Below are 71,447 nucleotides of genomic sequence, written 5' to 3'. Positions count from 1 at the left end.
TCTCGTTCCTTATTTACTTGGGTGCGCTGTGTTTTCAAAAGCTTCCTGTAGAATTGGCTCCTATTTCAATCCGTGCCGGACCGATCGATATACCAATAATCAAGTCTCCGGTCAACTGGTGGAATACATCGCATCAACCTGGGAGCATTAGCCAATCTGGTACATCAATACATGTTCCTATGCTCATTCCAATCTTGTCTAACTTTGCTAACTTCCTCTTCTCAACCCGTATCTTCTTTGTTATGGAAACACGTCTTCCTATTCCATCTTTTTTCGAATCTCCTTTAACGGAAGAAATAGAAGCTCGAGAAGGAATACTAAAACCTAGTTCACTCGCTGAGTCTCTTTGCATCCATGGCTGAATGATTAAAGCACTCTAAGGGGAAAGTTGAGGGGATCCAGCTTTAAGAGTAACAGGCCAATAAAAGAAGGTTTGTTACTTTTTCGCTAGGGTGAAGGAAGTGAAAAACCTCTTTCACTCTAGCGGGAAGAAGACAGGTGGGAACGAGCGGAGCGAGAGCAAAGCAAGTTCCAGCGGTGGGTTGTCTTCATGGTGCCATTTCAATCTTTTTCATGGGAAGATATTCTTAGTTCGCTTTTTCTTCCAAAACCTTTTTTCTTGAGTTTACCATCGGTATCAGGAGACGTAAGGACACGGAGACAAGTACACATAGCATGTTCAGCGGCAAGAGCGGGCATCCCTTATGCTTCGCATAAGCGATTTTATCCCTCAACGACTAGCACCGTCTTCTCTTATTCCTGTGATGCCACTGTAAAGCTTCCTGACTTCCGGACTTGAGCTTCCAATGCTTCACTACTGAACTCAGTTGACTTACTAGAATCGATTCTTTTCACATATACGCTGCGCGGAAAGAAGCCCTGTCCTATATCATATTGAATTGAGCCCTTGTACCGGACCGGGGGACATAAAGATGGCTTGAAAGGGCCTTTTCTTAAATCCTTACTCTAACGAGTAAGCAAGTAAACTACCTTACTTATTCAAGACGAATCCTAGGAGACCTGCTGATCAATAGTAAAAATCCTTGGGACTGAAGGTCATAGCTCGTCCTTTGCCGGGCTGCCTCTGTGCCCAAGCCCGGTCAATGAAGGAAGGCATCTCACCTTGGCCTTATGACCCTAGTAAAGTAAAGCCAATGAGCGATTCAAAGAACTCAACTAAAAGGGGGAAGGAAGAACTTTTGGGATAGAGTTTCTTGTTCAAGTAATCCAGAAAGACTTCCATGAGTGCTTTCACGAGATAAATAAAGAAAATGTATGGGCTTTGATGAAAGAGCGAGAAGAGAAGGCTTCAAGCCTAGAAGTCAAAGTCGGCGAATCCGCTTTTAAAGTAAATAGAGCACGCAAGAAGCAAGAAGCCGTCCAGTTATGAAATAGCTCGACCGGCCCTTTCTCCTAATCCTCGGGAGAGGCAATGAATCAAAACCCTTTTTCAGTCCAAAGGACAAAGACATACTCAAGTGATACAGGCCTGGGAGCAACTTCATTAAAAAAAATAAATAAAGACAGGTAGTTTACTTGCTTAGTGCTTGCATTAAGGTGTGAAACTTACAAAATGATCTTTCGTAAATTTAGCAACTGAGAGCAAATTTGGCTTGGCATTGAACACGTCGTCCATCAAAGTCGGATGAAGGGGTAGGGCCTAGAAGTCCTGAATTCGAGAAGAAAGATCCACGACCTCCTCGTCCAAAGTCACCACGAATAACACGACCACGGGTAGTTAAAAAGGCAGTAGGGTGGGAAGAATTGGAAGAAGGAATTCTTGTTGTGAGTTGTGACTCAAAGGAAAGCAATCGAGCACGAAGATCGGGAAAAGAAGGTAAGGTGGGGAAATTTTAGATAGCAGTGACTAGCATAGCATAATCTGGGCCAAGACCACGAAGAACGGAGGTAACAAAGTCAACATTTGAGACTGGTTCGTTGATAGCAGCCAATGAATCTGCAAGATTTTGGCATGTTGAAGATATTGAGAAATAGATTGATTTCCGGAGAGAGGTTGGAAGCGAAGATTACTAGCATTAGCAAGCGATTGTTGAGAGAAATTTGGTTGAAGACAAGACCAAACGTCACGAGAGGTTTGTTTGAAGACCAACGACTTGAGCAAGGCAAGAACAGATTCGGTGAGAGTCGCATTGATTAGACTGACAAGAGTTTGATCAGTTTGAACCCATGAAGTATAAGATGGGTTGAGATTCATTGTTTTACCATCATAAGAAGGGAAAAATGGAGGGGGGCAAGGAAACGATCCATCAACGAAAGGCTAAAGATTTGGGCCTATAAGGAATGGCTGGATTTGACCTTTCCATAGAAGATAATTCGTTTCAGTGAGTTTGATGGAGACTAAGGTAGAGATATTTTGAATAGAGAAAGAAGGAGTGGTGATACATGTCCTGATCCATTGGATGAAAATGGATCAAAAATTATAGCAATGTAGAGTATCCAAAATGAAATTCCAATTGTTAGAATCATAGGCTTTCTGAAAGTCCACTTTGATGGCACACCTAGGGCAGGGGGACTCCCTATGAGAATTCCTTAGTAACTCCTGAGATAGCAAAATGTTGTCCATTAGACTTCCGCAAGGAACAAAGGCTGTTTGTGATGGATCAATCAAAATAAACTCACCAAGAAAACCTATTAGCTATGAGCTTAGTGAGGCACTTATTAATGGTGTTACAACATGAAATGAGTCTGTAATTACTTGGCTTTGTGGCATTAGGGATCTTGGGAACTTTAGCAATAACGGTATATAAAACCTCCCTAAGCAAACTGCCAGAGTTTAAGAAGGAAAGGATAGCATCCAATACAGCTTCTCCTACTCCTGCTTGAATCAACATATTGGGGTGAAGCAACTAGCAACTATAGACCTAATTCAAAATGGAAACTTTAATTCCCTTCCTTCTCTTCTATCACCAGCACCCTTTGAAATTGAAAGTAGCCTTTCAATCCTATCCTTCCTCTAGCAAAATCTCACCTGTGGGTTTGACTCTCTAAATTCACCAGAGGAGCAACAGCAGGGACACTTGTTCGACGACCCCGTCTCTCTTCGTTGCTGACCAATCGAAGGCGGTTCTATCATCCATATAGGAATGAAAAGATTGGACTGCTTTCTCCCACTCATCCCTGGCCTAAAGCCCTAAAGTAAAGAAGCTCCTACCTATTCATCCGTACACTGGCGGGAAGTATACATTTATTCTCTTATTCCCCTTCTCTGTTGACTAGATGAAGCTCAGAAGGAAGGAATTCACTACGCAAGAGGGCAAGAGCTAAAGAAGAGGTCCCCGTCCTCTTAACTCTAGGGAGCATATGTCCCCGCCTAGGAAGACTTCTTCTACCGTTCTTCCCCGGAAAATGAGGAGAGGAAAAGCATGAGAATCAGTTGCCCTTTTGCTAAATAATGAAAGGGGCACACGGTCCGCACATTGGCCGCCCTCGAAAGAAAGACTCTGACCCCTCTTGTTAGCTTCTTAAGAGGCAAAGACTTCGACTCCTAGGCTTGAACGATATTGGCCCATTCTATAGAATAATCTCACGAGAACCCCGCCCGCCTCATGGCTGATTTCTCATTTGAGGCTTTCTACTCGTCTTTCTCTTTAAGGAGATCGGTCTTCTAGAGCTTCAACACGTACCGATAAGACCCTGGGCTTAACCTACACCCGGGAATGCTGGTAATGTACGCCCGCTGGCCTCGTTCTTTCATTCAAAAAATTGTGAGCCAATAGATCATCTTTCCTTATTCTTTAATAAGCGACTACATACCTAAGCGGATATCCTCGAATTCATTCATTACAGTAAGAAATCGATTTTCTTTGACAAACTACGTACCAAACAAAGGTGGCGAAGTGGCCAGGGAAGAGCAGCCTTCCTGACACAGGCAACAGAATGCGCGCTTGGACGAAGAATCCTTATTCTATTTATGAATGGAAAATAGAAGGAAGAATTCCACTTAGAAATGTCATGTGTTAAGCATGAGGAATATCCACCTATCCCAGGGATTTGAGCCTACCGCCTAAAGCCTTTAAACCTTCCCCTCTCTGTCACTAGTCTAGTCCTTCTATTCTTTCTCAAGAATTCCACTCCTTAGAGAAGGGGAATAAAATAAGTGCTTCCGTTTAGCTCTTCCTTCCTGGACGGTAGGAGCTTCTACCTTTATTTAATAGGTATCATCTTATTTAGACTGACTTACATCTGCCTACGACTCTCAAGCAACGAAAGGAGCTTAGGCATGCGAGTGAGTGGTAGAAGCAGGAACAACTGGTTCATCTAACGAACTTTGACCCTTTTGATTGTACCAACCAGGAAAGCTTTAGCTTGTTTGGTTTGTGCGGCACAGGAAAGAAGAAGGAAGAGCACAAGACATAGGCTTAAGAAGACCGCGTGAAGGAAATGCTTTAACCAACGATAGGCCGTAAGGAAAAGGATCGGAGGACTTGAAGGTAAAGGCAGCAAGGTTTAGCGAAGCCATCAACCTTCGCGACTTATTTAGATTTAGGGGCCGGATTGAGCCATTTAATAGCTTCATTTCGAACTATATCCGATAGTTCGTATCCCCCTTCAACCGGCTTCAAAACTAGCTATTCTGCTGACGATTTTAGCCTTTATATATCACCCCGAATGGAGTACTCAAGTTGAACCGGGCGGAAATCTCCTTTGGAAGGGTCTGTTCGAGAACTTCACAACTTCACTCTAGGGCGATTCCAACCTCGAACATCGGGTTTCCTCTCTTTATTCAATAGAACAGTGGCCAATCTAGCGAAATCATCAATAGGTCTTCGACCTACCCCTTAAGAGAAGATCTATATATCAAAGATCTGAAAATCCTTCTACAACGGGAAAGCCTCTACGCCCTAAAACCAGTATAGACTAAACAACCCTAGCGGGGACTTTAAGATTGGAAAAGTCCACTTTCTGAAACATGAACATTTGTACTGTAACATTTGGAGAACTATGATATTCCAATTCTTTGACTCTACACCCCTAAAACCAGTATCGTCTAACTGGAAAAGTAGCTACTTTGAAATAGTTTCCCCACCTCGTGATTCATCATATGAGGCAAAAAAGTCCATTTTGAAATAAGGTAATTGCCAGCGGGAAATGCCAGAGATGTGTCATAACAAGTGAGAGAGATAAAAATCAAATTGATTAGCAACAAGATGACAAAAAAAAAATAAAAAGGATTAATATTCTTTCAATCCAACAATATATGGTAAGCTAATCATTTCTCTTCATGATAGTCCCCTTTTATCTCAAAAATTTAGATTAATTGCTATAAGGATTTTGTCTAATAATCCAAATTATACATATTAACCAACAAACATCCATTTTTTGTTTCCTGTTTAATAATTTTAGGGGGCTCCATCAGAGATGGTGTTAGTTACGCGACCTCTTGTGATGAGGAGATCTTCTTGGTCGTCGGGATTTCCAAATGATTGGTTTGATCGTCCGAAGTAAGGGTAGTAATGTCAATAGATTTGGTGGCGGTGGTGGCGGCAGTGTCGATGACAATAGGCAATTTGCCTTTCTCATCAGATGTTCGGATATCCTTGCTTTTCCCCCATACCACCGTGTACAGGCCTATGACTATGACCAAAGCTCCTATGATGCTGCACCAAAAAAATTTCTATTATCTTTAATATTATTACTATCTCTGTGAGATAAAAAAAAAAATTTAAGTTACAGATAACAATTAACAGATGTAGCATTTGAAATTACTTATAAATCACGCAAGCACATACAATTAAAGATCCTATGATACTGCTCCATTTTCATTTATGCGTACAATGCATAATCATAATATCATTTTTCATTATAAGGTCATGGATATACAAAAATGGTATAGGCTTAAAAAAAATAATAAAAAAATAAATAAATAAAAAGTAGTTAATGTTACCAAATAACTTTTGTGGCCCAGCGAGTTTTAGAAAGGGAGGAAGTCTATTTGGCTTGAAGTTTTTTTTTGCTCTATTTTTTTGTTATTGGGCAATGTCATGTTCCATAGCAAACTAACTCTCTCTATAGTGGGCTTTAGCTTTATTTTTAATGAGCTAGGCTAGGTTTCCAAGTAAGCATTACTTAATTCTAGTTTTTTCTAAAATTTAAAAGTGGTGGGTCCAAAAATAGCTTTTATATTTGCTTTAATTTGATGAGTAAAGTAAATGAAGTCATTTAATTTGACATTACCTGCCTAAATGAAGTATCTCATGCAATATAATGGATCCTAAAGCAGCGGTGATGATCATGCAAAGAGGGCTGAAAACTGTCACAAAAACGGGTCCTCTTTCCTTGTTAACAACTCCTTGCACATAATAAGCAATCCCTGAGCATATCACTCCCTGCATTAAATTATTGATCAGTCATAAATACCAAATTTAATTTAATTATTACCATCAAGTTTTCTATAAAATGAATGTTTATCAACTAATAGAGTAATATAAAAGATTACCGTGTAGACAGAGGCAAGAAGTCTGGAGTCCCAACCAAGTGCCCAAGCTTTCATGTCCCTTACCATGACAAGCGATACGACTGCTCCTTCTAATGATCCCATGAAGCATATCCATGCTGTCAAAGATAGTTGTGACGGGTACTCCTTCAGAGTAAATGACTGTATGTATGTAACCCGACCACCAAGGCCATCAAAATTAATTAAAATTTAGAGATTAATCGAATTTATAAATAAATATCTACGTAATTAAATTAGTTGTGAGGGACCTTACTTGGAGGATGAAGAAAGCGGCCCATCCCAAGCAGCTGCTAAGGACGCATATGGTGCCAATAATCCAATGTTGAGTTGATGGAGTAGCAGCAGCAACAGCAGTGGCGGAGTGAACGTGGTCAATTCCGTGTCTTCCAAAAAGATTGATGATTGGTCCTCTGTAAAGGGTCATTACCATTGCCCCTGATACAGTCACTATGGTTCCTATGATCTTGGCTTGGCTTGGTAACTTCCTTATGTCAACCTTCTCCAGCCTATAATCATGGTCATTCCACATTTAACTATTTTAACCTTTGTACTTTTTTTTGCAGTTGAAATTAATCACAATATCTGCTTAAATTATGACCAACAGAGAAATTAAGGGTGTCTGCTTTAATAAAATAATTTTTTAAACTTTTTGCTAACACTATTTGAAGATAGAGCTACTAAACTGTTGTATCCCGCATCCAAGACAAAAAATTTGATTAAAGTTGTGCATTTACAAATATAAATCCAAACATGCATTTAAATAAATACAAAATGAGTAGATTTTTTTATTTAGTATATATTTTTTTATTTAGTATATATTAACCTTATTTCAAATTTCAGACACGCACATCAAATTTTATCCTACTATTGTAAGCATAGCATCACAGTACACTTCTACATGACATAATAAATAACAATTATTCGATCACCAAATAGCTTAGCCATGATTGAAAATACAAAGGCCTTTACAAGAGAGATGGGTTAGAGGTTTTGTCATTTCATGGTTTCATATAAAGTTAAATAAAGTGTCCCCCGATAAAATTGTTGATACTAAAAAAGTCATTTTGTTGAAACCACATCACGCGCACTAAAGACATTTACGAAAATATGCAACCCATTGCAAATAAGCTATTTAATCCATGTGTTGATGTGTTAGTACAATACGAAATACGGAGTAATATCTACTCGTATTGAAAAACTTTTTTCATCCGTATACAACTTTTCTTTTACTTGCAATATAACTTTTTGACTTTGTTAGAATTATAATTTTTATACCAAGAATAGAGAAGGCTTATGTATTACGTATATTTATACTTTACCTAAATCTCTTCTTCAAAGTAAAGTGTTACAAATCTAAATCTATATCTATCTATACTTAATATTTATAAAAACACTAACCATCATCCTTATCATGTCACATGTAAATTTTATTTTCTCCGATTCCACATGTCAAATATATATATATATATATATATATATATATATATATATATATATATATATATATATATATATATATATATATATATATATATATATATATATGAATGTTTGGTTTATTTTCCCTTAACTTAATATCTTTTACAATTACATTTAATTTTCACCCTTTCTTTTCCTTTATAAACTATTCATTTTCCAATAAAAAAACATATTATAAAATTAAAAATTATATTAATATACTTATAAACCATCCATGCATTGCACGTGCCAGAAGGCTAGTTAAAGAAAATAAAGGGAACATATTTCTTAGTTTTTTTTTTCCAATTTATTATTTTGTATTTAATCCTATGTAGTTTGTCAAATCAAACACTGCCACGTAAGACATAAATCTCGGAGTACTTGTACAGTTATGCTATATAATAAACATATCAATATCCAACTTAAGAGTTTTAAAAAAAATTCTTTCAAATATTTATTCGTCAGAAGTCATTATACTAGTATATGAATTGCTTCATTAGTTGTCAAGTACGTCGTACCTGAAAATTGTTGCCATGATGAAGGTAATTGCCGGGAGGATGTTGACACTGGCTGATGTAAGTGTTGCCGATGTATCTTTCAATCCCACGTAGTATAGATTTTGATCTAGCACAGGCCTGAAATTTGTGAATAATATGTATTGGAGGTTAATTAATCTATTAAAAAACAATTATAGATAATATATATATGTGTGTGTGTGTGTGGGATCTTATTCGTTTCAATGTGTAGTTATTTAAAAGATAGTTTATTGATATCAATTGAAAATTCTATTGGGAAAGCTAGCTAGCTAGTAAATTTAGAGAGCTATACTCGAGAAAAGCGAGCAACATAATCTTGAGAAAGATTGAGAGGGTCATCTTGGGCCTAGTTTTCCTGCACAAGTTAAAACACGTAATTAGTTAAAATTGTATCACAAAAAATGATGTTAAAAAGGAAATTAATTATACTTGTATATGTACTACCTTCGCTTCATATATTTATAACTATTAACGTTAAATCGTTGTAAATAATATGAAACGGATGCAGTATTTAAAAAAAAAGACGAGGTTGTAGGTACCTTTCAAAAATAAGGGCAAAAGGAGCAATGGCAAGGGTGGCAAAAACATGACGGTAGACGGAGAGGATGAAATGGTTCATCCCATGTTTCAAACAAACCGCTGTTACTATGTACATCCCAGAATACCCAAATTGGAGTGAAATTATAGCCAAGTATGCCTTGATCTTTGTTATATTTGCGGCGATTGACTTGATTCCCATTTTGTAATATTGCCAAATTATAAAACCCGCTCTTTACTTCCTCAATTAATATGTATGTATTCTTAAGCTCTAATTAACTGGTTTCTCTCTTATAGTAGCTTGTACTAAGTAAGAGAGAAGACAAGACAAGTAAGCAGGGGATGAGGAGCACCAAATGTAGAAATGAGCCTTCTTATACACCAGAAAAGTAGACTCACTTGGTGGGATGTGAATCCCCAATACACGTATGCATGTTCCTTAATGCATTATGCATGCATCTTCAATTCATCTCATTGCTGATTTTAATTTAGATTCCCTTATCCGTATTCATTTTAATTTCCTATTTCAGAATACTATTTCATTAATCATTTCCCTACTCCTTATTTACTTTAAAAACTACTGACTAGCTTAGCCTTTTATACATGTAATGCATGCAAAAGTTATAATAAAGATAAACATAATTTATCAAAAGTTTATTCGCATGATTTTCTAGAGTAACCTCACATTAAAGACTACTATATGAAAGCTAAAATACAAAATATATACTCGTATGTGTTTTTATTTATTTTGTAATTAAAAAAATGCTTTCAAATATGATACGGAGTAGTATCTATTTTTTTTTCTCCCAATTCAAAGCATTATTGTAGTCTTTGATTGAATTTTAAATTACATTTCCCATTCCCTAGAAATTATAGTACATTTTTGTTTTTCTAAGTGTTATACTTTGATCGTCAAATATAGTTTTAGAAAAATCAATTAACTTTAAATAAAAAGATATAATAGAAGTAATTGGGGCATTAAATATTAAGCAAAATGATAAACATACACCTATTTGGGAGGTCTATTATTCAACACTCCCCCTCACATGTAAGGTCCCTTTTATCTCTGTCTCATGTGAATTTTCAGGCTACAGTGCTTCTTCACTCCCCCTCACATGGATCAACTCTTGGCCCAGGGAACTTTAGCCAAGTCAAGTCTCATATCGTGGGCCTGGTTCTGATACCATGTTAAATACGGGTCTGGGCTACACTGGTAAATCAAGACAGAGAGTCTACTTTACAAGTCTAAGGAGGTTTCATCCCAAAACCATATGGCAATAGAAGGAGTAGCCCCTTAGCCTTATAAAGTGATTAACTCACTACAAGAAAAATGTCTTTTCGTAGCGATTATTTTGTAGCGATTGTACATTTGCTACAATATGCAAGTATATTTGTGAAATAATTAAGGAAGTCGTATCATTTTACAATCGCCATCGTTTTCACATATAAAATCGATACGGAAAACATAATAATGCATATCCACACTATTTTTACACATTTATATAATTTTGAGAAATCCTATCATTTACAATCGCCACTAAATCCCAAAAATCGATACGAAAAGCCTTTTCTACACTAGATATATAAATATTGTTTGACAAAGAATACATAAAATATTTCATAGCTTATTGGTGAAACATTTAATTTAAGAGTTTAAGGTTCCATGTTCGAATCTTGTAAAGATCATATGCATGCTTTTTTTTTGAAGAAGAAAATGAGTTCAACATTTGTAGCGATTGTAATCGCTATAATAATCACCACGATTGGATGTAGTTTTTCGTATCGATTATTGAGGCCAACCCCAGCGATATTGAAAACCACTACTGTAGGCTAATGCAACGGGGGATATTATATCGAATGACCATTGGTTGGGAAAACTTTTTGTTGCAATTACAATCGATACTAAAGGTTAAAATAATCGCTACGAAAAGGTTATTTTCTTGTAGTGACTCTCTCTTCTTCAACCAATGTGAGACACTTACATGTGGTGATATTTGGGAGGTCTATTCTTCAACACATTACCCAAATATTAATAATAAAAAAATAGTAGAGTTAATATTTTTATTCAAAAGTACCAATTAGATGTTGGTGTACTGGTGATTGGGACTACACTTGGTAGGGAGAACCCATGTTCAATATCCCGCAAGAACAATCGGGAGGGGACTGGAACCTGACGACCCAAAACTGATCCCAGAATCTGGATTAGCCCAAAAGGTTGAACCGGGTGAAACACCAAAAATAAAAATATTTTATTCAAAAGTATATGTAAGAAAAAAATTAAACAATGAAAAAGTAGTAGTAGATTTGGTGGAGATCATTAGAGGAAAGAGATATACTTCGTAACATTAAATTGGAGTACTTTGCCAAAAAAAATTTAAAAAAAAAAAAGTTGTGTAACACTTAAATTGGAATGGTTGTTGTTAATTTGTTATCATTCTTTCCCCTTATGAAAATTACAATATTAATAAAATACGCATTGCTACGAACCTAGTAGGGCCTCACTTGCTTGACATATTTGTTCCTAATAAATTACCGTTCATAATCCGTATAAGTTTAAGTTTAGTCAAATAAAAAAAATTAAGTTTAGGTCCGAAAAATTCAGGTCAAATCGGATGAGATATACACAAGTAAGGTGAAGTAAATCTACCTAGCCAATATAAGTGCGGCAAGAGAGAGGTGTTGTGCGGGGAGGAAATTGCTTTACTATAATTAGGCATCTTTATGTGGTATTGTAGTTAGATGATTTTTGGGGAAATGTAGATTGGAAATCATTGTTGACCACCTAATTGAATTAGCGGTTGGTGTTGGAAGATGATGCAATGCAAGAGAAGAAGAGTGCTTTAATTAATTTGCTTTGCCTTTGCCTTTGCCTTTGCCTTTAATTTGCTTGACTTGTTTGTGTTATGCTATGCGACAGCGTTAATGGTATGCGTGGACACCATTATCAGGTGTATCGGGCCCGTATAGTCCTTTATCAATTATCACTAATTCCATTTCCAGGGTTTCTTTTGTTTAATTTTCTTTTTCACATTTTCAAACTCCTTCAATTCCCCCTCATCCTATCTAATTCTTTATTCCCAACCCTTTACAAATATTTTTCCCACTTTTTACAAGTTTCCCAATCCATATCTTTTAGCAATAACATTTTTAATTACCGAATTTTACTCCGTAATACATATTTTAAAACCACACTTCATATGATAATTTAACAAGTTTCCACAATAGTATTCTCATATATATTGATAAAGGAAAAATAGTCATAGTTAAAGTTTTTAATTTTGTATTATTTAAGAATTATGTCGAATGGACTAATAAAAAGGAAATGAATTGGGTAATAGTATATATATAAATAAACTTCAGCTCCTATTAGTCCTATTTAGTCAATCTTCTTTTTATTACAACTATTTAATATATAGTGTATATGTTATATAGATATTTGTAGATTTACCTACCTTATAAAGTTATATGTAAATTTAGTTGACACACCTACCTTATATGTAAATTTAGTTGACACACCTACCTTATATAGTTATATGTAAAAATTAGTTGACACACTTGAGAAACATATATCAACTCTTAATAAACAATGAAAGAATAACTTTACCCAATGCATGTCATTTGATTTAGGGAACTGCATGTAACCTCCTAATCTTTTGCATGTAGGCGATTGTAGCCCAAACAATCCTCTTAATATATGTGAGAAGCCTATATATTTTCCTTTCCACTATGATTAGATTAGCTTCTCTTTGATTTTAACATTTACTATTTGCACAAATATTACAGAAACAGGAGAGGAAATGTAGATGTCGTAATGAGTAGGTGTAAAAAAGACATAAGAGAGTGAGTCAATCAATCAAATTCTTAAACCCATTTTTTGTGGGTGTAATTATATAATTGAATGGTTTAAGAAATAGGTAGATAAAGTAAAAGAATGTGAAGTAAAAACTGTAAATAACTAGATATTATGGAGCAAAAAGGACTAACATGTTAAAAGGGTTATTTAGAAACTAATTAACACGAAAAAGGATTAATATATAATAGAAATAGAGAGAGTATGTTTTCTTTCCTTAATTTGCTACCTCCGTATGTAGTAAAACTTTCCCCATGTCATAATTCCAAGTATTACCCTATGAAATTCCTCAAATAATAATACTTCATTTGTATATACCATGATATTTTAAAAGCAATGTTAGGCTTATAGTATGTAATAGGATAAGTTAGTTTATTTTGTTTTTTGACAGAAATGCAATGGATTAAGTAAATAATTCTGATACTTTTCAATATAGAATGGACCATGATGTTGTTATGTGAAGAAGATCCATCTCATGAACAAACCATAATGTACCATGAGTGGGGGATGTGGGGTGATTTTTTTGATATCCTTAATTTCAAAACTTTATCATTAAATTCATCAACACATATCATTATTTTTACACTAATATCTTAGTAGTAGTGTGTAGTTGGTGGTATAGTAGCTCATCAGGTTGCAATGACATTAGCAATTACATTATCATATCAATATTATATACTAGGAAGTAGTGAAGTGCTACATGTACATCATATGCGGAGAATCGACGAGCTGCTATATAATTATCCACTACGAAACATTTGCATAATTAAGTTAGAATAATCTATGCATAATTAATCAAAGTTGAATAATTTGTTTCTTAAAGTTATCAATAGTTGCAGATATATGAGAAGGGAACAAAATTTAAAGGGGGAATAGTTGGTGCTTTCGTGCTTGGATTCCATTGTGATTTGTGAATCAATTTGGTGGATTCCCACTACTGGATACACAATTTGGGGATACTATTTGAAGATGCCATGGGGATAAAATAGTCCGGAGAAAATTATTAATGTTAATGTATCAAAATTCAGGGCTTTTAATTAGTTTTTTAGAATTGTGTTTTATTGTTTGTTTTGTGCAAAATAATTTTTAAAAATAAAGCGCTTTTGTCAAGTTGGGATAGGTTGAGTTAGTATGGGTGTGTGGCATTGACTATTGTTTCTCTTTAATGGTTTGTTCGTTTTCTCATCAAGTAGTTGATAAAGATAATAAATTGATTGGAGCACTATTATTCGACACATATATCATTTGGTAACTCAAGTAATTGGTTGGATAGCTAATGTTGGTCATTATTCATTAATGAATGTTAGTACGGACATTTTAACTTGTAATAACTAGCTCTAGTTAATCCTCCTATTTTTTCATATAACACACTATAGAGGAGTTTCCCTTATGCGGATGGTTTTCCTAACATTCCCTTTTATTCTTACCTTTAGAAAAAAAAATAGGGCTATTTGCTCCACTACATCGTATATGGATGCTAGCTAATAATGTACAATTAAATTAAAAGGGATGTTATACGTGCATGACAAGATACTTATTATTGCAAGTCCTTGAAGATTCTATCGGTCAAATGCACGAAATAAAGCTTACAATCATACAGGTCCTTAGCGATTCCATTATTGAAGGTGAATAAATGAATCTTAGCTTGTTCCTCCATTAATATTATTTTTTACTAAATTGGAAAAGATAAAGACCGGAACAATTGTCTTCATTTGATAAAGCATGAGATGTTAATTGCATACAACAATTAATCATACAAAGCCGCAAATAATTGAAGGGATTTCTACCAAAAAGATGTTTGTCCTTAGCTCCCGTCATATCAATTGTGATTTGGTCAAAAATTTACCTCAATTATGAATGTATCTTCCCTGCTAGCCTGCAATAATTAAGCTAGCCCAGTCTTTTTTATGCATATGATGTGTGCGTGGATTTTTAAAATGCATGATTTAAACTAGCTAATGAATTAGTTTTTGTGAAAATACCTTAACTAAGGAGTACAAATAATAAATTAAAAAATCATTATCCGAATGAATTAATTAACTGAATTTCAACATATGAACATCATCAATACTAATATATAACAGTATATTGATATATTAGCTAATAATTTAATAATTTATGAAAAATAATTACATATGTCTCTTTCTGGATCTTTTATATGCTATTGAATTCAATTTGAAATGCTTTTGATTTAATAAATTAGTTGATTGATTTTATTGAAATTAATACACCTACGTATTTGTATATCACAAACTTTTATATGAGATTGGCCACACTGTGTGGCCAACCACATATATATATATATATATATATATATATATATATATTATTGAAAGAATGGTCGGGGTTAGTTACTTGGTCAGGGTTACTCGTTCATTCAGGGGTTAGTCACGGGTTACTCACTCGGTCAGGGTTTACTCAGTCAGTCAAGGGTGGTTACTTGGTAATGGATTACTCAATCGGTCATGGGTTACTCGGTTGGTTAGGGGTTATTTGGTCGATTAGGGGTTACTCAGTCATGTATTACCAGCTGATCAGGATTCAGGGGTTACTTGTGTGTTAGCTGGCCACAGAATGTGACCAGCCACACACAAAAGTTGTTGTTTGTATATTAGTAACCGGTTGTATTAATGGGCGTAAATTTAAACAACAATGTAATTTATTAATTTAAAATAATTGATTGTTATTTTTTTATGTATTTTTTTTTATATATAATTGATTGATATATTGTTTTTTATTTATTGACTGATTGAGTTTTTTTCCTTTTTTTTTTATTATATCATTCTACATTTAAATTTACATAATACAATTGCAAGCATATTCACATATGCTAAGGTAGGCGCATTTCGCAAAACGTCTATAGTGGGGCAGTGGGGCTTTTAGGAAAAGTGGAAACAGGGGTGTAGGGTGGCCTGGGATGAGTAGGGAAAGGTAGAGGCGGGGCTAGGTAGGGAAGGTGGTGGCACCGGAGATGAGATTACTTGAGAAAATTTGTTACCAACGCATCAAGGTTCGTTAAATGATGGTTTCAAAGGTAGGATTCCTTTTGGATTAGTTAAAGGTGGATTTTATTAGAACACTAGATTATTGTTTTTCATTTTTTTTTAATTTTTTTCACATGGAGAATATATTCATCATTAAGTGAGCCAAAAAAAAAAAAAAAAAAAAAAAAAAAAGCTCTTAAAGAGTTATAATGTTTCGTTGGGGTTAAGTATTAGCGCATAGCTGCTATTTTACCCAGTAAATAGCAGTATAAGACAAAAGAGTGATGAATTCTTTTGTTTCTTCTAGTGGTACAAATATTGTACCATGGTTATCAATAATGGATATAAATAGTACTACTAAAATAACTTAAACTTTAGTAGTATAAAATACGTACTCCGCATATAATAGTACAGTAAAATACTATTGTAAGTATAATGATACATTAAAAATACCAGCAATAAATAACAACTATGCACCTAGTTGCACTCTTTGATTGGAGATTTTGGAATAGAGTTAGAGTTCATCTTATCCATCTTATGCAGAGTAACTCATTAACTTGTATTGTACTCCCTCTGTCCCATAATACATGACATAGTCAAACGCTTAAACATATCACACATGTCAATGCAGTGTTTTGACTTTATTAAATTAGATTGTGAAACTTTATATTAAAATGTATCTAACAACATAGTTTGTGATAAAATACATTTTTATTATATTAATAAAAAAAATTATGGTCGAATCTAATAGATAAACGTGTTGGGAGTATTTGGTTATACAGAGTACATTTTAAATATGAAAACACCTCAAGTTAAACTGGGCAGAAATCTCTGGAGTACAATTGTTGAAACTCTAAAAAGGTGAAGATAGAGAGATAAGAGTGATAAAAGAGCGAGTGAGAGATAGAATGTTAACGACGACGAGAAGAACAATCGGTGGAATTCCAACTTTGGTGGCGTCATTGAGCAAGAGGCGGGCATTAGGATTAGCTTTAGCTCCAAAATTCATACAATTAGTATGTTGTTCGTCTTTAGCACCAGAAAATTCCAGAAAACTGATTCTTTATTCAAAACCGGGCTGCTGTTTGTGTGATGGCCTCAAAGAGAAATTGTCGGCCGCCTTTTCTCTGTCCTCACCCACAGATCCCCTACACGATGTCGACTTACAGGTAATTCTTTCATTTCATCAATGGTGTTCTCATTTTCTTCTTAGGTTCATCTGACATTTTTGATTAATTGAATTGATAGATAAGAGATATTACCACTAATCCAGAGTGGGAGAGGGCTTACCAGTACGAGATTCCTGTTTTGGCTAAGCTACAACCTGATGGTACCGAGGTCTGTATCCGCCATGTCTATTTATTCTCTTTTTTTTTGTTTGATTTGTTGATTTATGCTGCGATTTATAGCTGTGTATTGTATCAAAGAAGAATATGATAAATTTTAATTTGAAGACTTCAAACCTAAATGCAAATTACCTGACAAATTTCTAGAGGAATTTAAACGAATCATCCAACTTATCCAACAACAGAGGCAATTAAGAATTTAATTGAGTTACAGCTGAGTTAAAATCTGATTGAGAGATTTTAATTTCAATTTGCTTAACAAAAGCACAAGTATCCTTCATTATTTGATTAAGGGAGAGTTTAATTGAAAAATAATTCATGTTTGTACTTCTACAGAACTAGAACAGAAGTTAGTACGAAACTTAGCGAATGACAAAATCTAACAGATTCTATGCTGACATTTTAGTTATTCTTACAGGTTTTCATTGAATTCATGAATTGTAACTTGTAAACTACGTTCAATGCTCTCAATAGTGGTTTCTAAGTTTATGTTGCTTGTATAAAAATGTCTATAAACAGTATTATTGCTGCTGTGCATTCGATGGGCTTTGGGGTATAACGGGTATAAGGGATGAAGGTCGGGTAAAGATGACATCCATTATCATTCTCCATAAACCACGGTCATTATTGTTTTGGCACTTAAATCCCCTTTCTAGTCCTCATTGTGCTTCGATACTCCTAATCCTAGCCACATGCACTATTGCGAGGGCCAAAAAGTATTTGGCACTTCAGCAAGTAAAAATGATTGGCTGGGGCAATTTTGGTAAACCTGAGATTGCTAGTAGAGTTGTGGAGTAAGAAGTAAGAATAGGAAGGCTGACGAGCTTATGTAGTAAATAGGGAGATGTACTATCTTCTTCTTCTTCTTCTTCTTCTTCTTCTTCTTCTTCTTCTTACCTCAATGGAGGACTTGTTACTTATTCCAATTTTGAAATTTCTTATTACTTAAAACCATTATAGTTTTATTATATGGAAAATACTTCCTCCGTTTCCCAAACATTGCAAGTTTGCAACATGAGAATGGGATATGGTTTTAAAAAGAGGAGGGAGATAACGAGAAATAAAGATAGAAACACGTGATAAGAGAGAGAAAGAGAGAAAACATGTACACATACGAAAATGCTGCAATATTTGTGAAACTTTTTAAAATGGTGATCGTTACAATATTTGTGGAACGGAGGAAGTTCATATAAGGATGAATTGAACAATTCCCCATTTAATAATGTGTTCTCTTATATTGTGGTGTACTATTTCATTCATTTCAGACTAGACACTTTATTATAGGCGATGAAAACTTATCCATAAGAGCTTAAAAATGTTGAAAGCCTAGCGTCCCCATCCCTTGTATTCATCTAATGTCTATATTACCTCACATGGTGCTTACATGAGAAAATACTAGCAATGGATTTTAACCCATCTCTTACATCCATTGAAAGGAGAAGACATCTTGTATAGGGAGTTGCTTGCACAATCACCTCTGTGAACACTTCTGTTGCATACTTGCACTCAAAAGGAAATATCACTTTCAAGCATTTCATATGTCCACTCATAATCTTTCTCTTAGGACAAATGTGCTTCTTTTAGCTAGTTGTACCAGTGTGCAGTTGCAGGCATTGTCCAACTTATTTTCTTTGTGAAATTTACTATAAAATATTGGGTAGATTCATTGGAGATTAAGAGAGAATAAGTGAGATAATTGAGGCTTTGTGCTTGAGAGAGGTTGAATATCGATGAATTTGTGGAATTTATAAGTTTGGACTTAGGTTGTGGCACTAATACAATTAATCGATATTTTAGGATAATCAATCTTTCTCTCTTTGTGGATGAACGGAATAATCATTTTTGGTTCATGTAGCCAACCCCACTTATGGTATTAAGGCTTTGATGGATTGATTGAATCTTTTGGATTTTGGGAGGAGTTTGAAACAAGATTAAACAAAAAAGTTCTTTTTTCCCAAGTAAATTGCCAAATTGATGAGAATGTGGGAAAGATTAATGGTGTGTTAAATGGAGAGAATTTCCGAAGTTAAGAAGACTAAGTTACCAAAGTTGATTACATAATTAAACTGATGTGCTGACAGCTTGAACATAATATAAAGAGGAAAAATGAGCCTCTACCATTGTAAGATGTTCATTAGGCTATATATTGTGTAAACATTTGAAAGACGTAGTCGATTAATGATATTTAGTTCTTTTGCTTGAATTGTTTTCACGGGTTCTTAAGGAATACTTAAAATTCTGTTGAGGACTTGAAGGGCTTCAACTCATCTGTCCTTTTACATCATCAATTAAATTTAATTACAAAATAGAAATAAAGTACATTTTTTTGTTTATGTTCTATAAAGATCTACATCATTCAAATATTCAATATGGCATTATTATGGGGTTTATCAGTTTATGGCAATACGCGCTAATGTTACCCTCCGGGGGAAACCCTTAACATGATTGGCTTCTTTGTACCATGTTGGCAATGTCACAATATTTGTCAATGGGAGCTGAATCTTCTACTCCCTCTGGTTTTAGGTAAGTGCCTCACTTTGACCGTGTTCATTGTACTTATACTTCGTACTAACTCTGAATTCTTTTTTTTAACTATAAAATAAAAAATGGCTACTCTCGTTTCGCAATAGGTGCACCGGTTTGACTTGTCTTACTTTTCAACACTACTTTGACCATTAATTTTTGTATACATTAATTAATAAAATAATGTACAAAAATTATAATTTTGAAAACGTACATTGAGAGCAATCCAACATTATTTTACATATCAATTCTTAATTTTTATATACATGTAAAAAATGTGGTCAACGGATATAAATGAATGTTGCAAAAAGTCAAAGCTTACATTTATTGTAAACAAAAGTTGTATTATGTAATATACTTTCGTATTAGGTACAATATATGTATACAATTAAGTATCATCATTAGATCAACTCTTTATAATTTTTATAAATATACAATTAAGTATATTAATTGTGTAAGTTATGTGTAAAAACTTAAACATGCCCAATTGAACTTTGGTATCCCATATCCCATGGTTCCCCATATCATCCCTTGGGAATTAATTGAATCTTGATGTAGAGGATCTTTGGTATGCACACCTATGCAATCGTCTCCCTCATACTACCACACATCTCTTGTACGTGCTAGGTGCATGATTTTACATCTTCACCATCATCTCTTTTGCTTTTCCTATAGCTGTTCACCTCTTTCGGTGATCTTTTCGAGTAAATCAACAGCAGAATTTTGGGAATTTTGTGTCATTACCCTGATCTCGTTCAGCTCTGTCATTGCCATTTCTTGATTGGCTCTTTTTCCAACTTATCATCATTTAGCTTGGGCATTTTGGAAGTCCAGTAAATATATATCTTACCTACATTATTAGACTTAATAATTTAAAATAGGAAATTTTATTGTATTTGTTATTTTCTAATGTACATTTATCTGAATCTATAATACTTAATTGATAAATATAAACTTCAATGTGGGGTTTTGTTAGATTCGTCTCGTTTTTTTGTTTCTAAATCTATATTTCTTACTACGTATATTTTTTCTAACGTGTACTTAGAGATATGTTGTTACAATATTGCATTGAAATGTTTTATATAAAAGAAAACGGAGTGAGTGTTGTTTATTTGTTCTTGGCTTTTCAAAGGTTGATACCCCAACAACAATTTAATTAGGCAGTCATTCTAAAGAGGAATGAAGGATCAGTAATGCTGGTTGGCTTCCCCTTTCCTTTCAAGGCTTCTCTTAATCCTTTGACTCACTGTGTTGTATGGAGTACAAACACCCCCCCCCCTCTGATTCTTAGATTCTCCTCATCTTTGTCATATTGGTCTTATTGTTGGAATGTTGGTACTTGGTACTAATTATATTTAATATTGTCATTATTTTTACTGGTGCAGTATTCTTTTAAGAGCTCCTAAATATTCTTGTAAGACAATTTTTTTTTTTTCCTGATGCAGGTAACACTACCTAGATTATCTCCCCGACTTGGTGTAGAGGTCATTCAACGGAAAATAGGAGAAGCATTTAGGCAGTAACAATGTTTTGGATGCTTGACATTTAGATGCTTATGCTTTTAAAGCACCATTTATCTATTTTAACAAGTATCTGTGGTTTTTTTTGGGGGTATAATTTTTGTAAGCTTTGTATCAAACTCCTCAGTAAGAAGCTTTGTCTGCTTTATAGCTTGCTTTGTTGCTCGGTATATGCTCATCAATTTGATCCACTTCATTAATAAGCAGTTCTATTGTCTTAGTAAGTTTTTTTTTTTCCCAAAAAAAATTACTTCGTATTTGTTATTCCGATTTCACTTCATTGAATAAGAAGGGAGAGAGCAAGTATGCACTGTAGAGTAAGCGAGAGAAGAAAGTACTGGTGAAGGATTTGGCATTAATAACTCAACTTTGGGAATTTGGCCTCGGCAACGTAAGGTATGTAAAACGTGCCTTATTTTTTTTGTTCTATCATGGTTATTGGGGTTGACTTTGCATAACATTACAAAGAATGCTCATAATGAGGGTTTCTAAGCTCTATGAAAGCTAAACTTGTTCATTGAATTAGTGGGTTTTTATTTTATTTTTATATAATTGTATTTTAGTTTATTTTTTGATAAGAAGGGTATGCATTCTATATTTAGACATAACTTGTGTAATTGCAGGGGGCAAAACACGTATGCCGACCACCTGACTTTCCCTATCTTGCTCAAAGTGGGAACTTTTTCAAAAGCTTTAGTGTAATGCTGAGGTTATTATCCTTTCAAATGATCAAATATCGTTGCATAAGTAAAATTGTGGCATGATTTTACTAAAAGACTTTATAATTTTTGGGTCATTTTTTAATGATTCCAGCAAGGCCTTCAATCCTGGTAACTCAATAAAAATCTTGTTAGAAGAAATGTGACATGTCAAAAGTTTGTTAAGATGGGAGGGAAAGTGCAGTTAATCGGGGTAAAGCTAGAGGGAGAAACTCATTCAAAAATTGTCATGTCAAAGCTTTTTCATTCGGAGTGGTCTAATGCATTTTAATGCTCAAGGTTTGTATACCTCTTCAACATGATGAAAAATTGGTGCATAAAAAGAAGTTGGCCCTATGTTTGAAACTTTATAGAACTTAATTGTGTTCAATGAACTTAATTGGGTGTTATAAAAAAACACCTCCCAAGGCTCCAACAAAATGATGGTGGCTCTGAATCAGGAGCTACTATCGCATTATCTCTGAGAAAAACACGTAAAAGAATTTGCATCAAGCTACTGTTTCACAGACCACTTCTGCTGCCCTTTTCATCATGCAGTGTAGGATGTTTCAAAGTTGGATTTCTTGTGAGGTTGTATATTTGTTGATGAAAAGTTTTGCAGTAACTCACATGATGAGATGCTAAAGGAGGTTAAGATTTTTGAGAAGCCTGTTATGTTAATTGCTAGTTTTGATGTTAATGCTCCCCGCCTATGGGCCTAGAGGCGATAAATAATTGCAGCATATGATAAGAAAGGCATAATTGCTGTAGATGGAATGGGAAGCAATCCTAGTCTGGGTTTGGGTTGGGTTTGTAGAACCTAGGGATTGAGTAGATCCTGTGTTCTCATGCAATCATGCTACGAGTGCCATACTGTGTATAAAGACTATAAATAAGGAGCTTGAGTTTTTAGTTTAGTTGGTTGAATGAACTGAAGCTCGAAATTGTTGCTAGTTGCAGACTAGGCCAGTGAAGACTTGTTGAGATTGTGAAGAAGGGAGGCCAATCCTAATTAACTCTGGGCACTGCTGCACTGGTCAGAGAAGTGTTGCCAGCTAAATTGCGCATTGGAATGATGAAAGATATCCCAATCACATCGTAAGTTTCCAGCCCAGGTAAAGAAATGTGAAGGGAATATTAATTTTGGGAAAATATATAACTGTAAGAGAATGGCTAGGAGCAAAACGAGAACTACAGTATTCAGTAGGTCATGTTTAGAATACTGTAAGTGGAGAAGGAAATAAATGTGAGACGAAAAACAAGTTTCTACTTTCTAGGTAAACAATGTGTATGATGCTCAATTAACCCCCCTCTTCAACGAGAACTACAGTATTCAGTAGGTCATGTTTAGAATACTGTTTCAATTCAATCTCTTCACTGATTGAAAGTATTTTTTTCCCACATTTGTTTAACGTAGATTGTAGAACAAAGTGAGGAAGTTAAACCCATTGAAATTCTACAATTTAGCATCTGGTGCTATCTACTGCCAACTCTTTGCTAATGTATCTATTTTCTGCAATTTACAGTAATCTACATGCAGAAGATTTTCAGGCTTTCAGCCTTCACAATTTTAACCTTTTTTTTTTTAAATACACTTCTAAATTTTACTTTTTACAATTTATTTTGAGACCTCGCCACAAATTATGCAACCTAAGTCTTATACTTCTATGTATAGTATTTTTAATATAAATTTATTTATGTGATTAGAATGTCTAATTTTCCCAAGAGATTTTTTTTTCTTTTCATATTTTACTAATGTTTGATTTGGAACCTCCAATTGACAGGTGACGTAACAAGCTTAATAAGAAGAAGACTTGCAACAGTTTAGTACATTAATTTTTTTGGGTATATTTGTTTTCAGAAAAGATATTATCTCTATATGATGTTACTACTTAGAGGGCTATCAAGTATCTATATGGAATGGATGAGCTAATGCATATCAGAGGCAATTTGGTAACTCTGTGCTTAGTGTTGTTGGTTATTTTTTTATTTTTTTTTTCTTTCTTTTTTTGGGATGTGGTGCTTAGGGCTGTTGAGAAAGCATTATTATGATGAAGAGCAGATGTATGCAAAATCAAAAGTGAAGGGGCATTCAAGGAGGACAGTGTTGATTTATAGTTTTGCTGCCATGGTTATCTTAATGGTGCTTCTTCCAGTGGGTTTACAATGTGGCTAATATATGATGAAGTGCATTTTTTAGCTAAATCTTATAAGTTTTCTCATTTGAAAAGAGCAGGTAATGTTGCACTGCGGAATACTAATAGTTGCTCTAAAAGAGTTTATGGCTTGTTTTCCCTAGGTCTTTTAACCTTAGCCGAATTCCTTGATCTTATCTGATTAATATAATGCTCTATTAAAAAAAATAATAATAATAATAAATAAAAGGGAAATTCTCTTTGGTAACACCAAAAGTTTTAGTTTTCTCAGTAGTAAATTGTAAAAAAACTTATTATCTTTGGTAAACTTATACTTTATGTGTTAAGCTACTTATAACATTAATGATTATTTTTTATTAAAATTTTAAGTATGGTTAGAAGTTTTGGTTATTTTTTTATTTTTTTAATAATTAAACTTTTATAAAAATTAATTTTTAGAAAAAAAAAAAATCCCAATCCCAACCCCTCCTCCACGGCTCCACCTACCCACCAGCCCAACCCCTCCCCCTAGCGCTGCCGAGCCTCTGCCACCCTGCCGGCGACGGCAGCTTCTCCCATCCCCGCCAGAACCCTGTCCCCGTCCCGACGCCCCAAACTCGATGCAACTCACCACCAAACCCCCAAACCCACCACTGTACTAAAAACAACCACCTATTCCCCACTCGCAACTCGCCACCGTCCCTAAACCCGACGCAACTCTCCTCAAATCCGCCGCTACAAAACCCCCAAACCCAAACGCAGCTCGCCACCAAGGCAGCCCTAGCCCCGTGTTCTCTCCTTTTTCGCATCACCACCATTGAAAATTATGAAAAATATGAACTAATTTTGTGAATTTCAGGTAATCAAAACCCTAATTCCTCACAATTGAACAATAAATTATGTGAATCACAGATAATTGGAATTAATTTGACGTTTGTTGGAGTAAAAGGAGTCGTCGCCGGTGGAAATTAGGGTTTGAGGTTCAACAATTCGTCATTTCGGGAAAGGGAATGGGTGGGGGCCGGGGGTGTCGAGGGTAGGGGAAATAGGGAGGGGATGGAGTCGGCGACTGGGGAAGAGGTCGTGCGCTGACCAAGGGGGCAGGACGCCGGTGAGGGAGGGGACTTGGGTTGCGAGGAGGGGTGGCTGACGGGGAGGGGAGAGGGGAAGTAATATATAATTATAAAAAAAATACAAAAACTAACCATGGTTAAAGTTTTGAATTAAAATTGTAGTTATCTTTGGTAAACAATAATATGAGTTTACCAAAGATAATAAGTTTTTTTATAATTCACCGCTGAAAAAATTAAAAACTTTGATGTTACCAAAGAGAATTTCCCAAAATAAAAAAAAATTACCAACAAGCTTGGCTTTATTCATTTTAATTGGTAAGATACGAGGGATGCCCCAAAAGGGGAGAGGGTGAGGATTGAACCCCCATCACTCGGGGGAAGATGGAGGGACTAATCATCGCTCCTCTCCTTGATCCTCACAAGCTTTGCTTTATGTGCCTTAGAGAAACCATTTAATCCTTTTTGTTCCCCACTTTTTGCACATTTTTTATGCACACATTTAAAAATAAACCTATGCAATTGCAGATGATCTTATATTTGTGACGCAAAGAATAACAGGAGCAAAGATCAATTGATAGTTTCTTTACAAGAAATGAGAATTGAATCACGACAGTGGAAGCACATACTAAAAATAGGTTTTTCCAATTAGATGTGGGAAGTGATACACATAAGAACGAGCTCGACATAACCCATAATCCCCGTGTGTGAAGGGGGAGGATTCTAATCATTCTATGCTAAATAAATTTCTGCTGGGGCAAAACTAAAAAATCTATCAACTCTAGTTCTCCGTTGAAGAATGAAGAACCTTCCCCTTAACTTGATTTTATCAGACTCGGAAATGATAACTATATAAGTTTCCTCTTCTGAAAGTAGCGCTTCAGATGCCACACCTGAAAAAGTGAAGCCTCAATACCCACGCTAAGGGACATAATACTCAACCAGGCAACTCTAGCGTTGGTTTTTTCACTCACTTCCCTCATTTCTGCCTCCCTGTGCAAAATCATTCAACAATACTATGTATCAGCTTCAGTTTTTACATTGTTGTATCAAAATTTCTCATAACAATGAACAATCTTGGCGCTACATGAACAGATACCAATCTTTATTCAAAAAAAAAAAAAAAACCAGGCCTATCACATTAGACAGCAAGCTATTAATTTAACAGCAGCAGACTTCACTAAACTATTAGGATTAATCCATGTTGTACCCGCATTAAAGCATAACTGTACTACACGAAGAAGTCGGGTGGAAAGTTAACAATAAGAACAAGACTAGTGAATTCAATTAGTAAGCCAGCGAAGACTGAATCACTGAAGAGCATATGAGGATATAAGTGGGTGCAGATGGATGTGGAAACTGGAAAGTGGGTGTGGTACTTACCTGTTCTTCAGATAGAGTAAATTCTGATGAATAGATTCGACTGCAGATTCAAGTTTCCGAAACTCAAGTTCAACCCCCTAAATAGAGAATGAAATAATAGAGGTATTAGTTAGTGTTGAACGAGAACCTCTGTTAATTTTTAGTTGCAATTGTGAGACATAAAAAAATTCCTTTATTGCAACTAAAAATTAAAGGAGGTAGCAGAATAAGGAGAGGTGGAGTAAGAGTAATTGCCTCAATATGCTCTTGTTTGGCAACAGAATCCCAATCTTTGGCAGCAATCCCGATTTTCCAGTCAAGATTGAGAGTAGCAGATTGATGATTACCATCAATCCAGAAACAGGCAACATAATTACCAATCTCAGTAGTCGTAAAAGCAAACTGACCATGAGTCAAATTTTCTTTGTGGTACAGATTGTTGCCGTAAGGAGATGTCACCTGTTTTGCAATTTACAGCCGTAAAATACCATACAACTGAAATTAAAATCCAAGAATAGAAAGAAAGAAAGAGACCTTAGCCGAAACAGTGGGAGACGCGTGACCTTGTTCATCGATAATAACATAATCAGCAACGACAACAACATTATTCAGGATCTCCTCAGAAACGCACTTAGTTCCTGTACTTGGTAGATTCAGCCATATTCCCTCCGTAAATCGGCTACTCATCAGCAGCATCATCAAGCTCATGATTATTACGCACCTACCCATCTCTCTCTCTTTTATCTCTGTAATGTAATCTGACTACTGAATTATTGATAGACTTCCAGAAAATTGATTGAAAACCTTCTCTGTTTTCCCACGCTCCCTGAAGCTGCGCGTTTCATATCTCGTCTTCTTTATATCAAACACGCACTATCATCCTCTGTGGCGTATTTTTCTCCAATTATACCTTGCCACGACTCACTTGCCACGTATACGTGGCCGCTAAAACATTTTTTTTTAAAGAAACCAAGTCCCATCACTTTGACTCTTTAAAACCCTCTCTACGACTCTACCCCTAGAAGAACTCTGTTGACTATTTTAAGATTAAGGAGCAAGATTTCTTTCAAAATAATCGGTTGGGATCATTAAAAGCAAATTCATATTAAAGTTCGGATTATTAAAAAATATATCGAAAGTTGGGATTATTTTAGGTGAATGAGGCAAAGTTGGGATTATTCTTGTCAATTTTTTCTACTCCGTAAATTAAATTGCATATTACTTCCTCCTTACATAGTAGTTGCAACTTTGAGTATTTTTGTGAGAAATAAAAAAAACTACAAAGTTGCAACAAATATGTAACAGAGGAAGTAATTAAATCGAACGATACGCCGACACGTGATTTTAACGTGCATTCCCATATTAATACCACTTTAGGAATATTTTAAATACTTATTAAACGTTCCAAAGATATTCGTTAGTAAGATCCTTAAACTTATTACTCCATCCGTCCCAATATTGATTTGCATAAAATCATCAAATTATCGTAAGGCACATTGTACATTCATATGAATTATTTAAGTGTGGTAATTCATCCCAAGTGCATTAGATTACAAATTTAATATCATTATTGCTCCCTTGCTTTTACAAATTACTTTGCATTTTTTGATTGATAATTTATTATTAGACCAAATAATTATGAACACAATGTAAAAAACCGAACATTTAGTATTGACAATTCCGTGCAGCATGATTGAAATAGGAACTTTTTATTTCATATAATTTGAAAAAAAATGGTATGCATTGTTTCATAGTACAAATTGAACAAAATAGTACAGTAATCACTGTTTCACACAAATTGTATGAAATAGTGCATACTATACCATCACAGTTATATGAAGCCATATGATTAACTGAATCAATTCCTAATTTCTTGTGCAATTTTTTTTCCTATATATTATGTTTTGTAAATTTAATTTTAGGGATGTTGATTAAATTTCATTAATCAATCAATTAATAACAATAAAGGAGAAGGAAGGGAGAAGGGGTAATATTGGGTTTTTAAGAGGAATGCGTTAAGTAAAGAGAGGTTAGGCTTATCAATCACGAAAAACAAAAGTTAGAATCAGAATGAAATAGAAGACATTTAATACTTCCTCACTTTCTTTTTAGTTGACACGTTTCTTTAGTCACGTTTGTCAATGCACTAATTCAACCATTAATATCTTTAATTTACGATAAGCAAAAATTATAAAAAGTTGATATTTAGAAAATATATATCGTGATTAGGGATGGCAACGGGTCGAATCTGGACCGGGTCTGGATGGACCCAGATCCAGATCCGTTTCTCTAGCTTGGATCCAGATCCGACCCAGATCCGTCGGGTCTGAAAAATGAAGACCCGAATCCAAATCCGACGGGTCTACCAGGTCCGGGTCCGGATCCAGGTCTAAAACGGGTCCAATACATTTTGCCTAATTTTTTACAATAAATGTAGTGTTTGGGTCAAAAATCTTCTACCGGAGGTTTATTAAGTTCAACCTAAATTAAAGTTATACAACTAATTTAAAAATACAAAGCAACCAACTTATACACTTGTCTTTTAAAACAAAAATTATAAACAATGAAAAAGTACGATGTTACAAATGAGCAAGCAAAAAAACAACGATAATGTATGTAACACCCCCAAATCTCCTTCCACGAAAATACTAGTATAATACGTATAATTATACCGTAGAGATAGACTTGGGCGTATTACCGCCGCGTGATTACGCAAGGCTACTCAAAACACTTAACTCAATAACAAAACTTGCAGCGGAAACTCAACTTTCTTTTATTAATACTTATAAAAATAGTAACACTGTTATGAGTACTCAAAATAAAGATGAGACCAACATTCCTAAACTAGGTGAAACCATTTTCGGGACTCCATACGCTCAATTATTGACTCCACCTGAAATTAGTCAACACTGCTTACCATTACGATAAACAGGGTGAACCAAAACAAATAAGAAATACGGATTAGCAAATTATGCTAAGTACGATAAGTGCAAGATAATGTAAACTCAATTTATTTGCAACATGCTTTAAAAATTAATTCCAACAATTAATCCAATAAATTCCAAACTCATTATTCCAAAACCGATTTCAATGATTCAATATTCAAAATAATAGTTAATAAAACCAATTCCTTTATTAAGAACCAATTTCTTTTAATCCAATTCCTCACCCAAGTGTGCACACCCCCCAAGCTAGTTTCCTTATATTTACAAGGCTATTCTTGAGGAAATACCTGGTCATACAAAGTCCAAGGCCTTATCAATAAACCAAATCTGCATAGTGGGATTACCAACATGCTTATAAAGCATTAATAATAATAATAATTCAATGGTTCAATAAATCCTTTTAATATCCAATAAATTCCAATATAATTCAAACTCCTTTTTAATAATTCCACATACTTTCAAAATCAAAACCTTTTAAATAGATACTTGAGAATAAAATCTCATATTAATAACTTTTTAAAATCAATAACTCTTCCTTGAAAAACCTTTTATTAAATTCAACAAATCTTTTAAAATCAATTCCTTTATTTAAACACCATAAGTAATTCAAACCATTCAAAATATGATTTAAAAATCAATCATTCAAAATACTTTTATTAAAATCAGTATCTTCAAACATAATTTATTTCAAAATCATAATTCAAATCAATTTAATTCAATCACCAATCAAACCATGTAAAACATGTTATTCAAACCAATCACTTTCAAAGGTATCTAGCCACCTAAACGTACCTTGATCCTTGTTAGAAAAACCACACAAAAAGAACCTCAAGAACCTTGATTCCGAATATCAATCAACACTTCGCACTTTCAAAGTTCAATCACGAATACACCTTGCAAATAACATAACCATAAGGTTATCACAACATAAACTCAAATCTAATGTGCATGAGCTATAAAACTCTTTTAAAATAATACTTTAGTATAAAATTATAGCTTTGAAATAGGTATTTGTATTTTAGAAAACTAACCATGAAAAAGATAAAAGAATAGGATTAAAGAGAATTGAATTTTCGTTGGAAAGAATAGGCAGAACTTGCAGAGGTCATAACTCCTTCAATATAACTCCAAATTGGGTGATTTTTGAGCCTAACCTCAAGGACTTTTTGAGAGGAACAATGTTATGTGAAACATCAATACCTCAAAAACTGACCAGAAGTGCCCGAAAACTGGTTTCAAAGGTATACGGGATAATATTTGTATGAAAAGAGGAGAAGAAAAGTATGAAAAGGTTTAGGGAAAAGAAGAAGAAGAGAGAAGAAGAGAATTGGGTTTTTGGTGTGAAGAATATGAGAGGTATGAAGGGGTATTTATAGGCTAGCTTATGCAAGAATTATAGTAAGAGAATGTGGGAAGAATTATGGCAAGTAGGGTTTAAGAGATTACTTGGAGAAGTGAGTAAAAGAATTAAGGAAACTTTGTATATTAAGGTGATTGTGTATAATTGAATATGGAATGTATGTATGTCATGAAAAATAATAAGGACATTGGAATTACTTGGGGAATAATTAAGAAGAATGAATGGCAAGAAAATATGATGATTAGATAATTAAAAAGATGGAGAAATAGAATTAAGAAAAATAAGAGATTTTGGGAGATAATTTAAAATACAATTTTACCAAATAAATTCCCCCAAAATAATTCAAAAGGGCCGAAAATATTGAGCTTAACATAGCTCAAATTTTCGAATTCCTCTAGATATATTTAGGAAGATTTTGCTCAGTTTTTAAGGAATAAAATAATTGTATAAATAATATAGAATAAATAATTAATTTACTTAAATACCAATTATTTACCAATAACTAACCAAGAAAAATCAGATTTTCCATTCATGGAAAATCTGAAATTCCTTAACTCATTATTGGGAATTTTCGGCCATATTAAATAATTAATAAAATGTTATTTTGCTTTAATTAAAATATCCGAAATATGTAAATAATCCGGTTTTTAAAATAGGATAAATGGATAATAAATCTTATCCAAAATAAAGATTAGTTTTCAAAATAATTTTGGCGCCAAAATTCAAATATTATTTTGGCTCCAAATAATAAATTTACTAAAATATCCTTTTTAGAAAATACTAATTAATTAATTAATTAGAAAAAACGTTTCAAAAATACGGGGTAGTACGATGTATCCGATGTGAGCATCAAAAATCCATCTTTTAAAAGGGCTAATCTTCATCACTAACATCATAAACATGTTTAATAAAGAAACAAATAATTTTAGTTTTTTTTAATAGGAAAATTATAAAACGGGTAAACGGATCTGGGTCCGGGTCTGGGATTGGACCCGGATCCAGATCCATATCCGTCGTGTCCAAAATTTGAAGACCCATATCCGTGGAAAACGGATCTGGATCCACGGAACCGAGTTGGGTCTAGATCCGCTGCCATCCCTAATCGTGACGATTCTAACTAGACCTCACATGACTATATTTTTCATTACATATAAATCACAAAACACGTTCAAAGAGAACTAGAAAAGTGTATGAATAGTGCTAAAGTCAAAACGTGTCAAGTGTCAACTAATAAAAAACGGAGGTAATACTAAACAAAACGCATTAATATATTTCTTTTACCTTATTTATTATTTTCTACCAAATGCAAGGTTATATTTCTATGGTGAATCTGATCTTAGCTTGTAACCAACAAGAGTTAGCTCAAGTGGTCAACTTGATGTTGCTTAAAGGATGTCACAAATTTGAGCCTCACTTAATGCAAAAACTTTTGTTGGGACACTGACCCGCGAAAACCTAGTGTGCAACTCGGGTCGGATCCGGATGTGTTCGGGGAACCGGGTGGGGTCGGGGCATACTCTCCAAAAAAAAAAAAAGGAATTTCATCATGTTTATTAAAAGTCATGGGTAGCCTCATGGATCCTACATTTATAAGGTTACCTAGTCTTATAACCACCCTATTTACAACCTAGAGGTGATCAATTATGGCCCGCTAGCCCGAACCAAAAGAGTGCGGGTTTTGGCAAGGCCTAAAAATACATGTGTAGTTAAAACTCGAACCTAACTCAAAAAACCCTAAAGTCCAGTTTGGCCCAATAAGTGCACTACTTTCTTTTACGGGTTTGAGCATGAGATTTGATGCTAAGACTTGCCTCGATCCAACCAGAGTTGATCACCTCTAAATTAACCCATGCAAGTTTGAGCCATGTCTAAGCGTTTAACTCTCTATCACTTGAGTTTACTCAATCAAATGCCTTTTTCAAGCTAAATGAATACATATAACTTTCCTAAGAAATTACCTTTTCCCAATTCCAAACAATCAACATCATCCAATACCTCTTCCATTGAAGCCTTTCTTGCTCCCCCACCTATATCATGCTTTCATAGTTCATACATCTCCATCCATCTAAATTATTGCCCGAATTATATTTGATCTTGAGCCAACCAACAAATGCTTGAATCAACTGGTAGGAGAGTTGTTCTAACTTAACTAAGGTTTTGGATTTTAAACTTGGAAAAACATATTGCGAGAGCTTTCCCATAAACGGGGCCTGACCAACTCGAATCTAGAGTCGAGTCTCGTAAGCTCTAGATTACTTGTATACTTTCATAATGAACCTAAGCTAGAGCTACTCTATTATGTAGGTAAAATTAAATACGAAGTATGGTACTTCGTATGTCTCTCACCTTAGAAATGATGATGCTTTTGGAGTTATTGATAGACAAGAAAGTTTTTACTGCTTTAACAACTAGACAAGGAGAGAAATGAGGCTTCGATAAGCTAAGAACTTCAATTGATATACAAAAATTTATATATGAAGAGTGGAATAGGTTTAAAAAATAAGCCAATAAATATTATCAAAATGATAATGGGCAACCCACTTATAAATCAAAATAACTCCACGATAATTCATCAACTTATACATTTTCTTTAGAATCCAGAGTTCTAAGTATACGCATCTCCCTTACAAATCAGGGGAGTAAACAAAAATAGGAATATAGTGTGTTTCTTATACAATCATAATAAACCTCCAAATCCTATCATATAGTACCTCAATAAAAAATATGCCTGATATTCTTGGTTAGCTATAAAACATCTAGGCATCAACCTGAAAAGAATCAATAAAAATAAATCTATCATTACACTGTATGACTAAATGTATAGTTACAAAAGCAGGGAAATGACCAATAAACAATGAAAGTGGAATCACTCATATTCTTATGATATACTTGGCAATTCTTAATTTTTAGAACAGCTCATGGACAAAATTGTTAAAGTTGATAGAATTACCTTCTCGAATATAGCTTTAACTTCCTCAAAAACAACATCTATTGGCTTTGCTGCATCAATCTACAATATAGTGAAGAGTTCAAAGGGTCAGATTAAACAAGCCAGGGAGCGAGTGAAGACAAAAGAAAAAAAAACTTGTTAATTTGACATGGAAAACAGAAATTACCCTTCTAACTTTTCCAAGATTGTCATAGTACTGAATTACCGGGAGACTGGATTCCATGTATACCTTGAAACGCTTCCTTATAGTTTCAATATTATCATCTTCTCTTCCCTTGATACCAATTAATAGGTAATGATAAAGCATTTGGAAAACAGGTCAATAAGGAAAGAGATGAAAAATAGATGAGCTAAAAAATTGAAGACGCCATGTTTCTCCAACCTGGTTTCTGTTAAGCAGGCGATTCTCCATCTCCTCCTCTGAACAATCAAAAAACAAAACAATTTCTGGCACTATTCCTGTCTGTAAAAACACAAATTAGAAAATAGATTCAAAATACATAAAAACTAAGAGTACAGAAAATAACTATTACTGAGAAGCCTTACAATAGATTCAAAGGATGCGCGATTCTCCTCATTGCGAGGAAAACCATCAATCAGAAATTTTTCATTGCCACTTTCCTGAATAGCTTTCTGAAGAAGCTTAATAGTCACCTCAGCTGGCACAATCTTTCCCTCCTTGATCATGTTCTGGATCATGGTACTAGAAAACCAAACAGTGATATGCTACTTAGGTCAATCACAATTTTGATAAAAGCTTAGAAGCCATTGTGATAACAAATTCGATCTCACTCACAGAACCAGATTAGTAAAGACAAAAAGTATACCCATTCTCAGAACCAGATTTGATTTCCGCTCGTAAAAGGTCGCCAGCACTTAAATGAGTGTACCCAAAATTTTGGACAATATTAGTGCACTGGGTGCCTTTGCCACTGCCAGGGCCACCTACTCATGTAAAATCCTAACTAATTAGATGATCTTTCAACAATACAAGTACGTTATGCAATTCAAAAGATATTGTGGAATATAAGTATGGAAGCGAGACAAGTTACCCAATACAAAAATGACGGTAACCTTCTTTCCAGATTCCTGCAACATCCAGAATTCATTCATCATTATACTTAAAATGGAGACAAACGCACACCTTTAATTCAATTTTCATATTGTTATTACCGTGTTTGTAGTGTCGGTAACAGATTCCATGTTTGCAGTATCGGTAACAGATCCCATGGTTTTGATAATTTACTGCACCAATACAAAACATTAGATCTCAGGCCTATCAGAAAGTTTTTTATGAAAATAAAATGAAATCAATCAAACAAGATTTAACACAATTCTCCCTAGTAATGCCAGAAATTCAATCGATTTCAGCATTTGATTTATACTAATTGGGATCCAAAAAATCAACATAAAGTCATTTCCTTTTCAAATTCTCGTTAAGAATTATAATGAATGATCAGATCAGATCTCTAATATAGAGCAACTTGATTTTGAAATTTCTGGAAAACAAAACAAACTAAATGCGATCGTTTTATAGATCTAACTTATACACAAGCAGAAACTGGCATCAACAAGATCAGATCCAAAGTAAAAGAGCATCAATTTATTCAGAAATTGACATTTACCAGTACCTAAATTAAGAAGAATTGCTGATAAATCGTAAGAGGAATAAGAGAAAAGTAAAATGCAGGGGAGTTTACCAGCGAATTGAATTCAGGCCTGCCGGCGGCTATTGAATCCAAGGATCTGCTTATCTATTTTTTGTTATTTAAATCACGGTATTGTTGATGATTAGAGAAATTTATTTGTTTATATATATAGGGGCTTTTAAAAAATAAAAAATTAAAAACATTGCTTATAATACCCGCTGATTTGTAACGTTCATAACTGCTTTTCTTTTCCGTCAACCAGCAAAGTCTCATGTGACCATTTAAATTTTTTAAATTTTTTAAATTATTAAATCCCGTGCCACGATTATAATTAAAGTTTACAACAAAAATTATAAAGAATGTTTTTTTTTTTTTTTTTTTTTTTTTTTTTGAGGGGAATAAAGAATGGTTGTTGATTTAACAAATTTAACAATAATTTATCCAAAAAAAAAATATTTGTGACAAAATAACTTGAATTTTAATTTATACCATATGCGTAAAGGTTATTATTTTGAATTTTATAAAAAGATAATTTAGTAATAGAAATTTAGAAGCTATTAGGTTTTATATAAGAAAATGAAAATATAAGCTTAGGTTAGTACCCGTATATGTCTTCAAAAAAAAAAAAAAAGGTTAGTACCCGTATACGAACTCATATACATACATTTGTCCTTATATTTTTGTTGACACACTTTGACCGGCATTAAATGAAAATTTAGTTGATTACTTTAGGATAATTAGTATTCCGTAATCAACTTTTTTAAAATATATTTATAGTGAGTAGTAGCGGTTTTTATTTTTATTTTAATAATCACATTGCATAAAATGTGTAGAGTAATTAAATTGAAGTTTTCAATATATGTTGAGTTAAAATATTTTACACTATTCATGTGTCATCATTTACTTAATTTATTTTACCAATATACAATATAAATATGATCATATATTATGTTGTTGGATTTGTCATATTGTTTGCTTTTATATATAAATAAATAAATAAATCATAATTTTTAATAATCACTAATTAAAGATGTTGATAATTAAAGTTGTGTCTTGGAAAATGTGCAAATTCAACTCTAGCCTATAAAAAAACGGAGGGAGTATAATATAATAAAATAATTTTAGTTAGTTGTTTGTATAAACGTTATGTATAATTTTAAGATTCATACAAATTACGCTACTAAAATGATTTTTCTATTTTTAATTAAAATAAATTTTATTGTCAAATGATTAACGTTGGAGGAAAAAATTGATACTCCTTATTAATATTATAATAATCTTGGACAATGATATATTTCAATACCTTATTTTTAATTTATGTTAGTATATTTGTAACTAAAAGATTAATAGTATATAGAATTGTTAAAAAAAAATTAATTGAGTATGATTGGATTAGATATGTTGTCAAAATAGAAATAAGTATTATTGTAGCTTATAAAATGGAAGTCATTAAAATTTGGCAAAAAAAAAAAAAAAAACAAAACAAAACAAAAGTGCAAAAAGGAGGGAAAATTATTAATGACATCGTGACAAGTGTCATTTTAGGTTCGCTTTTAGTATAGGTTAATTGATTGATTGATTTAATATTTTCATCTTAATTAATTACGGGAGTACTAATTTACATTAGTATTTTTCTTTCGGCAAGTGTTTTTCAAGCAACTTAGCTTGGCCGACCAAACTAATTACTAGTTGGTCAAGCTAATGCTAGAGACTATTTAAAATTACAAGCAAATTTCTAGGTACAACAATTAGAGTTGCTTTTTAGGGCCTTCTCTATTCATCTTGTTTCCACTTATTTCAAGTGTACAAGTTTAGTAGATTTTAGATAAGTTTAGTTAAGAAAAAAAACTTAAGTTCAAATAAGGGATACACAAACAAGTACAAATTAAAGCTAAAATATGTTTTCATAAGTTCTACTAAGCTAATTTAGATAAAATAAGATGAGTTTATTTAAGTGAAAATTAAGTAAATAGAACACACCCTAAGAATTGGAAAGTATTTCTTAGGTTCATGATGTGTTTGTTTGTATAAGCTCTACGAAGTACGATACTTTGTAGCATTCTCCATTTCATTTTTTTCCCCAATGTACTCGCTTTGTGTTTTTATTCTATTTGCTTTGCTTTGCTATATTTCTAGGTTATCTCTTTTATCATCTTTTGTTTTCAAACCCGCAATAAATATACATTTTTGCACACTTCTGCGTATTTACAGTTCTGAATAAAACATATGAATTATACAAAGAGATAGTATTTAGTAAATCTAACTCGATAAATTTATATAACAGTTGTTTAACATTGTTAAGATATTTATATTGTTATTTGCTGATTAGGACAAAGTTAGTTACAGAGTTTCTTACATGAATTTCCAGCTGTAATAATCTTGTATATATTGTTTTCTCCTCACAATAATGTAGCTAACTTAATTCTCACAATTAATTTCTCTCTTTCTCTTTCTATTTTCTCTCTCTATTTTCTCTGATTTTCTCAGTTTGTTCATGATATCAGAGCATTTTGGTGTTCGATTCTTCGATTTCCACTTCTCTTGATTTCTGCATAATTGCAGTAATTCTTTCTTCGACTTGATTTCTATACAAATTCTTCTTCTCTTTCTTCGATTTCATCTTCTTTCTTGAAATTCAGAGTATATTTTCGTCTTCTTCAAGCTATTCAACAACTTATTTTTTTTTTGAAAAAATTGTCAAAAATAATACTCGTACAAACTTTGAGTGGTCCGCTGAAAACAAGTCAATCTTTCAATTATTTTTAAATAATCCAAATTTTAAGGGATATCCGCTTTAAACAAGTTATTTAACCTACAACTTATTTGGTAGGTTAATTTTTTATTTTTTCTTATAAACTTGTTTAATATTTTAATTAACTCCTAATTAGATCCTAAAAAAAAACTTTAATTATAGTTAATTTTTAACAAACTTAAAATAATTTTTTTTCCTAAAAAAAAAAACCATCCCCTCCCTGAAAGGGGTTAGCTTAAAGGATTGAGAAAGAAACTGTACTAGAGAATTGAAGAATAACTTCAAGAATTGGGTTGTTTGAATTGGATTCGGAAAGATTTGATGGTGAATAAATTGAGTTGGTTAGGTAGGGGGAATGAATTAGATTTGGGGTAAATAATTAGATTAATTAAGTTAGGTTAGTATTTTATTAAGTTTTTTTTTTAATTACTAATTCAGTTTATAAAAATTTTAGTAAGGGTGTTTTAGCAATTTCATTTAAAAAACTTTGCTTAAAGTGGAAAATTTTGAAAAGTTGCAAAACATGTGTAACAGACATTTTTGACAAAAGTTGCAAAAATTGTGAAACGGAGGTAGTATTATTTTTAACAATTTTTCCTTTTTTTTTTTTTTTTTTTATTTTAATAAAGTAAGATGACTGATTCTATTAAATTGACATTTCTTATCGGTAAACCATTTGAACTCCATAAATGACACTTGAGACTTTGAGAGTAAAGGAAGGAATCTCACTTACTCCCAAATTAAAAATAGTTGACGGAGCTCGAACTTAACTCCATCGATATTCTTCAAACGAGGTTGAGGGAGTATCCTTAGGGCGTGTTCGGCACTAGCTTTTGGGTAGCTTTTAGGTAGCTTTTAGTGGTTTGACTTATTCAAACCACTACATAGAAAAAATTATAAGTGTTTGGGAATGTAGTGGTGGGGGTAGAGTTTAGTGGTTGAAGTAGCATTTATGAAAAGTTAACATTATTAACTTTTGTGAAAAGCTAGGTAGCTGTTGAATTTTCTTCTATTTTTTTTAGAATTTTACAGTTCACAGATAGTTTACCAAACACTCATACTAAATTATTTATTTTCACAGCTAACAGCTAGTTGACAGCTAACAGCTTCATATACAGCTAACAGCCACCAGCACAGCTAACAGGTACCTCTACAGCTATATTTTGCCGAACACGCCCTTAGTCCAATAGTTCAACGATGGGCGAAGTGTACTCTCTCTCCATTTCCATATTCCTTATCTCACTGTTGGTGTTTCCTGTCCTCTCTACTCAACAACAACAACAACAAGAACAAGAAGACAACCCTGTCATAACTCGATTCCAAACCTATCTCCGTTTCAAAACAGCCCACCCCAATCCAAACTACACCGCCCCTGTCTCATTCCTCATATCCCAAGCTCACTCCATTGGACTCCACACCCGCACTTTTGAGTTCGTTCCTGGGAAGCCCGTACTCATTGTTACCTGGCCCGGTTCAAGGCCCGACCTACCTTCTATCCTCTTCAACTCCCATCTCGACTCAGTCCCGGCAGAGACCGACAAGTGGATTCACCCTCCATTTTCCGGCGTACGAACCGCCGACGGCAAGATTTACGCCCGCGGAGCCCAAGATGACAAGTGCATCAGTATGCAATATCCGGAAGCCATCAGGAATCTTCGAGAACTCCGGGGTTATAAGGAACCAACCAGAACGGTCCACCTGTCATACGTACCTGAGGAGGAGATTGGAGGGTTGGATGGGGCTGCTAAGTTTGTGGCTTCAAAGGAATTCGAGGAATTGAATGTTGGGTTTGTGATGGACGAAGGACAGGCTTCTCCAAACGATGATTTTAGGGTTTTTTACGCAGATCGATCTCCGTGGCACGTCACTATTAAGGCTAATGGAGTACCTGGGCATGGTTGCAGGATGTTTGATAATAGTGCAATGGAGAATTTGATGATCAGTATTGAGTTGATTACTCAATTTAGGGATTCTCAATTTAATTTGGTTAGGAGAGGATTGGCCACAAATTCTCAAGTCATATCTGTTAATCCTGTGTTTTTTGATGCTGGCATTCTTACTTCTAATGTCAGTTCTAATTTCTCCCTACTTTTAGTTAATACAGTAGTAGTCTTTCTGATTTTTAATTTCTTACATAATTACTTGCTTGGTTTGCAGGGGTTTGCTATGAATATGCAGCCATCAGAGGCCTCGGCTGGGTTCGATATTCGATTGCCACCCACTGTGGATCCAGAGTTTATTAGAGATAGAATTGCTCATGAGTGGGCTCCTGCTTCAAGGAACATGACATTCCAGGTTCTGTTTATATTCTTCACCAACATTTTCAATTTAATCTGTATTGCGGTTTCTTTTACTATATATTCATGCTGTTTAAATATTTTATGTTGACATATGGAGGCACAAAATGTGTATACATGATTGAAAATCCCTCCGTTTAAATTAGATTGCTCCAACTATTGAGTAGTGGGAAGGATTGTGGACTAGTGGTTGTTAAAGTTTACTGCCAGTCCATTGCATTTACTCTATGCAGAACTGACTGATGCCAGAATTAATTGTTCAATAACTATATTCGTTATGCCCACGCTTAATGCAGGATGGATTTTCAGTATCAGCTTCTTGTGGCTCTTCATTATCTGTGATTAAAACTAAACTTTTGTCTTGCTGCACCGAAGCACGTATCCTACTTCTTAAAGGAAAAGAGTTGACTGCTATTATGCTGATGTGTAGCTTTCAACATGTTTCACTGCTAGGGAAAGAAGAGCTAGTTACTCTTGAGTTAAAACTCCTAGAAAATTTTCTTCAGTCACTATCTCTTAGGTTTCTCATTAGAACTTCAGCTCCTACGCTTTAGAGTTAAGGATTTTGTTGTTTTTTTGGTTCTTAATTATCTTTTTTATAGAAATGTCATTACACAAATTGGTTGACTGTACTTGATTTACCTCTTAATATCCAATAAGATCAGACATTAAACATGATTAAGGTCATTTGCTATGATTAACACATCCCTTTTGAACAAATTGTAGGGAAATGGATTTAACATTGATCATTTGGGTTACAAATCATCTCAAAATATCTCAAAAATCTTATTTTAAAAGCTATAGATTATGTTTCCATGACCCTATTGGTGATTAGTGGATCATCTTGAATGAAAAAGGGGAAAAAAATTCTTGAACTTGGTGGCCACGAGATTTAGATCACATGCTCTTAAAATCCAAGGTCTATTGCTGTAAAGAGTAAATTAAGGCTGCTGGCTTAACTTAAAGGCGCTTTTTGGTCTATCGGAGAAAGTTTGATGCCTAATGTTACGTGGCTGCCTTGTTTATCTTTTTTTTCTTGAGTTAGTCATGTGAAACATAGGGGACCCAGTAACTTAATTTTTCTTTGGCCAAGACTTTTCACATTTCACATGCTATAATATGTGATCATGGAACTTTCTAAGGGACACTTTAAATGTCTTAGGAATTTAGAGAATACTTGTATTACAACTTGTACATGTAGTAAATGGCATAAGATGCAAAGATTGCTTGTCCTTGTCCATGACTATGAGTCTTAAATGGATGCTCATAGATATCAGTGGAAAATCTCAATTTATATTTATTATTTGTTTGGGGGAGGGGGCTTAAAAACCACACTAGCCAGCCGAATACATTGCCCCAAAGCTCATTTCTTTGCCCCCCCCCAACCCCCCCCCCCTCCCCCTCCCCCCACCCCAAAATTTTCTTTTCTTTTCTTTAATTCTTTTAAGATCCTTTTGTGTATGTGGAAAAGTAACATATCCGTTGAAATGAGAGGAAACACCGCGCTTGTATTCATTCTTATAATCTTATTCAACAATATGGTGTTTTTATCTTTTTTAGTAAAAGCTAGCCACATACATGGGTCTATGGTTCGTGCAGGGTACCTTTTAATTTGTTGTTTTGAAATATGATTTTATGACTTAGGTTGTGTTTGGAAATATTGTCAGTTTCTCAATTTTATTTTTTTTCCTAAGAATTGGAAACTGATTTCAGTTTTTAGTTTGTTTCTGTTTTCACTTTACGTTAACCAAAAACTCATACATAAATATATTACTCTTATGTCAGGATCATCAATCTAATTTTCATGAAGTTTAAGCTTCTCTTAAGAATTTCCTCTCTTTGCAATCAATGCATCTTCCATTGATGTTTCAACTATTTCCCTTAGTTGCTTTGGATTGATTAATTTTCTTTTATGACCCTTCTTCCTTACTTTCAAAAGGGCTTTTAGTAGGAGGGTGTGAAGTAGCACCATTAGTTGTATTATAAAAAAAAATTGCAGAATTTATCAAAATACTACCGTGATACTGTCTTTTAATTTTTCTTCTCAAAAATTTAAGAGACTTGTGTTTATAAATAAGAGATAGAGGTTTATTAGTTACAGAAATGCCATCTTCCATTGTTAATCAACTAAAAGAGTAGTAAAGGGATAAAAAGGTGAGGAGCAACATGTGAGTAGAACATAAAGGTTTGAGAAAACATTTGCAAAGGAATCAAGTAATGTTTGCAAACATGAGCTGAGTAAATAATAAAAGTAAATACTAAAATAAAATAAACAAAAAGTGTATATCTAATATCATATCATGAAACGTCTTGCCATAAAGCACTCATATCACAACCAGTCACCCTATTTGAAGTTTTCTCATACCCCTGTGATCCAAACACTTTGCCATAGTTCAAGCCTCCTTACCAAAGCCTTGGTTGTTCTCCTTTTTACATGGCCAAACCGCCTTAGGCGATTCTCCATCATTTTGTATTCAATAGATGTGACCCCTACTTTTTTTCCTAATTTTTCATTCCTTAACTGATACTTTCTGTTGCAATAACGCATCTCCGCCACATTCATCTTATGTATGTGACAATGCTTCACAACCAACATTCTGTACCATATAGCATTTTAGGCCAAATTGCTGTTCACTAGAATTTATCCTTCAATCTATGAGGCATGCTAGGATCACATGAAATCTCCGTAGCACGCTTCCACTTCAATCAATGTGCGTAAATCTTATGAGCTACATCTCCATCCATTTGATTATAGATTCCACCCTTAGAACCTTGGACAATCTTCCCATCTAGGATGATCACCCTTGTCTAAACTATCAATAAATTATGTAGAGTAGCTTTTTGCATGAGAGATGGAATTGGATTGAGAGTCTGTTGTAGGTATTCCTTTTTGTACTTTCTTGAGACCCTTGATGAAGACATTCAATTAATTTCAGAGAGCCCTTCAGATCAATAGAAATTCTCAACAGAACATGCTGCTGTATGCGTTTGCTATACAGAACTAATACCATCTGATGTTTACCTGCTATCAGAATCCCATTTTAGAGATCATACCCATTTACGGTACTAGTAGCCTGTGGGACTGTGGGAGACTATAGAGCGAAGATTAATTCTCTTTGCAAGAGCATACTAAAAGGAAACTTGTAGGTGAATGCCTAGTTCTTTAGGGTCTCTAAAGGGATTTCTGTGTTCATATTACAATACATGATAATTTGATATGCCAGGACATGGCAAATTAACACTTAATTTTGTGGACTATAGGAATAAAATAGTATTGTAAGTTTCTTTGTATCAATTGCCATGTGCATGCTTTAGATTAAAGGCTCTCAAAAATTCACGTCTCATATCAAAAGGTATCCTCCAGAGTCCAAAAAGTAATGTAATTGCGGGGCTAAAAATGACTGAATATATCCCCAGGTAGCTAGCTGAGGTGATGTCAAAGAATTGGCAAATGAAGCTTGTGTTAAGAGTATAACCCAAGGCCTCTTGCAAACTACTTGCAAAGTTGCAAGTACAATTTTATGGTTGGTATACTTGGTAAGGATTTAAAATACACGATGTTGATGTCCTCATTTTTGGCATTCTGCTTGTTAAGACTTAGGCAGGCGCTTTTAGGCTCATGTAGCATTTTAGTAATGATTTACATTTTTTATTTTTTCGGGATGAAGACAGAAGTGGGAAAAGCCATCTCAATTGTTTATGTAGTGGTGATCTTTGTGGAAGCTTGAGAGTATGAAACTGGATTCTGTGGATATTTTGTTCTCTCTGCTACTTAAATTCATATGCATGGATTATAGTGCTCTTACTGTGCCATTTCATGAGCTAATTTGTTTAGTTTCTCCTTTTTATTTGTCCTGTAATTACTTGCTGAAATTAATTTCTTGATTTCATATAGATTGTTGAAAAAGGACCAAATAGAGACTTCTGGGGTCACCCCTTGGTAACGTCAACTGATGATACCAACCCATGGTGGTCTCTTTTTGTGCAAGCTATTACAGGCACAGGAGGAAAACTCGGGAAGCCTGAAATCTTAGCTTCTACAACTGATGCTAGATTTATGAGACAGAGGGGGATTCCCACTTTGGGCTTTTCCCCAATGAAAAATACTCCAATTTTGCTTCATGATCATAATGAGGTCTGATAAAATCTAATTATTCATCCTAAGTCTCATCCTACACACACACACACACACACACTGACACACACACACACACACACACACACACACACACACACACACACATGTTGTGACATCATTATCTAATTGTGGTATTTTCTTTTCAGTTCCTGCAAGATGCTGTATATTTAAGCGGAATTAAGGTGTATGAATCCATTATAAATCGTTTTAGTTCATTCAAGGGAATTGAGGAATAAGACAAATACATCTAATCCCTGTCTCGATTGGAATCCTGAGCTAGACATGGGATTTTGTCAGCATGCAGCATGGCATTGTAATTGCCCTTCCCAACTTGTTTCATTTGTTATGATATTATACCGTTTCCTTTTTTTAAAACAATTACATGTATATTTTTGTTAGCTTGATGTTGTATTGAGATTCTTGTGTCATTTTGCCTCATATTTTAATGCGTATTGAGGCTAAAGATTGTAGTAATTGTACATATATTTACAGGTTTTTCTTATAGTATGCTCAATATGTCGGCCTTGGGTTAGATCTGTAGATTATTGCTACTATTTGTTCCTTTTACCGGCCTGCTAGCACATGACGGTTCTTGTGTCTGAATGCTTCATAGCATGGTGGTTTCATACATTATATATTTTATGAGATTGAGGATATATCCTAAGGAGTTAGGTGTATGGAAGTGCTTGGTATGCAAAGTGAAATGAGATAGTGTCTGCTACATCCTTGGAATTATTGTTTGAGGCTAAACAGGGCAAAAGAAAAGGAGCAAAGAACCAGAAAACTCCCAGTAAAAACTCAGCAGCTCTTGTAGTGAAGAATGTTAACAGTTAAAGTGAGTTTGGACATTTTTGTACCTGGTTGGTTCAGTTAATGAATGTTTGACATCAGAACTTTATTTTCCATATTTTTCCGATATTAATTGGTTGAACTTATCACATATACCAGTGAAATTACATTGTTTTTTTCCCTGTGATTGTTGATTTGTAGGAGCTTTCTTGGCACCTGATACAAACTTCAGGTCCTTCAATGCTTAATTCATGGGCTGATGGAAAATTTTAATTGGATGCTGACCATGAAAGGTACCTTTGCACTCTGGTTTACTTGCGTAGATTGCAATTTCATTTTTGACTTATATCAGTGGGTATTTTATGTGTTTCCTCAGAGACTCTTCAGTCACTGATTCCTTGTCTTGCAATTTAGACATTGCAAATCCCAATTCTTCGTGTTTGTTTTAGAGTTGTAGTTGCATTTGGAAATATAATGCGGAATAATAATAAGAATGTAGTACATATTATTGGGCATTAGATTACTAAGTCGACATGATGGGAAAGACTGGGAAGCCGGGTGTGTGGATCTTCTATTCTTTCTTTCAAAGGTAAGCCTTCGAGACTGGGAAGCCGGGTGGGTGGATCTATTACAGTTGGGAGCATCTGCAATGTGACAAAATAGTTTAATTTGCCTATAAGTCGATGCTGCTATTGTTGAGGCACCCTTGTTTGACTTATAAACAAAGATGTAATGGTATTTTCATTTCTTCTATGGTAAAATTCAAAACTGCTACTAGTAGCAAATTGGGCATCAATAATTACAAAATCATCCATCCCAAAAAATTTAAAGAAATCTCAAAGCCATACCTTTGAAGTCAACTTTGGTTGAATATGTGATAAGCCTTCCCTAAGCCATACCTCTGGATAATGGTTTTTTCACTTTTTTGTACTCTTTTTCCTAGAAGTATCCGGTTCTCATAAATTGGGGAATTGGGGATTTCCTTCATTACTCCATTTAATTTAATTCCATTGACAACTAATAATCCGACCCCCTTAACTTCTCTCCCATTCTTTTCTTCTGACAAGAAAACCTTGTTTCTCAGAAATGGGGATTTTATTTCTTTAGTCCCTTTCTGCTATCTGATCTACAACCTTCAGATCAAACAATGGGCCCAACCATTGGCTGGCTTCTTGACTTGGCAACTATCTCAAATAACATATGCAACCTTTATATAATACTCCCCCCGTTTTTAAATACTTGCTCCATTTCTCCATGCGCGGAGTTTTAGGAGAAATTGGAGGAAGTGATAAATTATAGAGGTAGTTGGGTAGGTGGAAGAATAAAAAATTGTAAAAAGCAAAAGTAGTTGGGAGAATAGGAGGAGAGAGAATATAAAATTAATAAAATATGATTTATGTTGGGTCTACTAAGTGAGAGAAATGAATTAAATATTGTAAAAGATTTTCAAATAAGGAAATGAAGCAAGTATTTAAAAACGGCTGAAAAAAGAAAGTGGAGCAAGTATTTAAAAACGAAGGGAGTATCAGTCATTGTCACTACATTAACGTACTACGGAATACTGTACTAATGTATAAGATTTGGACCTGGTATATACTACCGATATTGAAAGATTTGGACCTGGTCTCTTCTAACTAGGATGTAATAGCTGCATGAATCCAAATGCGTCTTGTAATAATTTGGTTGTGTTTGGTAACTAGTTTATTTGAGCAAAATAAGCTAATAAACTATTAAATAAGCTAATTCAAAGTGTTTGGTGGGAAGCTTATTTGAAGAGCTTATTCCACTAAGAATAACTTTTGTAAATATCTAGTGTACAGTAATTTACTGTACATCAGGGGTCACTTTTACAATTTTTTGGGTAACTTTTATCAATAAAGCATAAATACTTCGTAACTTTTATTTATGTCAGGGTAACTTTTATTTATTGTATATCTGATTTATTTAAAAGTTTGTCTTCCACTAAATAAGCTCTTTTTCAAAAAGCTCCATTTAAGAGTTTTTTCAATTAGCCTATTCAATTCTTATGGTGAAATGACACTTATACTCCTATTTAATAAAAAATCCTATATGAATTACCTACCCCACAATTAGTTTATTGGTTATTCCACATAATCAATCAACTTTAAACAATCAGCTATTTACCAAACACTTTTTTTATTATAAGCTAATAAAATAAGTTAGTCAAATCAGTTAACACAATCAGCTAGTTAAAATCAATTAACACAATCAACTTTTAGCTCTCCCCAAACACGGCCTTTGTCTTGTGACAATAGCACGGAGTATTAGTATTCACGTAAACTTTACAAGTTCCAAACTTAATATGACTCGTTGGGAAAGCATAGGGTGTTATATTGGATATGTTTTAATTCGAGGTTATTTTAATTTGTATGTATAATCATTAATCAACATTGATCAGAGTTGTTTATCAAAATTTTAAACCAATTCATTTGCGCTATTCTAGTGAATAATAACTCAGTCAAAATTTAAATCCATGATTCAGTTTTGCTATACAGAAGATCGTCTTATCATTATAAGATCACCTTATTATCAAAAGTGGTTTTATAATAATAAGATAGTCCTACACAATTCTCAAAACACAAGGCCGTATAATGACCAATGCTAACCTAAAGAATATCACAAATTTCACATGTGGTTGGCCATACCGTGCAGCAAAGGTTTCTTATTCAAGGGTGACCCATGACCAACCGAATAACCTCTGAGTAACCCCTGACCGAGTGAGTAACCCTGAATAAGTAACTCTGACCACGTTGAAAACGCGTTGAAAGAATATAGAATATACAAAAAAAATTCTTTTTATGGTGGTTTGAATTGTTATATTTTTTTTACCTTTTTTATAGTGTTAAATACCAAAAAAAAAAAAAAAAAAACAAAAAACAAAAAACAAAAACAAAAACTTAAAAAAAAAGTGATTTTTTCAAATAATGGTTATTTATTGGTGGTTATTTACAAATTTTTCATTTAAAAACTGAAAAATTAAGACAGATTTAAGAAAATTCAACATGAGTTTTGAAATATCAAAAATGCTTAAAGTGAATAATTTTGTTTCAATAAAATCTTTTAATATTTCGAAACAATTGGTGAAGCCTAACGTTAAAGTGGCGTGGATGCGGCATTTGCATTTTAGAAAAATGGTGGTACTTCTTCTGGTTTTAATAAGTGTTATACTTATTAAATTCGGCCGTTTTTTAATAAGTGTTACACTTTTTTTTTGGCAAAAAGCTAAAATATCATATATCTCTCCTCTTATAGGGCTTGTTTGGTAAATGGCTTTTCATTGGCTTTTGGCTTTTTCATTTGGTCAAACATCCAAAATTTGTATTTGGTAAATGACTTTTTCAGCCAACTTCTTTTAAGCTAAAATGAAAAAGCTACTTAGCTTTTAACTACTTAAATTACTAATAACATCCAACAACCAATTTTACCAAACATGTTTTTAGACTAATAAAAAGTCAAACAGCCAATAAAAAAGCCAATATAAACAGCCAGTCAAACTAGCCAATCAAACCAGTCAACAGCCAACAGCCAATTGGCAAATAAGGCCATAGTCTCCATCCAAACCCACAACTACTTTTTTTTATTACATCTTTCCTCTCACATTCATTACTTTTCAATAAACTATTAACTCTACTATCTTTCTTTTACAATTTTTTAATACTCCAACTATCCTACTAATCTCTTTTTTTATTTAAATCAATTAAATTACCTAAAATTATGTACCAGTCAAATTGTAACACTTAAAAAAAATACGGAGGGAATAAGACAAGTCTCATTTAATAGTGAGGTAGTGTTGGTACCTGGGGCAGGGGCTGGGTTCAACAATTAAAGACACAAGGTACCATGAAGCCGTACCATTGAAAATCACATCCAAAAACAGCTCAATTTAGGTAACACTGATTGAAGAGTGAGAAGATACCTTAAAGTCAAATCATGCGAGCCTCGCGTCAGCAGTTTGATATTCTTTCACTTGTATTTTTTTAATCAAAATCCGTACTTATGTTTCTAAAGTGTTACGTACCTCTCTCTCATCACTAACAAGTACGCGGTTTTTAAGAGACAGATTAGCAACAGCTGGTGTTGCTCTTTTTCTATACTCCGTAGTAAGTATCCACTCTCCTACTGTTTGTGTTTTGCGCGTTTAGACTCATGTCTCATCTATTTACTCTCCATTTTTTGCATCCTGCAAATCCAAGAACCTGCTTGGAAAGAATCCTATGCCTCCAAATATTTATAATATTGTATCCTATCCCATCCTATACAAAGATTTGTTCCCATCTACTTAGTAGTACTCCGTATTAGTTTTTGATTAATATAGCAATGCCTCCATGTGGCATCTCAATCATTCCATTTCCTTTCTACGGCTTATTTTCTACACTTGCATTTACATAACATTATTAAGATAAGGACGAGTGAGTGATAATTAAGTTGCTCATTTATTTTGTTTTACTCCGTAATTGCACATTTCAAACACTCCTACATCAAAGTGACCTAACTACCAAAGCAAGTCATTGTTAAAATCATAATGGAGAAGTGGACTATGCTGCAAAACCAGTATATTTTTTAAAAATAAATTCTGTTTCGTTTGTTTGTGAAATGTTACATCACAGTTAAATATGTGTGATGATGGGCTAGTTACATAAGTTTAAATATGATATAAAGTAAAGAACATATAAAATGAGTGAAAACATTATAAGTATTTAAAAAATAAAGCAAAGATCATTTTCCTTTAATGGTTCATAATAGTTACCATAGGAGTATAAACTACTCTGTAACATAAATTGAGTCGACATAAAAGAGATTCACTTAGCTTTCTATAGCTTTACTGAACGTAAGTAATGCAAGTAATAATAAAAAAGTTTTTACAAAGCATACACTACTCCTTTTCTTATTTTATTAGTCTTTAAACTGCGCATTTGAAATCTTCCTGTGAGAAAAAAATAGTAAAGACTAAAAAATGACGGAGGGAGTAGTATGTAGGAAATATTGTGACGTGGATCTATCAAGATTTCACATAATGTATTTATTTCCTTGAATATAAAAGATGAGAGATGGTCAAGGGCATATATTAATGTTAAAAATAATATTGTGTGAATTAAAAAACTGAAGATAATATCTTTGAATGGAGGGTAAAAAACATACTAGGGTTTACCGTGTGTACATAATAAACAAGCTAGTAAAACCGGTGCATAGTGCAGAGAAAATCCAGCTGCAACTGGCTTTTGCTTTAATCAAAGTCATATTCTGATTTGGGGTTTGGGAAATGCTTCAAAATCATTTTTTCCAAGCAACTTCTGCATTGCTAATTGCATAATACGACTGTACTCCGTATCTGTTAACTTCATCTACAGCCCTAACCCTAAGACCAAAAAAAAGGCATCTCATTTACTATAAACTATAATACAATTTCTTTTCTTCTTTAAATACTCAATTAATTAATAAATAAGTACGCATTACTCATACTTCATGGTAAATTAGAAATTGCTAATTATTCGATTAGTCACTTGTATGTGTCGGCATTTTTGTCATTTTCTTGCAATACTACAAGCAAAAACCTACTGTATAACACATTGCCACTTTTTATTTTTATTAATTTATATTTTTTAAAAATCACTAATCAGTTATCTCTTAGATAAAAGCTTTATTAGTTGGTAACTTAATATGGAGTACTTCTGATATTAGAGAAGCAACTTTGGGTATTATTTGTGAGAGAACTGTTTCATTACGATATATGGCTGTCTTTTTTATTCCATTTTCACCACAACATAATAGTAGTAAATGACAGTTCATGGGCTATTTTGTGGGAAAGGTTACTGATAATTAAAAAGAAGAAAGAGAGGGGAGGGAGACAAAGACATTTGATACTACCTACTCTATGTCTATATGCCTTTTTTTCCCTTTCTTTTTCCCATATGAATCTACACTACACACCTTGGAGTTATTTTTACGTATTTATTTATTCATTCATTAAAATAACAAAGGAAGTAATATCTGTGATCTGTCACCCATTTCCTCAACCTTCTTTGCTTGACTTGAGAGATCTACTAGGGACTATATATATATATGACTCTAAATCCCCATTTCTAATCTCCCTCCCAATATAATCTTCCATTCTTAGCCAGCTTCAATTCCTCGCTCCATTTTTGCAAAATCAATATTAAGATCGAGAGATCAACTGCAAAATACTTAAAAACGGGGGAAAAAAAATCATCATCATCAAACGTCGTTGAGTAATGGTGAAGTCAGAGGTGAAGACCCAATCTGAAGCATCCAAGGCAATGTCATCTTTATCTCCAAAATCACAACCATCATTGTCATCGTCATCTTCATCGTTGAAGAAGAAGTACAAAGGAGTTAGAATGAGGAGTTGGGGTTCATGGGTATCTGAGATTCGAGCTCCAAACCAGAAGACTAGAATCTGGCTTGGCTCCTATTCAACCCCTGAGGCTGCTGCTAGAGCTTATGATGCTGCACTCTTATGCCTTAAGGGCTCCTCTGCTAACCTCAACTTCCCTCACTCTGCTTATTCCACTACGTCCCCTCTTATTCCTGCTACAACTGCTGCTGTTGCCACTGTCATGTCCCCTAAGTCCATCCAAAGAGTAGCCGCTGCTGCTGCTGCGACTACTACTACCACCACCACCACCACCACCACTACTACTACGGATGAACATGCTACTCAAGCTCACCCATCAACATCATCTTCTCATTCATCAATGACATCCTCCCCTTCTCAGTCATCCTCGCCGCCACCCTCAGACCAACTCATTGATGATATCATCTCTCTTGCAGATGATCCCTATCATCCAACTTTTGATGACATCAATAATGCTGCCTCATCCATGGTTATGATGAATAATGACTACCCATGGTTTGATCTATCTCCTAAACACTTGGATCCTGTGATGATGAACTCTATGTTCTTCAATCCCCCATCCATGAACATGATGGATTTCGAGCAGCTATACGATGATGGAGACATTCCCTTGTGGAGCTTCCGCTGATCAATCCATTCTATTTTTCATCATTATTCTTTTTTCCCTATCTTCCAATTCATTTCAATCACTACTTCACTAGTTCTCGCACCAAGGGCCAACTTGAGGACACCACTAACAATTACATTTTACATACACACAACATATGCTAATCTATGTACTGTATTCGTTTACGGAGTAGCTAGTACTCCTTCGATTATAGCGTATGCGTATACAACTAGGCTAGAGAAGAGGGGGTTAAAATATACTTATATACATATATATGTTTACATTTGAGGTCTGGCATTTTTTTCAGCCTCGTATATATACTTGAATTGTAATTTGCAAAGTTTCGCAAATAGTTTCATTATTTGTATTTGTAAGAGCATTGAATTAACTTGGCTGTAATGTTTATGCAAGTATTCATTATACATACTCCGATCCTCTATTTTTTTTTTTTTTTTTTTTTTTTCTCGAGAATCCATTTGAAGGGAATTATGGCTTGTCGATGATGATTCTAATAATGTGTGCATTTTATTCCAAAATCATTTCTTCCTCAACCATGTACATGTCATTATGCTTCCTCTTTATATACCAGCGAGATCTTCACTTAATGGATGAAAGGACAGTGGGAGTGTTAAATCAAGTACTTGGTATATACTATGGAGTAGTAACTTGGTGAAGTACTCGTAACTAGTATGAAAATAGTGGGGTTTTTTTGTTTGTTTGTTGGAGGAAGGATGTTTCGTGAGAGGTTCAAAGGTTGATAGACGAAATAATGTTATTACGCAATTTTTTATTTATTTTTGTATAGGGAAAGTTCCCAGAACATACTCAGCATAGCTATTTGACTAACTGGGAAGGAATAGCATAGCAGGATATGCAAATTTTACGCGTACTTATTGGCTAGTATATAGAATGCTTCCAATCATAATTAAAGAAGAAAATTACATTCCTTGATTTTTTTTTTTTTTTTTTTTTTTTTTTTTTTTTTTTTTTTTTTAATGGGAAATTATTACGCAATTTATCAAACAAAACAACACTAAAGACACAACCACAGATAATCCCTTAGTATAAGAGGTTTGTATGAGTGATTATTGGCAACATAACATCTAATTTGTCTTTAAATGATCAATTTAACCAGTTCTAGCATTTTCCATTATTGACCCAACACCATCATATCCTATACCTTTACTTGAATGATTAGTGGCTATTTGAACTCGGTTCCAAACATTTTTTAAGAACTCGGGATGCATCCCTCACATAATTTAAGTATTTGACATCGGGTGTCAAATTTTTAGGAAATAGAGTCCGTTTTCTGTACTTGTATTATTCTTTGGAAAAATTTTCCGGAATAATCCCATCTTTGGAATGTCCGCCCAAAATAATCTCACCTTTGGGTTCTTTTTTAAAAATCTGACCTTTATAGCCAATCTGCTCTGAATGGTCTTAACCGGTCAACTAACCTGTTAAAACAAGTCACCTAACACATGTTGGCTTGCTATTGGTTAAAAAAATAAAAAATAAAAATTAACAAAAGTTTTTTTTTTTTTAATAGAAAAAAATAATTAATTATTTTGAAAAAGCCCCCACCAGCCAAAACCATCCTCCCAGCTGCCCGTTCCCGCCGGCCCACCTGCCAGAGTCTCCTATCCCGCACGCCAACCGTGGAAGGAGCCGCCGTCAAAGTATGGCCACACTGTGGACCAGCCTGAACCAAATAATTTGGCGCACACCACGAACACCCCTGACCCTCCGAATAATTGGACGCACACCACCAACACACCAACACCGGAGAGCAATAACCACCCTCCACCCTCGATTTTGGAAAGCGTCGTTCCGATTTCGGCACCTCTATCGTTCTCCAGTTCCGACTTCGGCCTCCTCCACTTCCCTGCCCCGATTTCGGCCTCCCTCCACTTCTCCCTCCCCGATTCCGGCCTCTTCCCCTTCCCTCTCCTTGATTTCGCCCTCCCTCACCATTCCCTGCCTTGATTTCTGTCTCCTAGACCACCGACAGTAACGACGACGACATATCTTGCGTCACGAGCTCCGATCTCACGGTGGATGGATCCTATTTGACGCTTATTGCGGTGGCAGGGGCTTAGGGAGTGGGTGGCTGCCGGATTTTTTTTCATTGAATTCATTTTTTTAATTTATATTTTTAGACAAATTATACAATGACACGTGTACTTTTAATAATAAAAAAAAATACCTATTTAATAGGTAACCAGTCACTGGAGACCATTATGAGCAAATTGACATCAAAGGTGGAATTATTTAAAAATAATCTAAAGGTGGTTATTTTAGACGGATGCATCAAATGTGTGATTATTGCGGACAATTTTTCCTTATACTTATTAGTCTTAGAAAGTTTTTGACTTTTCAAGATCAATACGGAGTAACTAGATTAGTCATATTGTCATAGAGAATCTCATGACCTTTTAAGTCTTGTGGGTTTTACTTTGTATTTTTTAACTACTTCCTATGTTTTCTTGTAATTGTAACATTTTGAACTTTCACTTTTGTCAAAATATTATTTCAACCCTTTAATAATGCAAGGTAATCAAATGACTAAATAAATGCAAATTTCCAAATATTATAATTAAAAAGAACAGAGGAATGAAGTATGAATGACTGATTAGGAAACGAACGCTCCTAGCTCACAACAAAGTTGCACATGTACTGCCTTTATATATGCATGCAAGGGGATGACTGCATGGGGCACCATCCTTAATTACATGCCTTGTTTTATCCATTTACATTGCATTTGGTCTCTTCAAATATGCAGGAGCTTGATGTTCTGCTTCATTTAACTTTTGGATGCGATGTCCGGAATATTACTAATACTAGTATGGTGCTTAATATGGGTCCCCCACTTGCTTAATTAGGGATAAAGAGTCCAAAATCTGCAATTAAGTGCACATTAGCTTGTGGGGGCCTACTGTTTTTGGTTGATATCATGGCCCCATCATCACGGTTAACTTTGCTAAAGATGAATGCACATGATGCACTTGCCCTGGTACCATTCTTGATTCCCATGCATGGTGTTATAATGTTCATATTAGGACACATCATGTGATCTTGGAGCATCATTTTTTTTTTTTTTGAAAGATAGAGCATCATTTTTATAGTAATGTAAAATTTTATTAGCTTCTTTGTATACTTGAATATCCCGCCAAACGTTTTATCTAGTAACGAGACTAATGACTTAGTTTTAGTTGGCTTAATTATTATTATATTAAAAGTTAAAACTAATAAAAAGAAAGTACTCTCTCCGTCCCTTAATTAATGGTTTATTTGGTTTTTTTTCACGGGAATTAAGAAAGTTGTAGATTTCTTAAAATTAATGATTGGGAGTATAAATATGCATGTAGGGCTAGAGAGAGATAGAGAGAAAGAAAAAGTACTCCCTCCGTCCCATAATATAATTCTTGTTTTCCTATTTTGGCTATTTTGAAGATCCAAAATGTTGTTTCTGTTTCTATTTTTAGATAGTATGTAAAGTCCATTATACCCCCACTTTTTTAACTTTATTCATTGTACTTCCTAATTTACCTTTGAATTTTGAACATGCTTTGTACTTTTTTTCCACTTTCTCTCTCTAACTTTTGTCTATGATTGTACTTTTCACTTTTATTAATGTAGAGACTTTTTCCTCCTATTTTTTAAATACCATGAAAAAACACAAACAATAACTATATTATAGGACGGAGAGAATAGTTGGTAATTATTGAAGATAGGAAGAGAGAAAGTATCAAAGTACATAAAAATAAATGAAAAATAATGACAACTAATAAAAAAGAATGTAATTTGTCAAAATTGTCAAAAAGTATACTCTTTAAATATAAATAGGCCACTAATTTTGACTAGCCAAAAATGAAATACAGGCCACTAATTAAGGGACGGAGGAGTATGAGGTATAAAATTATGTGAAAATATATAGTCTTTAATTTATTACTTTTTAAAAACTATTTTTTCTAATATATACTTATTTTATTTTAACATAATTTGTCTTAAATAAGTTGCAATAAATTTCTTATGAAGAATAGGGATGTCATTGAGTAGGCCTCCTAGTTAGGGTTTCTTTGGAAGCAAGAAGCCCAGTTTGACGAGTAAGGTGGAAATGGGGATAAAAAAATCATTCTCACACTGCCTGCCCTGCCCTACCCTACCATGTACCCGCAAAAAAACAACTAAAATATGCCCATTTATCAGGTCGGCCCGAAAAGGTCAAAAATCAATTTTATGCAATTTTATGTGAGAGGTTCGGGTCGGGCAGGACTGGACTCAACTTGATGACCTCTATTACCAACGAAAAAAAAAAAAAAAAATTATTATCTCTGATTCCTTTCCTTTTTGCATGTTGTGGGCTATATGTATTGGGCCATACTTGCAAACGTCAAGGACTAAGGAAGGCTTATCTGGGCTTTGTTATTTTTTTGTTGCTGTCGTCTATTTTTTAAGGAGAGCTTGGGCCATTGACTGTGTCCACGAGGGGTGCGGGCTACTGACCAACAAATTGTAACATTTTGTTGCTGCCAATGATCATGCCTGGGAAGCTATGCACTAGAAAGTGAGAAACACAGCATATGGCTTTGTATCTGTAATCTTTATATGCATCCAAGCCCAACAATGAAAAACAGCTGCCACATGAATAGTACCTGGCCAATTCTTAAACGGCCAAACCCTGCTACCACCCTGGTTGATTTTGAATTTTGAAGGTCGAATAGGAAAAAGGTTCCACGTGAACGACTTGCACATGAGTAAGTCGATTCTAAGAGAACGGAGAAGCCCGTCCAATAGTATGTTTCGTGCAAGCTTTAAAAGGGAATCATGTTAAAATTCATGTATGGTTCAAAACAAACTAGATGGTTTCAGCCACAAAGCCACCTGGGTTGTTATGGGGTTCTTGAGAAGCAACCCGGATTCTTTTCTTTTTCGGGCATGAAAGTAATAGGTTATGTAAACTTGAAGGCAATACACGGTTTTTTTAAGTAGTGTATAAAAATAAATCTTATCGTAAAATATGGTGCTTAATAGGCATCAATACAAAGTTTCATATAATCAACTTCGTTATAATTTCTACTAAATATTTAATTGTATATATCCAAGATCAAAGTAGTGTGTATGTGAGACAAATTTGAATGTGTTAATTATTTTGGGATGAAGGGAGTACGAAATATTTGTGAATCAAGATATAAAGGGTAAAAAAAAAATTGAGTATTTTTTGAAAATAGTGTTTGACTATAGGCCTCAAATACAAAAATTATACCAAAGGCCAGTACACATTTTTTTTATTATTATTTATTACTTTTTATAAAGTTTGGGAAAATAATTATTAGGAAGTCTTGCTCATTATGAGAGGGAAATTCTTAATGTATTAGAAGTGAGAATAGTAAATAGGTTAAGTTATTACAGACATCTATATATATCCATATTATCATATACTAAATGACTTGCATTAGCGTTCCAATTTCCTGCGTAATTTGCCTCTTTACAGACGTACTGGATCTCCAATTGTGAAACTAAGGAGAGAATGAGTGTCTTCAATAGTATGCTCGATTTACTATGGAGCCTTTTATTGAGTTGGTGGCTAATAGGTTATCACCTTCAATTTCAACGTTATTATTGTCAATTGAAGAGCTAGTTGACTCCCTTAAAAAGAGTTGTAAGTATGTAATGAATAACGTACATGTCTTGATGAGGGCTCCATTTTTATTCATAATGATGCGAATCAAACCGTCAAAGTTGAGTTTGAAGAAATTGTTGGAGGTGTCTTCCATGATGCATGTGAGAATGGATGATGAGTAGTACGTGATAGTGAGGAGAATGTAAGATTAAAGAGATTTTTTTTTTTTTTAAGAGAAAATGATTAAAGGATTTTGGGATGGGAGATCTTGGGGAGGAAAATGTAGCTATGAAGCTTATTTGGTGCCACTCATTGAGGGCAAACTACGCTCAATAGTAAATCCTAAATGTGTCACAAGTTTTATCGTGGAAAGTAATAAATTAGAAAAGACAAGTAAAAGGTGACGATACTCAATTGTAAGTGTTTCGGGTAAAAACAATGGGACCTTGCCGAAGGTCCTATGAAATGGTGAAGACTGGGCTCGGTCCAAGTGATGCTAGGCCGAGGGTTTCCTGCACAGCAAACACACGTAAACTAGCCTCGGGGGTGTTGCCGAGGAAGGCCCCTCCGATGCTAAAGTCAGTACAATGTGTAGAGAGAGAGAGCTATGCAAGAGAGTTAATTGCTTGAGGCTTTGTGTGAATGTATGTACAAATGTGATATTGATGGCTTTTATACCTTTGTATATACGGGAGAAGTGGGCCTTGGCCCAATTGACTTGCCTTGTTGACTGATCTTGACTTTAGCACAATTGGAGAGTTGAACCTTGACCTTGGGCTTGGGCTTTTAATTGGATCATTTAATGACTAGGCCCAATTGGACTAAATTGGACCCAAACAACTTGCCCCCCAGACCCGATTTGGAAGGATGACGGGTCGGGTTTAATTAACCAGAAAAAAGGAGGGAAGTAAATGATTTAATTAATCCAAAAATTTGAATTTAAACCGCAGTTAATGAAATAACGGCGGCTGGATGGATAATTTGTGGAAGTTGGACGGATAATGGGCGGTTAATCATAGGGACGTGTATTTAACGGTTACTTAGTGAGGTATTTAAGAGAAATTAAGGCGCTGACTCCTGGAATTCCCATTTCTGGAAATAAAATCAAAGAAGCGCACTATCTCTCCTCACTTCTTCACAAACACGAACCCAAAGCTCTCGAGAAAACCCAAGAACCCGCATCAAAACTTCGCAAATTCCCCGAGCATTAAGCTTAGAAACTGAAATTCGTCACTACCAACTTGTAGATCGGCAAATTCCGCTTCAGATTAAGGTAATTTCCTTTGATTTTAGTTTAATTTTGTTCGAATTCGAACTCTTTCCCCTTTTTTCGACTTTTTCTTCAAAACTCAATAATGGTGAGAGGAGTTAGAGGTAGGGCCCGTGCTCCGAGAAGGGCAAGGCAATTTCCCGATCCTAGGAACAGGACTGGGACTTGGAATGGACAAAGAGTAGGGCTTGACCCTGCTGAAGGAATTAGGGCGACCCCAATTTCATCGGCGCCTCCTGTAGGAACGGAGGGGCCGAGCGTTTCTGGCGGGACGAAGAAGTCCCCGCCAACCTTTGGGATGTCCTCCCTGGATTTGAAGAGTGGGAGGATGCTGAGGTTGCCTCAGCCATGATAAAGAACTGCCCCTACTCTTGGTGGGTAAACCACGCTGATGCATATCGGTTTGCCGAGCAGATTGAGCTGCACTACGGCATCATGGAAGCCGATGGATATTGGCGCAGAATGCCCCTAGCATCCGATAGAATCCATCGTCCACCCCCGGGGTATGTGGGGGTGTACACAAGACAGCTTCAGTACGGGCTGAGGTTTCCTTTGGACGTGTTCGTCCGAGACTTGGTGATCCACTACAGGGTCTCCCTGTGCCAGCTAACTCCTGTCAGCATCCGAAGGGTGATGACATATTTGTGGGTCTGCAAGTTCTTCAGATATGTGCCGAACCTTCACTGCTTCAAAAAGCTTCATCGGCTAGTGCCAAACACTCAAAGTGGGCACGGAGATCACGGTCCTGGGTGGTACCGAATTGAGTCTCGGCCCCAGTATTTAACAATGTGGCCGAACGACTCTTCAGACAAGGAATGGAGAGGTCAATGGATCTGGGTTAGGGCGCCCACAGATCCTAACCACCCTTATGTCTTCAGCGCTCCCAGGTATCTAGTTGAGCCTGATCCTGAAATGGGAAGCCTGGGCCCTCTCGAAGATAGAGGCCCAGATCTGAACCTTAATCAGCAAAATATCTTCGTCAGAATGCTGAACCTTGGGGGCGCTGGCGGCCGAATGAAGTATATCCCGGAGACTTGGCTACCGGATAACCATTACATTTTCCAAGAGCACATGTTAGCAGCTGTCAGCCTCAGCCGAAAGTTTAGGGATGGTAAGTTTCTTCGGCTGGGGCCGAGGCCTTTATTACTTATTTTTCTCTGTTTTTGTTTCACACTTTTCTGCTGAGCCAATCCAGCATCTTTTATTTTGCTGAACTGATCTTTGCTCCTTTTTTCTTATACTCAGAGCGAAACGAGACTAACGTCGGCATTGACTACAACCGTCTCGGCGTTACTCGAGAACGAGTCATAATCGATCGGGCCCCTTCTATCACCGATCCGAAGCACAGGAAAGTCCATCTAGATCACTCCCATCTCCAAATTGAGGCTGTTGCTCTGTATCAGAGGCAGAAGCCTTGGTGGAAGAAGAGAGATCCTTGGCTTCAACTGTTGGCTGAGGAACTCGAAGCTGCCCGTACGGCCGAGGAGGTTGCACGGGCTATTGAAGCTTGTGAAGGGGGAGAAGGGTCCTCCAGGGCTGCTGAGGAAGAAGCAGCGACAAGGGTAGCTGAGGAAGAAGACGAGGCTTTGCTGAAGACCTCGGTGAGTTAGACTTAGCTTTTCAGCTTTTTTTTTTTTTTTACTCACGTTCTTCCTGTCCCCCCTGTATGTTGCAGTCTGAAGAGAGCAAGAGACAAAGAGAAGGGAAAGCCCCTGTTCTTCCCGAAGACCAAATACTAGAGGAATCTGAAGAATCTGATATGGACGAGCAGCCTCTTCTCAAAAGAAGACGAAGGATGGCCATCATCGGCCCTTACGATTTTCAGACAAGGCCAGGGCCCGTCGGCATCAACATCCGGGAACCTGAGGAAGGCGGTGGATCGCCGAGGGTTCCCCAGCCACCACCCCAGTCTCCGCCGAAGACCCCCTCACCACCTCCTGAGATGAAGGTGGATCAGAAAACTCCCGATGCCAAGGGAGGGGTCCAAGAGGAGAAAGTCCAAGAGAGTGCTGCTGAGCACAATGCTGAAGATGTTGTGAAGCCCGTTGCTGAGGGTTTCACAGCCGACATCGCAAGAGAGGTTGAGGCTTTCGTCCTCACTCCTGAAGAAGAAGCAGAAGTCATAATCATTGACTCTGCTGAGAAGAAGGAGGAAGAAGTTCAAGAAGAAGAAGCTGAGCCATCCAAGGCCCAGGAAGCTCCCGAATCCTCCTTTCCTTCATTCCAAACGCTGCAGTCTGGAGAGATGGGTTTCTCGGCCCCCCGCATTCCAATTCCAGATCACATCTGGGATCTCATATGGGGCCAGAATCGAGAAGGTGTTGCAGCTTACTTCGGCGATTTTGCTGGCCTGACCGAAGTAGATAGGGCGAGGATCTGGTCGCTGAAGGCCACTGCTGGGATGGGTGAATCCAGCAGATCAGTTCCAGACCCAGCAAGGTCTAATCAACTGCTGATGATGCAGGTAAACCTCCTTGCCTGTATCTCTTTTTCAATTCAGCTCTTCAGCTCAGTTTTTTTTTTTACTGACTTGTGCCTCTGTTTCCAGTTTGTGCACAATCAGACTCTCAATGTAGAGCTGATAGACTCCCTACAAGATAGGGTTGATGCTGCCGAGAATGAGAAGAAGGTAGCAGATGAGGAGCTGAAGCTTGCTAAGCTGAAGCAAGCAGCAGCTGAAGAGAAGCAGCAGAAGGGTGAGGAATACGAGAAAAAAGCTGCTGAGGCCCTTCAAACCTTCTGCACTGCAATGGAGGAGGAGGTTTTTCCCCCACTGGTAGAAGGGGAGAAATTCCTTCAGGAGCATATGGGAGTGGACATCTCCAAGTTCAAGGCTGCCATTGAGAGCAGAATCAGAGAGGGAGCTGCTGCACAGGCTGAGGTGCAACAGAAGCTAGAAGCTTTGGAAGCCAGTAGAATGGCTGCTGAAGAAATGCTCCAAGCTCGAAACGTCCAACTCTCAGAAGCTGCTACTGCTGTTGAATCTCAGAAAGCCAAGCTCCAAGAGGTTGAGAATCAGCTGAGGGTCTAAAGTGATGAACTGACCCAAGTAAAAACTGAAGCATCCCAAGTTCAGCAAGAGCTGAACGAGCAGAGAGATTCCTCCTCCAAGCTTACTGATGAGCTGAACAGATCCAATAAGGACTTGGAGGAGGTACAGAAGAAGTTGGCTGATGCTGAGGCCCTACTCAAGGTCCGTATCTACACCCAGGAAGAATACGATATGGGTTTCAAGAACGGGGTTAGAGTGTGCCGAAGAGTCTGCCTACATGCTGAGCCGAAGCTGGATATGCTGAATGGATCCAGGATCCCGAAGACCCTCATATGCAGTTTCCAACTCCAATCGAAGCTGGAATCCTTGAGGCTGAAGAAGCCGAAGAAAAAGCTGAAAGAAGGGAGATAGAGGCTGAACAAAGGGAGAGGGAGGCTCAGCAAGGTGCGAAGCCTGCTTCATCTGCTGCTGGGACTGAGGCCACAATGGGCCCCAGTATTGCTGATCAGTCTGATCCTCGGGCTGAAGCACAGGAACTCGGGCAGTCGTCTTCAGAATCTTGCGGTTCATCACGCGCTCAACTTTAGACTTGCCGCTTCTGAATATTTTTTTCCTTGTTTTTTGCTTCAGCTTGCCTTGATGTACAAACTTCTTTATCTGTTTTTGTATGTACCCCGGCAGCTGTAATTTTCCGCTTGTGGGCGGCTGCCGATGCTTTATTATGTCTTTACAACATTTGAACTTTGTAGCTCGTTTTCTGAGCATTTGAACTTTATATGATGCATTTTTCTTCAATTGCTTTGTCTTATTTTCCTTATTCTGAATGCTTTACTGTTTCTGAACTTGAGAAATTTCGCAAAAATTTGCTAAGTACAAAACTTTCAGCTTGAAGAATTCTGCTGAAAATAAACTTGCACTGATAGTGCTTCTTGCCCCCCCAGTAATCTGAAGACTCAAGTCTTTGGATTACTGAGTTGGGTTTCTTTAACTTTCAGACGAAGCTGAATAAAAAATTTCTAATAGTTGTTGTTATCCTTGAGTTTCTGTCTATCTTTAAAAATGGATATCTGAAACACAAGGCCAACTGAAGGCAATGTTTCAGATAATGGCTTTCTGGGATACAAGGCTCAGTTAAGGCAATATCCCAGACTTGTCCATGGACTCATGTCTTTGGAGAACAAGTCTTACTGAAGTTTAACTTCAGCTGAAAGACCAGAGTTCTTTAAAAAGACGAGTTTGTCAGCAATCTGAAACCTAGTTACCCGAAGGCGAAGGTTTCAGACGAGGCTGAATAAAAACCCTTAAAGAGTAAATAGAATAAAGAAAACTTGAAAGAATAAAAAGTTGCAAATACTTATAGAGATGGTGGCTTTGAGGCCTTTCATTAATAATTCAAAATGTACTTACAAAGATTGTTCTGCCTCGAAGGGTTTACACATGATATTTCTTAAGTACATCAGTATTCTAGTGATTTTTCAGCTCAGTTCCATCTAACTGTCGAAGTCGGTATGTTCCTGGCTGAAGCTCATTATGAATTTCATAGGGTCCCTCCCATGCAGCTGAGAGTTTCCCATGGATTCGGCCTTTCTGAACTGCAGCAGCATTCCGAAGGACAAGGTCTCTAATTTTGAGAGGCCTTGCATGGACCCTTCGGTTGTAAAATTTGCTGATTCTCTGCTTATAAGCAGCCATTCTGTCTCGGGCTGAGTCTCTTACTTCATCGAGGAAATCGAGGGATTCCTTCATAAGTTGCTCATTCTCAGCCGAGAAGTGGTGCACTCGTAAACTTTCAGAGCCGATTTCCACTGGAAGAACGGCTTCGGCACCATACACCAGCTCAAAAGGTGAATAGCCCGTTGCCTCTTTTTCAGTTGTCCGAAGTGACCAGAGGGCTCCTGGAAGTTCCTCTATCCACTTGGACTTTTGATCTTCAACTCTTTTCTTCAAAGCATTGAGGATTTGTTTATTTGCAGCTTCAAAAGTTCTCAGCTTTGCAATAACTGATTTGATCTTGGCAAGATAGGCTATCATGGAGGGCTCTTTGGCCTCGTAGCTGCCACCGATCTGATATGCAACTAGCTGAGAGTCTGTCTTCAGACAGACATGCTCGGCTTCCAGAGAGATGCACATTTCTAGGCCAGCAATTGCTGCCTCATATTCAGCTTTGTTGTTCGAAGCTTGAAAGAAAATTTGAGTGCATACTCGAAGGATTTGCCTTCGGGAGAGGTTATCACTAACCCTGCCCCCGAACCATTTACGGTGGAGGATCCATCCGTAAAAACGGTCCAGATTTTGTTTTCATCGTCTAGCGTCTCTTGGTACGAGCATTCGGCCAAGAAGTCTGCTAGATCTTGAGCCTTAATGGCTGCTCTCGGCTGGTAGCTGACGCTGAATTCAGTGAGCTCGAAAGCCCACTTGGCCAGCCTACCGGATTTTTCAACTTTGCCGAGAACTTTTTCCAGCGGCTGATCAGTTAAGACCACTATCTGATGGCAATCAAAGTAGGGCCTCAACTTCCGAGCAGCTACCACTGCTGCAAAGGCAACTTTCTCGAGTAGAGGATAGCGAGTCTCAGCGTCCGTCAAAGTGTGACTGACGAAGTAGATCGGTTGCTGAATTTTATTTTCTTCCCTCAGTAGCACTGCACTGATGGTGGCTGGACTGACAGCCACGTACAGATACAAAGTTTCTCCCTCTACTAGACTAGCCAGTGTTGGGAGTTAAGCCAGATGCTCCCGAAGCTGCTTGAAGGCTTCTTTTTGCTCTTCTTCCCAAACGAGCTCTTTTGTTTTTGGGAGTTTTAGGGCTTTGAAGAAAGGTAACCCCTTGTCCGAAGCTCTGGAAATGAACCTCGAGAGGGCTGCCATTCTTCCGGTGAGCCGCTGAACGTCCCTCTTTGTTTTCGGCTCAGGAAGATCGAGCGCCGCTTTGACTTTGGAGGGATTGGCATCAATCCCCCTCTTGCTGACCATGAACCCAAGGAATTTCCCTGACTCCACGCCGAAGACACACTTCTTCGGATTCAGCTTCATTTGATGCTTTCTTAAGGTGGTGAAGGTTTCAGCCAGGTCCTTAAAATGGTCTTCAGATTTTTTGCTTTTGACGAATGAATCGTCAACGTAAACTTCCATGTTTCGGCCTTTTTGATCGGCAAAAACTTGATCCACCAGCCTTTGATAAGTTGCCCCCGTATTTTTCAATCCAAAGGGCATCATTTTGTAATTGTACACCCCGGCGTTCGTGACGAATGCCGTCTTGGCTCGGTCGTCGGGGTGCATGAAGATCTGATGATACCCCGAGAATGCGTCCATGAAACTAAGCAAGGCATGGCCACTCGTCGAGTCGACTAGCTGATCGATCCTCGGCAAGGGATAGAAATCCTTCGAACAAGCCTTATTTAGGTCCGTGAAGTCAACGCACATTCTCCAGGTACCATTGGCCTTCTGAACCATCACCACATTTGCCATCCATTCTGGATACTGACAAGGCTCGATGAAGCCTGCATCCAGCAATTTTTTGACCTCGGCTGCGATGTCTCGGTTCTTATTTGCGGAGTAATTCCGCTTATTTTGCTTAACTGGCCGACACGTTGGGTCGACGTTAAGCTTATGGGAGATGAGGTCTGGACTTATCCCAGACATATCGGCTGCCGAGAAAGCAAACACATCTCTGTTGTCCCGAAGGAGTTGAATAAGTTCACAACGGGTGCTCGGATCAAGGTCCATCCTGATTGTTACACATTTCTCAGCATCTCCTTCGTTCAACTCGACCGTCTCAGTCTGCTGGTCCAGGTCCATTGTTGATGGGCTGGACTCTTCACAATCTGGCCTGCTGTCTATGTCAGCAGGCGTCCCAGACTTTTTCTTCTTCGGCTGGCTCTCTGAGTCTTTCGGCTCAGATGAAGAGCTAGCCTTTTCTTTTTCTGACCCTTTTTCTTTGGGCACAGAACCTTGGGCCGAAGCACTTAGACCTTTCGGCTTTTTTGTGCTCGGCTCTCTTTCTTTTTCTTTCTCCTCCTCATCCTCATCGTCGTTGTCTGGGCGACTAGTGGATGGCTTGAGGTAGTTGTACCTTCGGGCCTCCTTTTGGCTGCCCTGGATCCTTTCGGGGAAGCCGGCGTCTGAAACATAGATAATCAGCTGATGATAAGTTGAGATAACCCCTTGGATCTCGTGAATTATGGGTCTCCCCAAAATCACGTTGTACATTGAAGGCGCGTCGATGACCAAAAATCCAGTCATGACGTTCCTAGCTGCTTCATCACAGCCGATGGTGACAGGAAGCAGAACCTTCCCATCAGGATAAGTTGAAGCCCCGTTGAATCCGGATATTGGGTAGGATACCGGCGTGAGGTGCTTGGGCTTCAGCTTGATTTGATTATAGGCCTTTCGGAACAAAATATTTGCTCCGCTACCACCGTCAATTAGAACTTTGCTGACGTCGTGGTTGGCCACCGTGGCAATGATCACCAACGGGTCCTCGTGAGGGTACGTCACCCCCCGACAGTCAGCGGCTGTGAACGTCATGTTCGGCACCGGTGACTGGGGTGGCTGAATGTCAGCATGGTTCACCTGGTGAGTCAGAGCCCTGAGGTGACGCTTGTGCTCCCTCCGAGAGCATGCTCCTCCCGAGATAACATGGATTGGAGGGAATTTTCCTTCCGCAGTTTTGCTGTTCTTTCGGGGGAAGTCAATTTCTTGCCGAGAGTCTTTTTCAGACTTCTCGGCCTCTTTTTTCTCGCGGTGATCCGCGATATATTTTTTCAAGTATTCCTTCCGGACCATATCCTCGATTTGGTCCTTCAGCTGGATACACTCTTCAGTGTTGTGTCCCAGTGACTCATGGAACTCACACCACTGATTTTTATTCTTACGCTGATACCACTCTGGGAGTGGTCTCGGCTTTCTGTAACTCTGCTCCTCCTTCGTCACGCTGTAAATCTTAGCGCGCGGAAGAGAGAGCGGAGTATAGGATTCATATCTGCCCGCGAAAGGAGCAGATTTTTCCTTCTTCGACTCGTTGGCCGAAGATTGTTCCGAGGCTTTCGCCTTTCCCTTCGCCTTCTGGCCTTGGCCCTCAGACGAGGGCGTTTGTTTTTGTTTCCCTCCCCCAGATTGAGGTTGGGCTTTTGTTTTGTTCCACTCTTCAGCTCATATGAACTTATCCGAAGCATTCAGCGCCTCCTCCAAGGTCCTGGGTGAATTCATGACCATGAAGTCGGAGAACGGTCCAGTTCTGAGACCGTGCTGAAGGGCGAAAACTGTCAGCCCTTGGTCCAGCTGAGAAATGCTGGATGACTCGTTGCTGAAGCGAGTCAGATAGTCTCTGAGGCTCTCAGCCTCGCATTGCTGCAGACCCATAAGCTCTGCAGTAGTCTTCTCCCGGCGATTCGCCGTAGAAAACTTGCTCCTAAACTTGGAGGACAGATCGTCCAACCCAGTGATTGAGCCTTCTTTAGCTCCCTTGGAGATCCACGCTTGCGCGACCCCCTTGAGAGTGGTTGGGAAATATTTGCACCAAGTCGCTTCGGACCTGGGGCAGAGATGCATGTGAGCCTCGTATAAGGCAATATGGTCCTTCGGATCCGAAGTTCCATCATAAGTAATGTGCGACGGGATTTTAACCGTCGGCACATGGGATTCTAGTATCCACTGTTCGAATGGAGAACTGGAAGGCAGCATCACGGCCTTGCCCTTATTCCCAGTCGAAGGGACCGCGCTCCGCCCTCTCAAAGAGGTAGAAGTGGTTTTCGTCCCCGGCTGGGAGGTCTGGGCCTCGGCTACAGGGTAGGAGAGGCGGCTGTGCACGCTCCGTTCCCTATCGCCGAGACGATCGTGAACACTTCGGCGAGCAGTTTCTGGCCGAGAGGCAGAACTGCTGCTTTTATGGGCTCTGCTCGTAGCGAGCTGAGTGGAAGGCTCCCTGAAGAAGTGAGAGTTCCTATTTCTCCCCCTCTCGGTTCTCCAGGTGTCCTCCTCCCATTCGCCGAGCTCCTTGAAAGAGGAGGGTTTCTCCCCCTCCTGGCCGAGGTTCCTCCGCTGGTTCCTGGTTTGAGGAAAGGTTCGGTCGCGTGGAGGCGGCATATTTTGGGCCTTAATGGCTTCCATGAGGACCGCTAAAGCTCTCACTACCTCCTCCGAGTTGGGCCCCGTCAAGGGTGTCCTCGGCTGAGAGCGAGAATGGGTGTGAATGCTCCGGGATTGGCTCCGGGCATGAGATTGGGTCCTTTGAGTGGACCGGCTGTCCTCATTTGACCGAGGCGGGCTCGGTGGATGATTGGACTGGATGATAGGAGATTCGGTGAATCTCTCCCTAGGCTCCCCATGAAAGTCGGGTCCCGCGGAGGGGCTCCTATCCCGAGGAGGAGATGAACTAGGAGTGGGGCGCTCTAAGGGACCCCCTCCTAGTGATTTTCGGCGTTTTCTCGGAGGAGAAGCACCGTTGCTTTTGTTCTTGCGATTCTTAGCCATTGGAACTAAGATTGAGGTAGAACGATTGAAATTGGCTTGAAGATTTTTTGAAAGTCTTCCCCACAGACGGCGCCAAATTGTTTCGGGTAAAAACAATGGGACCTTGCCGAAGGTCCTATGAAATGGTGAAGACTGGGCTCGGTCCAAGTGATGCTAGGCCGAGGGTTTCCTGCACAGCAAACACACGTAAACTAGCCTCGGGGGTGTTGCCGAGGAAGGTCCCTCCGATGCTAAAGTTAGTACAATGTGTAGAGAGAGAGAGCTATGCAAGAGAGTTAATTGCTTGAGGCTTTGTGTGAATGTATGTACAAATGTGATATTGATGGCTTTTATACCTTTGTATATACGGGAGAAGTGGGCCTTGGCCCAATTGACTTGCCTTGTTGACTGATCTTGACTTTAGCACAATTGGAGAGTTGAACCTTGACCTTGGGCTTTTAATTGGATCAATTAATGACTAGGCCCAATTGGACTAAATTGGACCCAAACAGTAAGTATAATTAATTTTAAAGGAAAAACCACTATTGTTGTGAAAAAAAGGAAAGACAAAACTAATCTTTGTAAAAACGAAAAATGACAAACACTAGAAGAGGAGTTAGATCAAAACATAGAGCATGGAGAAACTGGAAGCAGATCAACCTTTGATGCCGATATCTCGAATTAAACTAACAAAAGGGTATGTGGAGCCATGTGCCGTAAGTATATTATAGTATTAGGTTCATGGATTAGGATAGTATTATTATTGTCATTATTATCGAACAAGCACATGATGAAGTCTTAGCTTCATGGTGGGGTTCCTTTTCATGCATGCTTCAATTGATATCTAGTTTTCTTCTTCTTTTTTTTTTTTTTTTTTTTTTTTGCGAACTTGTCATCGTTTTTCCTAAATTATGTTACATTTTCTCCGTTTTCTTTTAATAACAACTATTTATATAATTATGTGAGATATTATGTTAGATTCGTCTCGAGTTATACACTATTTATATAAAAAAAAATTATAGGTTTTACAAGTAATATAAGATGTTAATGATTAAAACAATACATTGACAATGGTGTAATAAATAATATTGCATTTATAAAAAGAAACAGATCAGAGAGGAGGTAGTTAAGATTTCAGACAATTTATCGGGAAAAAAATTACTAATTTTGTACATTAATCCATTTTGTATTGAAATATATTACTTACTCTACTTTTTTTTAGAGAAAATACAAGTTTATAACCTTGATAAATAAAAATTGTTTATCAAGGGGTGTATATGTAAATTATATCTAACTTTTGGTGAACTATTGTTTTCTCTCTTCTCCTGTAACCTTTTGTTGTTTTCTCTCTCCTCCTTCAACCTTCAATTCATGGTGGAAATCTGAAACCCAAAGTCCCAAACCCAGAAACCACTTTTCCTCCACAACACCACCACCTATCGCTGTTCAAAATGTCGTCGCGAATGAAAGACTTTCCCTTAGGGATTGATATGGCCTTAATTTACACTTTTTTCTAGTAGGGTGTCTTTTTGTTTCGCCGTGAAGCAGCCAGTATTGATGAAGAAGAGGAGGACTACGGGAAGAAGAGGAAAACAACGGGACGAAGAGGAAAACAACGGGACGAAGAGGAAGGCTTTTGTGGGTTTGATCGGCGAATGGCGGACAGATGATGGTGGCTATGATGAGTTTCAGATGGTGGTCGATGTGATGGTGGCTATGGTGGTGCTGCTGGTGGAAGATTTGAGAAAAGGTGGGAGGAAGAAGATGAATAGTAACAAACGGTGAGTTAACACCGTTAACTCTAAAAATTTGTCTAACTTGTCATAGTAGCCCACAAACAGTAAAAATATATTTTTTTTAATCATAAAACACAATTTTTAATGCAACTTATTTATGAAAATGTCATTTGATAAGCTGGGGTATGCTCCTTTTTTTTTTATTTGGAACACTTTAAATTCAACAATGTTCATATACTCCTATTTTATCTTGACTAGAGGTGTCAACAACTCGGCCAATCCAATCCAAAAGTAAGCCGAATAAATTTCAACTCGTATGTGTATAATGAATGATCTAGCATGACTCACCTGACCTGACCCGATGCTACAATACTCGGCTCAAATACACGAATTGACATTGTTAATATTGACTAGATTTGATGATTTATGAACTTGGTTATTATAGATATTAGTGATTGAAATAGTCCATTAATAACAAGTTAAAGTAAGTGAAAAATACATTAATCTTAACGTTGAAATTTTTACATTGTTCACGTAAAATGCTTGAAAAACATAGTCTAGTATTGCCTTGCTTGATTGAAGATATTAGTGATATAAGATGTGAATTGATAAATCCGTACTAATTAGGCATTTTGTTGATGTATTTAAAGATTTACCACTTAATAAACAAAGGCAACTGCGTACTCCTTGCTAGGTTTTTTTTTAATGCAAATAATACAGAGTATGGCTTGTTTGGTTAAACATAGATTTGCACCTTCTTTGAAAATTTAAAATTTTAATTTCCCATATAATTTGATTTCCTCATAAATTCTAAATGTAGAAGGTGAAGACAGTAATAGTCTCTATTGCTTCTGCAAGTTGGTCAGTAGGCCCGTAAAAGAAGGCAATACCAGTATTTAGAACTAACTAATCACCACCTCATTCATAATTAAATAAAAAAAATCTAATAATTGAAGTAAGAAAATTAAATATCCTTCTTTCTTTATATGGAGTATACTCTAC

At 36.3% G+C, this 71,447-nt stretch overlaps 6 protein-coding genes across 6 annotated transcripts; 3 read left to right on the top strand and 3 right to left on the bottom strand.

Annotated features, from left to right (window-relative positions):
- Positions 1–5,140: 5,140 nt before the first annotated feature.
- LOC145586983 (WAT1-related protein At1g44800-like) lies at positions 5,141–9,547 on the bottom strand. Its single transcript, XM_081643984.1, has 7 exons — positions 9,009–9,547; positions 8,762–8,824; positions 8,452–8,568; positions 6,729–6,981; positions 6,458–6,616; positions 6,196–6,347; positions 5,141–5,618 (listed from the first exon to the last, which is right to left on the bottom strand). Exons 1-7 carry the CDS (start codon positions 9,206–9,208, stop codon positions 5,390–5,392), a joined length of 1,173 nt encoding a protein of 390 aa, XP_081500110.1. The 5' UTR covers positions 9,209–9,547; the 3' UTR covers positions 5,141–5,389.
- Positions 9,548–16,653: 7,106 nt separating this feature from the next.
- On the top strand, positions 16,654–21,449 carry LOC145586982 (uncharacterized). Its single transcript, XM_081643983.1, has 3 exons — positions 16,654–17,009; positions 17,089–17,178; positions 21,155–21,449. Exons 1-3 carry the CDS (start codon positions 16,749–16,751, stop codon positions 21,230–21,232), a joined length of 429 nt encoding a protein of 142 aa, XP_081500109.1. The 5' UTR covers positions 16,654–16,748; the 3' UTR covers positions 21,233–21,449.
- A 4,238-nt stretch (positions 21,450–25,687) lies between these two features.
- Positions 25,688–27,361, bottom strand: LOC145585918 (transmembrane emp24 domain-containing protein p24delta3-like). The gene is made up of 4 exons (XM_081642623.1): positions 27,029–27,361; positions 26,750–26,953; positions 26,516–26,592; positions 25,688–26,125 (listed from the first exon to the last, which is right to left on the bottom strand). Exons 1-4 carry the CDS (start codon positions 27,221–27,223, stop codon positions 25,981–25,983), a joined length of 621 nt encoding a protein of 206 aa, XP_081498749.1. The 5' UTR covers positions 27,224–27,361; the 3' UTR covers positions 25,688–25,980.
- Positions 27,362–33,238: 5,877 nt separating this feature from the next.
- Positions 33,239–35,601, bottom strand: LOC145586981 (UMP-CMP kinase 3-like). The gene is made up of 9 exons (XM_081643982.1): positions 35,450–35,601; positions 34,923–34,994; positions 34,802–34,838; positions 34,577–34,694; positions 34,296–34,452; positions 34,132–34,212; positions 33,916–34,023; positions 33,750–33,809; positions 33,239–33,567 (listed from the first exon to the last, which is right to left on the bottom strand). Exons 2-9 carry the CDS (start codon positions 34,977–34,979, stop codon positions 33,556–33,558), a joined length of 630 nt encoding a protein of 209 aa, XP_081500108.1. The 5' UTR covers positions 34,980–34,994; positions 35,450–35,601; the 3' UTR covers positions 33,239–33,555.
- Positions 35,602–39,347: 3,746 nt separating this feature from the next.
- Positions 39,348–45,125, top strand: LOC145586980 (uncharacterized). The gene is made up of 4 exons (XM_081643981.1): positions 39,348–40,217; positions 40,308–40,445; positions 44,343–44,582; positions 44,732–45,125. The coding sequence occupies exons 1-4, from the start codon at positions 39,348–39,350 to the stop codon at positions 44,819–44,821; spliced, it is 1,338 nt and encodes a 445-aa protein (XP_081500107.1). The 3' UTR covers positions 44,822–45,125.
- A 6,373-nt stretch (positions 45,126–51,498) lies between these two features.
- On the top strand, positions 51,499–52,816 carry LOC145585917 (uncharacterized). Its single transcript, XM_081642622.1, has one exon. It carries the CDS (start codon positions 51,626–51,628, stop codon positions 52,394–52,396), a length of 771 nt encoding a protein of 256 aa, XP_081498748.1. The 5' UTR covers positions 51,499–51,625; the 3' UTR covers positions 52,397–52,816.
- Positions 52,817–71,447: the final 18,631 nt, after the last annotated feature.

The sequence above is a fragment of the Chenopodium album genome, chromosome 16 (genome assembly GCF_948465745.1).
Source record: "Chenopodium album chromosome 16, dcCheAlbu1.1, whole genome shotgun sequence".
Lineage (NCBI taxonomy): Eukaryota > Viridiplantae > Streptophyta > Magnoliopsida > Caryophyllales > Amaranthaceae > Chenopodium > Chenopodium album.
Note: the sequence above shows the minus strand (reverse complement) of the source record. Positions and strands in the feature narration are given on the sequence as shown.

Excerpts from the sequence above, each read along its gene's own strand:
- LOC145586980 (XM_081643981.1), top strand. The coding sequence starts at position 39,348 with ATGGGCGAAGTGTACTCTCTCTCCATTTCCATATTCCTTATCTCACTG. Across the intron at positions 40,218-40,307 it reads CTGGCATTCTTACTTCTAAT|GGGTTTGCTATGAATATGCA; the intron begins GTCAGTTCTAAT and ends CTTGGTTTGCAG. Across the intron at positions 40,446-44,342 it reads CAAGGAACATGACATTCCAG|ATTGTTGAAAAAGGACCAAA; the intron begins GTTCTGTTTATA and ends GATTTCATATAG.
- LOC145586983 (XM_081643984.1), bottom strand. The coding sequence starts at position 9,208 with ATGGGAATCAAGTCAATCGCCGCAAATATAACAAAGATCAAGGCATAC. Across the intron at positions 8,825-9,008 it reads TTTGCCCTTATTTTTGAAAG|GAAAACTAGGCCCAAGATGA; the intron begins GTACCTACAACC and ends TAACTTGTGCAG. Across the intron at positions 5,619-6,195 it reads GAGATACTTCATTTAGGCAG|CATCATAGGAGCTTTGGTCA; the intron begins GTAATGTCAAAT and ends TTTTTGGTGCAG.
- LOC145586982 (XM_081643983.1), top strand. The coding sequence starts at position 16,749 with ATGTTAACGACGACGAGAAGAACAATCGGTGGAATTCCAACTTTGGTG. Across the intron at positions 17,010-17,088 it reads TACACGATGTCGACTTACAG|ATAAGAGATATTACCACTAA; the intron begins GTAATTCTTTCA and ends TTGAATTGATAG. Across the intron at positions 17,179-21,154 it reads TACAACCTGATGGTACCGAG|GTAACACTACCTAGATTATC; the intron begins GTCTGTATCCGC and ends TTCCTGATGCAG.
- LOC145585917 (XM_081642622.1), top strand. The coding sequence starts at position 51,626 with ATGGTGAAGTCAGAGGTGAAGACCCAATCTGAAGCATCCAAGGCAATG.
- LOC145585918 (XM_081642623.1), bottom strand. The coding sequence starts at position 27,223 with ATGGGTAGGTGCGTAATAATCATGAGCTTGATGATGCTGCTGATGAGT. Across the intron at positions 26,593-26,749 it reads CCAAACAAGAGCATATTGAG|GGGGTTGAACTTGAGTTTCG; the intron begins GCAATTACTCTT and ends TTCTCTATTTAG. Across the intron at positions 26,126-26,515 it reads TTACTCTATCTGAAGAACAG|GGAGGCAGAAATGAGGGAAG; the intron begins GTAAGTACCACA and ends GATTTTGCACAG.
- LOC145586981 (XM_081643982.1), bottom strand. The coding sequence starts at position 34,979 with ATGGGATCTGTTACCGATACTGCAAACATGGAATCTGTTACCGACACT. Across the intron at positions 34,453-34,576 it reads AAATCTGGTTCTGAGAATGG|TACCATGATCCAGAACATGA; the intron begins GTATACTTTTTG and ends TTGGTTTTCTAG. Across the intron at positions 34,213-34,295 it reads GCGCATCCTTTGAATCTATT|ACAGGAATAGTGCCAGAAAT; the intron begins GTAAGGCTTCTC and ends GTGTTTTTACAG.